We start from the raw sequence: 71224 nt of genomic DNA, 5'->3' as shown, positions 1-71224 counted from the left end.
TCGACATCAATTTTGGGCCAGCTGGTGGATCCATTGACATCAATTTTGGGTCCACTAGTTCTACTGGTGCTGGTGGATCCATTGATCTCAATTTTGGTTCCACTGCTTCTACTGGTAATGAAGGATTTATTTACTTAAAATTTGTTTCATAATCTTCCTCACCCTTCAATACTAATACCAGTACAACTCTTTTGGCACAACAGGAGGACAATCTTCCATGGAACAACGAGGAGGAGTTCGCCAGGAGTTTGAAACTCTTCCTCTGTTCCCCGTGCACGGCGAGGACGTCTATGGTAACCCGAAGACTACTTCCGAGGAAGGTAGCGCATATGATTACTATTTCGGTGGCTCAGGCGGTTACAACAGTGAATCTCCAGTTTCTCTTGAGCTCAGCCTCAACCCATCCGGAGCTACTGATTAGGCTTAGTATAGCGTAGTTCCAATTTCCTTTTTGTAATATTAAATCAATAAGATGGTGTGCATGTTTTCTTTTCTTTTTGTTTAACCAACAACAACACCAAGGATCAACCTTGGTCACCCAATACTATTTTCAAAACCATTGACAACTCTGCTGCACACATCAATCATAATGATTTATCACAAACAATCAATTAAGTTGCACAGAGGTCTAGCTAGCATCCTTAGAGTCAAACCAAACACAAAACAATTTCATCGCTAGAGTCTGGGATTAATAAAGCTAAACACATCCTGAGTTAGCTAGGAAAAACCCACATCTTTAGAGTTACTCTTACTATTCTTATAAAATCTCAACCATTTCCTCTATTAATTGCTCCCTCAAACTTACCACAATTCAACCTTAAGATTTCACGATTCAGAATCCGAATCAAACTCCATATCGCATAGTAATTCACTTGAACCACTATGGATACCCAACCATGTCACTAAAATCGATACCCAAAATTGCACTTAACCATTTCTCCTAAAATCCATAACCACATAAACACACTCTCGTCAAATATCATTTACAGAGAGTTGATTCTAAATCTCTCCACTAATTACCGACCAAGATCAACTCCACATGAGTCAAGAATCTATTCAAAAACATTAGTATATCCAATTTAAAAAGGCAAAATTACTATCGATTAATACTCGTATCCACATTCAGACGAGCATAGGTCCACACCTTGCCTTCAACCAAACACTTCAACAATCAAAAGAACCTCATTTCCATAAAACAATTCTCACTGACTCAACAGAGTTAAATCCGAAGGTTTCCATTCCTTAAAGATTATAACTCGCGGCAACTGAACTCATTCTAATACGAACTTCCAAAACAACTTTAAGGTTCAATGTACTACCCCTTTCGAATATCCATCACCTAAGAAGGATAGTATGCTTGGCTAATACACGTATAGCACTTAAAACACGGCATGAGTCAAATACAAGTCCATATTAGCCAAGTCAATACTACAGGGAAGGTATTCACGTTCCTAAAACGACCTAGCGGCCTAAACAACTCCCAACACTCACGCATACCCAATGACTTAGCCAATACCGAAGAGCACACGATGGGGATCCGCTGCAGACGGGCCATCACTCGGAAAGTATTGACACATCACCAAATATGCACCTTACGCTCTGATACCAAACTGTCACGCCCCGAATTTTGAATAACAAATTCAAATCCGAAACATGAATTAAACAACTTAAACAAATAAACGTTCTGAATTTTTTTTTCAGAAACAACCTCGCCACTCACGCTCAAATTCAGAACTCGAAGACCTCGAGTTAATTATTACAACTCACTCGTACAAAGTAAATTGTAAAGCTCTAATGAGCATAACAAACCTCACAACTGAAAATCAGAGTATTACAAAGCAGCTACTCTACACGGTTCGATCACCTTCCTGAATTCTCCAGTCCTGTAGGATTATCCGCTACACCGTTTGAATAGTGTACCGGGATTGCAACAACACAAAACCCGGTAAGCTTTTGACAGCCAGTATGAGTAAAAGAAAGAATGGTTGATTTATTATAACACAGTACTTTTAACTCAAGTAACAACCAACAATTTCAACATCCACAAAGAAAACCACAATCTCGATAATCGATCACCAAAATCATTAACTCCAAATCATTTGAAATCACACACAAAGAAATCAAATGAATCACTCATCTCTACTCTTAACAAGATGTCTTTATCCCCACAATACGGAATAATATTTCTCAACTTTCTACAAGTCTCATCCATCACTGCACTTCCCAATTAAACTAATAAGAACATTAATCATGCATAGAAAATTAATTCAGGAAATAACCAACACGCATAAAATCAGAAGTCATAGTAATCCCTGCATATAATTTAGTTCAGGAGATTACATTAAAATCAAACAATAAAATGAAAACGAGAAATAAACGGGAAATCGAACCATAGAAATGATCAAGGAAATAAATAGAGATAATAAACAATATAACCAAAAAAGAAGAAAAGAGAAAAAGAATAGAAATTTAAACAAAAGAATTAACAAGGAAATTAATTAAAAACATCATCAACTCACACTAATAAATCCATCCAAAACTCAACACCTTTTACCAAAAGGACTCTTACAAGTCACATCGTGACAAAATCATAGGAAATGTTAACCTAACAAATCATTATGAAAATCCGGTCCAACCTGGACACGTTGGCAGACAGACTAGAGCTCTAACTGATCGAAATCACTAACCGGGCCAAAGGCGTAATTACGATATATTGCCTGAGGATGCAACCTGCAAACCCCGGATCTTTAGGCCAACCTGACCCTTAGATCAAAACATTTAAGCGAGTCGCACTGGACCCAAAATGTTAAAACAAATCAAACGGAGAAATCACAACCTGTGACTCTCAAATCCTCAGACCACCGGTCGTCAGATTAAAACATTTAAAATGGTCATACCGGACCTGAAAATGTTTCCCAACCCAAAAGGAGAAATCACAACCTGCAACTCCCCAAATCCTCAAACACTTTTCAAAACAATAGAAATACCATTTCCCACGACATATTGTTTCCCGAAAAGTCATACCCAAAAACAATATATGAACTCACTCACAAATATTGTTTGCATCACAACAATTCTACCAATACATATATGTTTCCGACATATGTAAATATTCAATTCAATAATCCACATACCACAATGCCACACCATCCATATATATATTCCACATAAATATATATATACGTAATTATCCGCTCAGGGATAATCACTAATACCAACTATAGTCCACACAATAAAATCGTGAAATTCATTTTTATAGTTTAAATACATTTTACTTACCTATGGACCGTAGTTGATCAAGCCCATATGATTTAAAACAAATATTTATTTCATAAATATTTTCACACAATTACGACAAAATAAAGTAATTAAATTTATTCGGTTCGTAATATGAACCACGTGAGGTTTACTCACCTCTGATCCAGCTGCGTCTTCTTAACAGTTCAATTAACAATCTCACGAATCGTCCGCCAAATAAATCCATCGATTACCTAATCCAATAATGATCTTAACTTAGCCAACAACTCAAAAGCACACATATACGGGAATCTGACGGTCGGATTCTAACTTATATAAAGGGCTAAATACTGGTTACTACCTCATACTTTAGGTTCAAAATCAATTCAGTCCCTGGACTTTTAATTTAATCAAAAACACCCCTGGCACTCTTATTTTTAATCAAATTGATCATTCTGTTAATAGTCTGTTAATTGGAGGCGTTAGCTTGCTGACGTAGCATGCTAACTCAGCTTCTGTGGGGCCCACATACAAGCAAAAATTCCCAAATTAGCCTCCACACTCCATCTTCTCCACGCTCTCGGACCTGTTCTCATACCTTCAAAACCAGTCAAAAGCAAAAGCAGTCAACTCAACTGATCATGAAGTTCATACGGCGAAATCTACTATGGATGGGGAGGTCTCCTCGTTGGTCACCGTAGCGACGAGATAGAAGGAGGAGAGATGATTCAGCGAAGAAGATGGGTGCCCAAAGAAAATTATGGGTATCCAAAGTGACGGCATGTGGGGCGTTTCCAGGCATCGCCGGGCGCCGTGGAAGTTGCCGGTGGCTCGACAGAGGCTGGTGAGCAGGATGGTGGTGGACGTGAGGCACGAATGTGCTTGTAGAACAGTGGTGGAGGAGAGAGAAAATCTCAAATCTACTTTCTCTCTCCTCTGAGTTTCCTGTAACTTGAAACCCAAAACCTAGAGATGGTGTGATTCTGATGTGAAGGAGATGAAAATTCCCCCTTCCCCGGGCGATTTTCACCCAATTAGCTTTCTGGAGATTTTTTTGATTTTCATCAAACTTTGAAGGAAGAGAGTAAGATTTCCCAATTTGGGAATTAGGTTTGAGTTCGTAAGGCACATTGTCCACATTTTCCTCGCCTCGGTCGTCATATTCCACTGGGTTCTCATCCTCGTTCCCATCCTGATATCAACAGGTCATTAATTTTGATCCACGTTCCATCACCGTCATAGTATGATCCATATGGATCAATCACCATTACCTCAAGCTTTGTAGCAATTTTAAGAATGCAAATGGCCAACTCTATCTCGAACCACATACCTTGGAACCCCTGCGTCTTTATTTTTCTCAAATGATTATGTGAGAATGTAGATAGATTCCTCATCTCTCCGTGATAGTCTGCAGCTTGTGTTGTTAGTATACAAGTTCTTCCAAAAGAGGTGCAACCTTGAGAATATTTACAACACTCCCAAGGTCAAAGTTTCTCAGGAGGAGTTCCAAGTTCGCTTTCTTGAGGTTTCTAAATGTCGGAGAAGCTTGGGGTATATTTTCCAGAAGCCTGATATCCCAATCTAGAGCTTCAAGCACAGGACACAACGTGAAATGGTTTAACACATGAGGTACTGGGTGAAATCAGGGAGAGAGAGCCAAGGCTAATTTGGGAATTTTTGCTTGCATGTGGGCCCCACAAAGCTGAGTTGGCATGCTACATCAGCAAGTTAACACCTCCAATTAACAGACTATTAACAGAATGATCAATTTGATGAAAAATAAAAATGCCAGGGGTGTTTTTGATTAAATTAAAAGTTCAGGGACTGAATTGATTTTGAACCTAAAGTACAAGGTAGTAACCGGTATTTAGCCCTTATATAAAAATCCGACGGATGGATTCTCACAAATCGCCTCCCGAATCACCATTTCTCAATTATACGAAGATCCAACGGTCGGATCTTCGTCCGTGACCACACAAAGTCATCGGGACAGTCATACGATCAACATATCAAATCTACAATTCCATCAGACGGTCTGATCTTCACAGATCACAAATCGAACGATCGAAATCGATCGAAACTTAAAAATTCATAACTTAATCATACGATATCCAAAAATTACGTGTAATATACCAAAATGATCGTATTGAAATATAGAATCTGAAAATGTACAGAAACCATATTTTTGATCCCCGGAGGTGGCCGGAAAGGGCCGCCGGAGTTAGTGGCAGAGCCGCCGCCGACCACCGCCAATGGTGTCGGGGCCGGGCTGCTCTTCTTCCTCTCATCATGCTTAACAATTTTCATAACTACCATGTAAGCTGAAAATGACCGGAAGTGGTTGAAATTACCTAAAACAGTCGAGGTGGCCGGAATTTTTCCAGAAACCGGCGAGAATTTGCAGAAACTGGCGAAGCTCCGATCAACGTAAAAATGTCCTCCTTTCGCTTCGATTCCTTCAGGAGACTTGTTCAGAACTTAAAGACGAACTCACTGGTTCAAGAATCACTCAAAACGAAGCTCTACAGCTCGAGATATCTTGATCGAAAGCGTCGGTGGCCGGAAAATTTCCAGAATCCGGCGAGCTTGAATTCCGACGTAAAAACTTCAATTTCTCGCTTCGATCCCTTCATGAAAGTTGTTCAGAACTTTAATCTGAGTTCACCAGCTCAATAATCACAAGACATGATGGTCTGTAGCTCGAGATATACGGATCAAAAGGTGATTTTCGATCTAAATCGAGGCGAGCTCCGACGAACGTGAATCCGGTCACTCCAGGTGCGATCCTTCTGGGATGATGATCAGCAGGTTGGGGCGAGTTCAGGGAGCTAAGGATCGTGAGTTTTGGTGGCCGGAGCTAGGAGAAAACCGGCGTTGACTAAAATCGAACTCAAATCGAAACAAGCTTGCCGCCGCCGCTACAGGCCGCGCCGCCGTGAAAGGTTGCCACAGACGGCTTCAGAGGAGTGAGGCGAAGCTGATGGACGTGGTTGCTCGTCCAGAGGTGGCCGGAATTGGAAGATAGACGCCGGCGAAGGATTGCCCAGTTTCCGTCGGTTTCGGACGCGTGAGGAAGAGAGAGAATAATTGGAAACTTAATGTATTTTTGGAAAATTAACAAAAATGGAAGCTTTTATATTAAACTGGAAACTTTTTCAAAAAAACATAACTAATTCATACGAGCTCCGATTTTTGCGTTCCATATATGCACGCGATCGTATCGACGAGTTCTACAACTTCCATGAAGGAAGTTTTCCCAAATTTGGTACGTATAAAAAGTCGATTTTTGAGACGCCCCTAAATACGTACGATTTCGAAATAAAATCGTTCAAACTAATTCCACCACTTCTCCAAGCCTTGTACTCGCTCCCACTATCGTGAAATCATTTCTAAAAAACCACGGAATTTAATTTGGATTTTTCGGGGTATTACATATTCAATTAGGACTTTTAAAAATGAATAAAAGTACAGAGGTATTCAAAATATCATTCATACTTATTGTTAATGTCTAAAAGTTCGGCGGTAGCTGAACCTTAGTTAACGCTGATCCGGTGAGCGGATCTATACTTGTGATATTTCCAAAGCCCCCTGTTACCTGTCAAATAAAATACAAAGGGCGTTAGAGGGAGACCGCGTTGGGCGGTCTTCGACTCTCCGATGCCTAAGTTAGTCAATGTATTATGTTGACAAAGTAACAATGGGTAAGTATTGAATGCGTAATTAATGAGGAGAGAGGAGAGAACCTTTTATAGGTGAGGAGGATGTTAATCTTCTCTTTGTTTTCGATGTGGGACTGATAAGCTTCAGTTCTCAGTAACGGAAGCTTCTGATGCCATCTTGGAACGGCGCGTGGCGGCGCGTCGCCGCCGATCTGGAGGTGATCCGACGTTGGGGCTGTAACCCGCCTGGCGGTGTGTCTGCATGCCATTCCTTTGGTTGGAATTAATACATTTGGCGGTACAATGAGCGTAGCCCATTAGAGCTAATTATGTTTGCAAATGTACATGTATGTACAAGTCCCCCAAGTCCCCAGTCAAGGAGGGCAATCTTGGTTGGGGAGTTGATCGGCGGTTTGAAGCGTTTCTTCCGCTAGATTTTGCAAAAGCATAATTAGCGTCAGTGCGTTGTCAACCATGGATTTATTGAGCAAACGCTTTATACCCTTTCGGGTGGGCCCCTGCAAGGCCCCCCAGGGAGTCCCCCCACTCCCCGGCTAAGATCACTACAAAAAAAAATTGCAATGGCCACGGCGCAATGCCGTAGCAAAAGCCTCTTTTGCCGTCGCAAAAGAGCATTGGCGACGGCTCTGCGACGGCAATTCTTCCGACGCCGTTGGTGGCGTCGCCAATGGTATTTGCCACGGCAATTCGCCGTCGCAAGACTATTAGCGACGACAAAACGTTTGCCGTCGCAAGAATTTTGCGACTGCAAAATGCCGTCGCAAATACCAATGGCGACGCCACCAACCGCTACTGAAGTTTTTTGCCGTCGCCAAAAGTCATTTGCTACGGCAAAAATGCCGTCGCAAAAATATTATTTATGAATAAAAAAAAATCAGCATGCAAATGCATGCCGATTTTTTTTTTTTTTTTTTTAATGAATGAAAACTATACAAAAAGGAATGAAGCTTATATAAAAGGAAATGTTACACTTTGATTTTCCCCATAAATGTTACAAAATGAATGAAGCTTCTACCAAAATTTACAAGATCGATAATTAAGCTTTACAAGTTAGTTATTTTCCTCTAGCTACTTCAAGATGAACTTTGCAGGGATCTTCCTCGATCTACTTCATGTACCAATTACTCTAGTGTTGTTGCAAGCCTCCTATAACAGAGTCAGAAATCTTCAAGCATTCATTAAAGAAATAAAAAGCTGGAAAATTAATGGGAGATGTACACATGACATAGATATTGTTCATACCAGTACATACAATTAATATTTCACTTGAACTCTTAATTATTTTTTGACATTTTGAGTCAGCAAGTGTGCTAAATCCAGGTCTTTCTACGATTAAAGCTAGAGTAGTCGATTTGAAGAATGCTAAATCCATAGTTCCATACTTACCTCGAAATATGTCTGAATTTCCATTCATTATATATCATGAAGATCCCTTCCAATTAGTTCCTGAATAGGGGGCTGCTGCAAAAATGCCTTTGATATCTTACTTTGAGAAGCCTTTGATACGCTATCAATAGCATCCTACATATCTCCACTGCAACATAATTACAAAAATGTATGTTAATACACGATACATGGCACATGATTATTGATAACTCATATGTACCAAGAAGCAATAAAGACACCAAGACCATAATCTTAAACCTTCTAGCCTTTTCATAGAAAGTTCTCAATTGCATAAATACCATACCACGGTATTATTGATTCCATTTTCTAAGCTATAAACTTATTTGAAACTCAGCCCACATATCACCTATACCATAATAACTAAGACAGATTTTCTTAAGGCAAATCATGAATTTTGGCAGCGGCAAAAGAAAGAAGCAAAACAAAGTTCCATCTGGAACTATGTGATTTGCCCTTGTAGAGCAGTCATATTTCGAAATGTAATCTCTATGATCCCAAACTTAGGACATAAGCAAAAGTAATTACCGTGTATAATCCCGGTAGTTAATGTACTTTATTGGCCTTTTGATCTTTCTTTTGCTAGTCCTCAACCTGATATCAAAAGTTTTACATTAGTGCAACTGAGCAATATAACACTACTATTAATCGATTAAATTACAAAACGTACTACATAGCAGCATCTTAATCCAAAACTTAATAGATGCAACCACATATGGATGTCCACATCAAAACACACAAGCATCTAAATCATGCAGAACCACGCAACATTCCTTACTTGTAGAGTAAACCAATAAGCCATAATCAAAATACAAACATTATTCCTTACTTTACCTGTTAAAAACTTTAACATTTAAACATGCCAACAGCTACTAGCAACTTAAGTTGAGCATGTGTTCTGCCAAGTAAAAAAAAAACAATGATTAAATAACACAGATTCACACAAAATAACTCAAACATGAAATGGTAAGAAATTAAAAGGAACAAAATGCGGCATGTAATGAAAAGCATAATGGAAATTGCCTTTGAAGTTCAAGGTGCAGTAAGCATGCAACACCCCCTACCATGTCTGTAAAGATCTAGAAGACTCCTACAGTGGCTCATGCTCACTAGTTGCCAACCTCTTCCATCCCACTCACCCAACCCCTGAAAAATAAAGTAAGGGCATTACAATGTATCATAGACTTCAAAAAGAAGGGACATTCAGGTCCTAGATTTTCCAGGATATGTTGCAGTTGGTTTCTGACAGAAGATTTTTCATGATAGTTGGACTTCGTGATCTTACGCTTATAGCTAGTCAATCAATCAACAAGAGATCAACATTAGATACTTCACCCATTAACGCACTGAAGCTAACTTACAGAACATTTTAGAAAATTTACCTACCCTCCATTCCTCAGTGGATCCCCAGCATTTTTCTGTTCGCAAAACATCAAATTTACCCAGTCAACTATTTGTTTCGTTAATTGCAAAACACCACTTAAACTATTAGCATATGAATCATTGAATCATGAAACGCAGCAGTGGCAAACAACAAGTTCATTGGGTCATTTTATCAAACATGTAAATAACCAACTAACGAGCAGGAAAAACAAACTAGAAAAACCAAGAGCAGAGAGCAGAGCAGAGAAGATTGATTCTCTAAGCTCCAAGAATCACAGTGAGGATTAGAACAAGCATTGTTAATTAGTACGGAAAAGGGTTCTCACTCACTCTCTTGGGAATTGGACTCAATGGACTTTTCTACTTCCAAGGCCTGAACCCATTTTGGGTGGTCTCCTCCAATGTCTCTCTGTGCTGCTCCACCTGCCAATTCAACAACCAAAGCTATATTCAACCAACACACCCACAACCTTATCACCAACTCCATCAAATACAGACTATATAGAAATCAGAGAGAGAGAGAGAGATACCGGATGAAGGGTGAAATCGTCAAATGGAGTTGAAGTAGTAGGGACAGGGAGCTTGGGGAAGGTCGTGTGCTCTTCGTCTTCCTGGAAATACTGGAAGAAATTCTCCTCCAGATTCATGAATTCCCCAAGAAATTCTCCTCCAGTCAAGAAATTCTCCACCATGGCTATGACGATGAGACTGATTCAATAATTGGTGATCATATCAGTAACTACACACAGAGAGATGAGATAGTAATAAAAAATTAACAAATAACAACTATGAAGTATGAACAAAACTGGAAAAACTGAAATCGAACCCAGAAATGGAAGACTGGAAGTATCGAATGAAGTCACTGAACCCAGCCTTACCCAGAAATCCAAATCCGAAATTGAACCATCAAGTCTGTAAGTAAAGTGAGTAACCAAGCAACTTACCCAGAAATCCGAAATCGAACCCAGCCTTCAAGCCTTCAAGAATCTGAAATCAAAAACTGAAATCGAAGTATCGATTGAACCCAGCCTTCAAGCCTTCCAGTAAGCCTTCAAGAACCCAGAAATCTGCTTGAGCCTTGACTCTTAAGGACACTGCAAACTGAAAACCCAGTAACGCAGTCGCAGTAAGAGACCGATCGATTGAAGTTCATAAAGAGTGAAAAACACAAACCCATAAACCCAGACTTACCAGTTACCACCGTCAGTCCGTCATCGTCGAAGAGAGAAAAGGCCGTGCCGGAGAGAGAGAGGACCCAGAGGAGAGACGGAGAGAGGCTGTGCGGCGAGTGTTTAGGTCTCGGGTTTGGTTTTGTCGATATATATATATATATATATATATACATGAGTGAGGAATAAGAAGATGAAGATAGATGAGTTACCTAAGAGGAAGACGGAGGAAGATGACAATGGAATGAGGTTCTCTGTGTGTCTGCCCTGTGACGAGAGGAAGAGAACGAGAGAGATTTCCTGATCTGTTTTATCATTTTTCTTTCTTTCTTTTTTTCCCTCATACTCGCATCTTATTACCTAAAACAAGCGACGGCATCATACTGCTGAAGCAAACCTATTATACTTTTGCGACTACATGCTTTGCCGTAGCAAATATAGGAGCTTTGGCGACGGCAATTGAGTACCGACGCTAACCATGTGTAGCATATATGCTACGGCTCTCCTTTGCCGTCGCTAACCAATTTTTATTTTTGCGACGCCTTGTTTCCCGTAGCAAATCTATGACCAATGGCGACGGCATTTTTACGCCGACGCTAACTGCGGTGGCCATTGCAATTATTTTTTGTAGTGGATGGACCTCCGGCAGGTCGGTAATTTGTGTGGTGAGGGGGAGCTGCACGGAGCAGAGGGTGTTAGGTAGCGAGCCCAATCTTAGTACCCAAGTGACGGGGGTCAACGTACCTGATCAGGGTCGTCGTAGACTGTTGACTAGTCCCCGTGTCCCGTAGGGACAAGCTGACTAACGCCGCGTGGCGGTCGTTGTCAGAGTGAGGCGTGGCCTCGGGATCCGCCGCTGGCGGATGTCTACCCGCTGGTTTGAAGCAGGAAACAGCGTCCAGTAGACGTGCCTGGCGGTACGTTATGGAGCGGTACCGCGCTGAATAAAGTACGCGACTTGCCAGATGCAAGAGGGTTCCGCTAGCGGTGTGTGGTGTAGCGGGAAACGCCCCGTTTGCAGGATGATAAGGGAGAAGCTCCACTGTGGGAGACCGGGATGGTGACGAGATAAGTGAGAAGTTATGCTGGCGGGGTTTCGCTCAGCGGAGAGTTCGTCATGAGATGAAAAGTGAGAAGTTCCGCTGGCGGGGTTTCGCTCAGCAGAGACTTCGTCAAGAGATGAAAAGGGAGAAGTACCGCTGGCGGGGTTTCGCTCAGCGGAGACTTCGTCACGATGAACAGTGAGAAGTTCCGCTGGCGGGGTTTCGCTCAGCGGAGACTTCGTCACGAGATGAAAAGTGAGAAGTTCCGCTGGCGGGGTTTCGCGCAGCGGAGACTTCGTTACGATAAACAGTGAGAAGTTCTGCTGGCGGGGTTTCGCTCAGCAGAGACTTCGTCACGAGATGAAAAGGGAGAAGTACCGCTGGCGGGGTTTCGCTCAGCGGAGACTTCGGCACTTGGCGATGTTTTCCGAGGTGGTTGCTTCCATTAGACGCTTTGTCTGATGGTGGCCGACACGTGGCAAACTGCCAGAGGGTTAGCGTCCGGAGGCGTGATCTCTTCAGCCCGGCCGTCTTCTCGCCATTAATGCGAGTAATGATGGATTTTGTAATCGAGGCGTCGCCTCGATTAATCCGGAGAGTTATTGTGGACGTGGGACACGTGTACGGCTGGTACGTGATGTCGTTTTTTACTCGACGGCCCAGAATCCCTTTTTGTTGACATAAAAGGGGGGGAACGTAGGGAGATTTTGTCAGTTTGGCAAAACTTCAAACCCTACTCGTCTTCAAGCTCTTCGCGTCTGAGATTCAAGAAAGAGGCTGCTGTGTTTTGGTGGAGTTCTCATGCTCGGAAAGACGAAAGCGTCTGTCGTCGGGGACCAACGCGTACCACAACCTCACAAAGTTTAGCGCTGAGGTTAGCATTCTGGTTCTCTGTCCTGTTTCTTTTGCTTTGTCAGTTTCTGGGTTATTTGCTAGTTCTGGGATTGGTGTCTTCTTTGCTGTCGTGGGAGGGTATAAAGTGTGATTTGGGGGTGGGTTAAGCTGTTTGACAGAGAGTTGGTATATAGGGTTTTGCTAGATGGTCGAATCTGGGTTGAGTGTGTGTTCGTGTTTTGGTATTTTTCTGGGTAGTTGTTCTTGGTGTTCTTGGCTATAACTGGTGTGGGGATGGGTTAGACCCGTTTTTGAGCTAACTGATTTGGGTTTTAGGGTTTGGGATGGCTAACGTCGTAGAGATTTCGAGCAGTGAGGACTCCGGGTCTGACGTGTCGTTCAGCGCGGCGGATAGAATTTTTATTGACTCGTTGCGTCCGTCTTCCCGTGCAAGAACCTCACTGCCAGAACCGCTAGAAGTTGAGCCGCTGCAAACCATTCCCTGGGAAGTAGTCATGGGTCGTGGGTCACGTCCGGAGAGTTCTAGGGCGGGGGAGGCTGCCGCTGCGCAGGATAGACGGGAGGAGCGTCTGGCGAGTAACAGTGCCGCCAGCGGTTCCGCTGAAGGGGTAGATGTGACGGGTGAGGATACCGAGTCGGCATGGGTTCTCCAGGATGGGACCCCCGTTGATGAGGCTGGAGGGAGGATGAATGCCGTCGCCGTCAATCGGTTGAAGCGGGTGTACCGGTTGCCTGGCGTGGTAAAACTGCGTCCGCCGACGGTGGATGAGAAGGCGTCCATCCTTCCAGCAGGGTTTGCCGCTGTGCATGAGGCCATATTTCGTCAAGGGGTGACATTGCCGCTCGTGCCCAATCTACAGATTTTGGTGTGCGAGTTCGGCCTTGCTTTTGGGCAGATCTGCCCCAACATGTGGCGGTTGATGTTAGCGATGACCTCACTGTGGCGGCTGTCCGGCTGCGAGGGGCCAACTGTGGCGGAGGTACTGCACTTCTACGAACTGGTGTATGTGAAGCGCCAAGGTTGCAGAGGGCAGGTGAATTTAAGTCGTCGCCAGGGAGCGCCCAAGCTGATTGAAAACTTGAGGGACTCGATGTCCTACTGGCGGGGGACCTTCTGCGTTGCCACGGCGGGGTGGGAGTACCAGGCGGAGTCCAACGAGGAGGAGCCGACGTTTAGGATTAAGTCAGAGTTTCAGCCTATCCGAGGTTGTATGGCGGTCTCCGCTGAACACGTCTGGTTTTACGTTATGTATAGCCTTCGTACCGTATGCTAACCATTATTCTTGTTTTGTAGCGGGCTTGCGCTATACCCTGACTCGTGAGGAAGAGTGCCGCGTGGCGCGCATCAGAGGCTGTTGGCGGAATCGAAATTTGCTGGACTTCCGCCTGCTGACCGGTTGGGAGTTGTTGGTCGATCTGCAACTGACTCGCGCCGTTGGTAAGACACCTCCGCCAGATAGTGCCCTTTGCTAGGTTGTTCGAGGCTGACGTGTTCGCATTTTGTTTTTTGTTGTAGAGACGCCGCCAGGGAACAAAGCTAGTCGCGACGCTTTCGAGAAGGCCATGGACCGTGCTGAGATTAACAATTTCCTGGAGGCCATGTACGCCTCAGGGCAGGCGGCCCAGGAAACGGTTGTAAACCCGGAGACCTTGGCGCTGAGTCCATCCGAGGTTCCGGTGGTGTTGCCCATGCCGCACCACTCCCACCTTGGCGCCGACGGCCTGCCAGTTGTTCAAGCTGGTGCCACGGTGGAGGACGGGAAGAAGGGGTCCGCTGCTCCCGCTCCGCAGAAAGAAAGGGTGGTTGCCATCAGGTGGGGCTGACAGAGGACGGGACAATCGGCGGGGACTGCCACGGCGCCCGCTGGACACACACGGGTGCTCCTGCGGAAGCGGCGGCAGAACGACTCCGCCGAGGAAGATGAGGATGAGGTCATCCGGATCCGCCAGCAAAAGAAGGTTCGACAAGCTCCGCCAAAGGCCCCGGCAGTTCCTGAGAAAGAGGCGGTTGTGAGCGATCTGGACGCCTTTGCCGCATATGCCGAGTTCATGACCGACAATGAGAGGGAGTTTCTTTTCCATCTCTGCGAGCGGTTGGGCTTTGGCGGCCTAGCGGGGATTTCGCGCCCAACAGCGATTGAAAAGTCGCCCTTCAGCTCAGCCTTTGGGCATCTGGCGGTTGGGCTGAATGAAATGTTCCTGGCGGCGTCGAAGCAGCCCCGGATCGAGGTGCAGCTCAGGGAGGAGGTCAAGAGACTGGAGGGGGAGCTTGCGGATGCCAAGGATAGGTTGGCGGATGTGGAGTGGCGCCTGATGAAGGCTGACTGCGATGTGGCGGACGCCCGCGGCAAGCTGGAAGTCTCCATCCAGCGGGATGTGGAGCGAAATGATCGCGTCTCCAAGCTGGAGCAAGATAGGGCCCTGCTGCAGGAACGGGTGGCCGCTAAGGAGAAGAAGATTGATATTCTGCAGCGGGAGTCTGCCGCCAGGCGAGGGGAGGGGAAGAAACTAGAGGGTGAGGTAGCCCGCCTGAGGGACGAAGGGAGCCGTGCCGCGGCCGCCGCTGTGGAGGAATTTAAACAGTCGGCGGAATACAAAAAGGCGATGAATGACGCGGCGAAGGCGGGCGCCCTAGCCAATGTGGAGATGATGCGCCAAAAGGGTGCCATTGACTGGGCAAAGGCGTCCCAGCCCGCCGTGCCGCAAGCGCAGACTGTTCCGGCGGTGAAGAATGCCCCGCCAGTGCCGACTGTCCTTGACGCTGGCTCAGGCAGCGGAGAAAATACTGCTCGGCCGGTGGAAGGCGCCCAGCGGACTCCTCCCACCCAGTCGGATGTGTCCCGTGCCGGTTTTATAGCGGCGCATACTCGGGCGGATGGGACTATAGAGACTCCAAATCCCACTGCCCGAGAGTCTGAACAAACAAGCCGGGCGCAGCCGCCGCTGCATGCCGCCGAAGAGGATGCGGAAGCCAACCCTTGAGATGCTGAACTTTCCTCCTTTTGCTTTTTTATTATTTTGTGTAGCCGCTGAGGCTGAATATTGTGTGGATGTAAAGAATATTTTTGGGTGGGGAGTCCCAGCCCTCAATATATGAAATGAAATTGGAATTTTGGCTAGTGATGATATGCTTGTACCGCTAGAAGTTTGACTTAGAATTTTCTTTTGTAATCAATGAAACATTAAAGGAATTAAGATTGGTCCAAGTGCACAACGTAGCGGACGTAGTCCGCTGACGATTACTGGCGTTGCCAGTTGCCCTCAGTGCTAGACTTAGTAACAATGGTTTGAATAATTCCTCGTTTCATTGATAACTGACGAATCAGTGTTTACAAAAGTGGGGACGTACCCGTTGGGTAGCTTCCCTTAGCTAAGTATTGAACAAAAATTTAGCTAAGTCAAGATGCTCCTGGGTAGTGACATGGCTATTTATAGTAATACCGAAGGTGTTCGGTATTCCAAGGGTGGGTGGTTGTGACGCCACCCTTGTCCATTAAGTAGAAGGTGCCAGGGCTAACGACTTCTACTATTTTGTACGGACCTTCCCAAGTTGGGCGGAGTTTTGTCGGCGGTGGAATGACTTCCTTCATTACCCAGTCCCCCAGTTGGAGGTTCCGGGCCTTGACCCTGGCGTTATAGAAACGTGATACCCTCCTCTTGTTTTGCAGGTTGTGCAAATGGGCCTTGTGTCGTTTTTCCTCTAGGAGGTCCTTGTCCAGGTTGATGCCGTCACTGTTGGTTGCTGGTTGGTAGCCTTCGATCCTGGCGGTAGGGTGAGTGATCTCAATAGGCAGGACAGCCTCAGTGCCGAACATCATACAAAAAGGAGTTTCACCAGTGGCGGAGGCCGGGGTTGTTCTGATGGCCCATAGTACTTCTGGAAGCTTCTCCGCCCATAAACCCTTGGCGGTGTCGAGTTTCTTTTTTAGCAGCTTCTTGATTATCTTGTTTGCTGCTTCGACCTGGCCATTTGTCTGGGGGTGTGCAACAGATGCAAAACTCATCTTGGTGCCGAGATTGGCGGTGAAGGAGATGAGTTCTTTGTTGTTGAATTGTGTGCCGTTGTCTGTAATGATTGTATGTGGGACACCATAGCGGCAGTAAATGTTCTTCCAAAGGAAGTGAATGACTTTGGCGGTAGTTATTGCCGTCAGTGGTTCTGCCTCTATCCACTTGCTGTTGTAGTCGATGGCAACGATGATGTACTTGAACTGTCCCTTGGCAGTTTGGAATTTTCCCATCAAGTCGAGGCCCCATGTAGAGTGAATCCATGGACCGATGATGATTGAAAGTGGTTCGCCGGTGCATGTGGGAGATCAGCAAACTGCTGGCACCTATGGCAAGACCTTGATACCTGCCGGGCGTCATCACCGAGCGTAGGCCAAAAGTAGCCCTGTCGCATTGTGCGATTGGCCAGGGATCTGGCGCCCGAGTGGTTTCCGCATTCTCCGCCATGTATTGCCGTTAGAACAACCCTTCCCTCCTCTGGGGTTAGACAGCGGAGGTTGGGATGGGTGAATCCCTGGCGGTAGAGCTTGCCATTCTGGATGTTGTAGCGGGTTGCTCTCCGCTTGATCTGTCGGGCCTTGACTTTGTCCTCCGGCAATGTCCCGTTGCGCTTGTAGTCGATGATCTCGTCCATCCAGCTGGGGTTGACTTCAATGTTGAAGATCTCCGCCAGGGTCTTTGTGATACTTGGCTTGTCAAGGCACTCTACTCTTGTGTCTGCTGGACTCTGATGTGGCTGAGCGGTTGCCAGTCTCGCCAGTGAATCAGCCTTGGCGTTCTTTTCCCTGGGGATTTGTGTGATGGTGTGAAATTTGAATTTTTTGAGCAGTGTCTTGACGTACCCCAAATATGCCGCTAACTGCTGGTCCTTGGCTTGGATGCTTTCGTTGACCTGGTTAACGACTAATTGAGAGTCGCTGAAGATGTTGACGCTGTCAGCACCTGAGTCAATGGCGAGTAGTAGGCCGGCGATGAGTGCCTCGTACTCCGCCATGTTGTTTGAGGCTTTGAAGTTGAATTTCAACGCGTACTCCGCGTTCAGTCCCCCGGGTCCTGTTAAGATGATTTCGGCGCCGCTGGCCTTGGCGCTGGCGGAGCCGTCCACATGCAGGTTCCAAGCTGACTGTAGGGGAATTGCCTCCCTAACGGTTACCACTTCCGTTCCGAGCACTGCCTCAATACCGGGTTCAGGTTGACGTTCGGTGAGTTCAGCAATGAAGTCCGCCACTGCCTGGCCCTTCATGGCAGTTCTTGGCTTGTATTCTATGTCGAACTCACTGAGCTCAATGGCCCACTTGTTGAGGCGCCCCGAGTGCTCAGGGTTTTGCATCACTTGCCTCAACGGTTGATTGGTTAACACATGGATCGTGTGAGCCTGGAAGTATTGGCGGAGGCGTCTGGCGGCAACGATAAGTGCAAGGGCCAGTTGCTCCAAGGGAGGATACCTTGTTTCTGCTCCGTTCATGCCTCTGCCGGCGTAGAACACTGGGAGCTCGTCTTGGCCTTCCCGCCGAACAATGGCGCAACTTACCGCCGATGCCGAGACCGCTAGGTATATGAATAGTGTTTCTCCTTGCACAGGGACAGAAAGGAGAGGGACTGCCGCCAGGTATTCCTTCAGGCCTTGGAACGCCGCCTGACATTCCGGGTTCCAGTCGATGACCTTCTTGTGAGTTGTTTTGAGGAGTTTGAAGAATGGGGCGCACTTATCAGTGAGTCGAGAGATGAATCGAGAAAGGGCGGTTAACTTGCCCTGGAGGCACTGGACGTGTACCTTATACTCAGGGTCCGCCAGGTCAAGGATGGCCTGGACCTTGTCTGGGTTAGCCTCGATGCCTCGCTCGCTGACGATGTATCCCAAGAATTTGCTAGCGGTGACCGCAAAGAAACATTTTTCTGGGTTGAGGCGCATACCATAGGCCAAGAGAATGGTTACTATGACCTCGAGGTTTGCCACATGTCCGCTGGCCTTTATGCTTTTAACTAGCATGTCGTCCACGTAGACCTCGATGATTTTTCCCAGATGCTCAGCGAACATGGCGTTCATCAACCGCTGGTAAGTTGCGCCGGCGTTCTTCTGACCGAAAGGCATGACATTGTAGCAATATAGGCCTTTGTCAGTGGTGAAGGTGGTGCATTCCAGGTCGCTGGGATGCATCTTGATCTGATTGTATCCGGAGAAAGTGTCCATCATGCTGAGAAGCTCATGTCCGGCGGTTGAATCGACCAGCTGATCGATACGAGGTAGCGGGAAACTATCCTTTGGGCATGCCTTGTTGAGATTTTTGAAGTCGACACACATCCGCCACTTGCCGCTGGGCTTTTTTACCATTACTAAATTTGAGATCCACTGGGGATAGATGACTTGGCGGATGAATCCAATGTCCTGGAGTTTGGCGACCTCCTCTCCGATTGCCCGGTACTTCTCCTCATCGAAGGCCCGCCACTTCTGCTCGATGGGATAAAAGGAGGGCTTGATGGTCAGTTTATGAGTGATAATTTCAGGGGAGATACCAGGCATGTCCGCGTAGGACCATGCAAAGACGGCGGCGTTATGGCGTAGGAATTGAGTGAGTTCTGCCTCCACCTCTGGGTCTAGTTGGGCGCCTATGCGGACTGTCCGCTCAGGGTGGTCGTCTGAGATACAGACCACTTTCAAAGACGTGTCCGGGTTGACCGGCTCCTTCCTTACATATTTCTCTTCCTCATCCCTTGGATCCTCAAAGATGTTTGGTGGCGGTGCCTCACTACCTACCGTCAGAATTTCATGGCGGCGTGCCGACCGTGCTATAGTCGTTGAATAACATTCGCGTGCCAACTGCTGGCTTCCCCTCACACTGTCCGTGCCATTAGGTGTGGGGAACTTCATGAGAAGCATGTATCCGGCGATGATGCACTTGAGCTTGTTGAGCGTCGGTCGTCCGAGGATGGCATTATACGAGCTGAGACAATCAACCATTATGAATTCGGTATGTACCTCCGCCATACATGGACTAGCGCCAATAGCCAATCGCATGTAGTCAGAACCGAGCGGTTGCGTGACGTCACCGGAGAAGCTGAGCAGTGGCTCATGGTCCTGGAGCAACTTGTTGTTCCGCTTGAGGTGGCTGTAGCAACCGCTGAAGATGACGTTGACAGCGGACCCGCTATCCACCAATATTCTCCCCACTGAGAATCTGCCGAGAACGGCGTCGACCAGGAAGGGGTCATCATGGGGTAGATGCACCCCGCGCTCCTCCTCCTCTGAGAATGTAATAGGTTCCCAACCCGCCTTTGGGAGTTTGGCGGCTCTCTCGTAGCGGATATTGCAGACTTCCTTCGGGTGATTAGCGCGTGCATAACGCTTCCTTGCCCGTGATTGGGGCACCGCCATCGATGGTGTTAATGCGGCCCAAGGTCTCTACGTTGGCGATCACAGGTGGCGGTTGGCGCACCTTGAACTGCTCCATCTTACCTTCACGGTATAAAGTCTCAATGGCTGTTTTCAGTGCGTTGCAGCTGTTGGTATTGTGGCCGCTGTCTTCATGGTACTTGCACCACCTGCCGGTGTTTCTAGGTTTGCCCGTTTTTGGATATTTTGCTGGGGGTGGTGGCGGGATTTGATCCTTGCACTGATTGTATATTTCTTCGTACGAGGTCGTGAGGACCGTGAACACTGCATACCGCTGAGAAGACTCCGTTTGCTTGTTGCGGTTATCCTCCTGGGTTGGGCGGTTGCCCTTGTTGTGGTATTGGTCCTTCTGCCGCTTGTTCTGGTAATGGCCCTGTTGCCATTCCCTCTTCTTGTCAGTTGGCGGTGCGGCGGGTGCTTTATTAGCGGTCTCATGCTGACTGGAGGTGGGTTGTGTTGTCTTTGCTGGCGTTGCCAGTGGCGGTGGGGCTTCTCCATATGTAATGAATTCCGCCTGGGCGTGAATGACCGCCTCACTCATAATATGGTCATATGCCGCATTTGGATGATTGTAGTTGAGGTGATAGAGGAACGGTCCCTTGAGGAGTCCCTGCTTGAAGGCCGCCGATGCCATTGATTTGTCTAGATCGCGGCACTGAGATGCTGCCGCTCGCCACCTTGTGACGAATGCCTTCAGTGATTCGTCTTCCCCCTGCTTGACGCTGAACAGCTGACTTGTGTTATGATGTCCGGCGGACAATAAGATGAACCGAGAGAGGAAGGTATGTGATAGGGCATGGAATGAGTCAATGGATCCCGGCGGACACTCGAAGAACCAATTCATTGCCTCTCCGTCCAGTGTTTCGCTGAACAAATGGCACAGGGTGGGGTCGTCAAACCCCTTGTTGTTGGTGACCTTCTTGAAGGTGTCCATGTGGACGAAGGGGTCGGACGTGCCGCTGTAGTCTGACATCTTTGGAGTTTTTGCGCACGCCGGTCTGATAGCTTGCAGAATTGCAGCGGTGAAGGGCCCTGGTCTAGACGTGAAAAGTGGACTTTGAGTTGGCGCCGGGGCACCCGACTCCTCCCGGACCAACCTCTGTTCCAACTGTTGCATCCTCTCCAGAATTTGGGCTGTTGCGTCGCCGGCGGATCCGGTGTATGTACTCCGCTGGGCCTGCCTACGCCTTGGCGTAGGCGGATTGCCCTCTGTTCCTGCTCGAGCCTCCGAGCGGTTGGTGCGCGTTGCTGACTCCGCCTCCTGTTCTAACATTAGCTGGGGGACGGGCGGTGGTCCCATCCCCAATAGTTCAGGTGGGTCCAGCGGAACCTGCATCTGTATGACTGGTCCTGGTACCAATGTGCCAGTGTTGGGCTGACTACGCCTTGTGCTGTGCGAATGCTCGCTCTGTGCTGGATTGGCGGTTCTCTCCAACGTCCTTTTCAGGTCGTCAAAACGTGACCTCAGCGTAGCCACCTGTTTTTGGGCCTCAGTCTTCTCTCTGCGTTCCTCTTCACGCTCTCTGTTTGCCTTGTGAAGGTCTGCCACTGCCAGCTCGTACATGGCGGCGAGGTCCTGGCCTGGTGGGCGGCTGCTGCTTGGATTTGCCTCACCGCCGGGGTTGGCTGGGGTGTTGAATAGTGCGCGGTTAACACCTACCGCTGGATTGGAGGGTTGGGGGATGGCGGATTGGTCTGCCTGCTCCTCGGTGTTTCCCCCGCTGCCGCTGGTCATGGTAGTTGTGATGGGATGACCTTTTGTTCAAGGGTTCCCACAGACGGCGCCAATGTTAATGTCTAAAAGTTCGGCGGTAGCTGAACCTTAGTTAACGCTGATCCGGTGAGCGGATCTATACTTGTGATATTTCCAAAGCCCCCCGTTACCTGTCAAATAAAATACAAAGGGCGTTAGAGGGAGACCGCGTTGGGCGGTCTTCGACTCTCCGATGCCTAAGTTAGTCAATGTATTATGTTGACAAAGTAACAATGGGTAAGTATTGAATGCGTAATTAATGAGGAGAGAGGAGAGAACCTTTTATAGGTGAGGAGGATGTTGATCTTCTCTTTGTTTTCGATGTGGGACTGATAAGCTTCAGTTCTCAGTAACGGAAGCTTCTGATGCCATCTTGGCACGGCGCGTGGCGGCGCGTCGCCGCCGATCTGGAGGTGATCCGACGTTGGGGCTGTAGCCCGCCTGGCGGTGTGTCTGCATGCCATTCCTTTGGTTGGAATTAATACCTTTGGTGGTACAATGAGCGTAGCCCATTACAGCTAATTATGTTTGCAAATGTACATGTATGTACACTTATGGAATTAGAAAATCATAGATAATCATGGACTTTGTAGTGTTAACTATACATACCAAACTCCAATAATTTTCCAGCCTCCAGACCAAAGATTTCAAAAAGTCTATCAAAGTTTCCTCTTCAAAAAAAAAAAAAAATAGTCTATCAAAATTCATCTCTCTACGCACGAACAAGTTTGTCCTTCATCATCTCTCTTTCTTAATTTTTAATCTTTTATGATATCAACCTTTTTTGAGTTATTATTTTGTTTTGTGTTTGGGCTGCATTTTTATTTATTTATTTATTTATTTTGTACATCCTAGGAAATCTGTAGAAGTCATTCATAATAAAATATATAGATTTTCATGAATCAATAAAAGTCTGTTGCTAAAATCAATGGTTTTAAGAAATCCATAACAGTCTATCAACTTTTTAAAGAGTCTGTGGACTTTTCAAAAAGTCTATCATTTAAAAAAAGTCTGCACAAATCCAAATACAATACACCCCCCTTATTGGAGTTTGGTATGTATAGTTAACACTACAAAGTCCATGATTATCCATGATTTTCTAATTCCATAAGTATGAATGATATTTTGAATACCTCTGTACTTTTATTCATTTTTAAAAGTCTTAATTGAATACCCCTAGATTTTGGTGGAATTCATGAAGTCTTTAAAAATCCTAATTGAATACCTCAAGACTTTCATGGATTGTTAAAAGTCTATATTGAATACACCCAGACTTTTAAATTCTATAGATTTCTTTAAAAGTTCCACTAATTCCATATACAATACACCCCCCTTAGAACCCCAAAACCATGTGGAATAAAACTAAATTCCCCATCTAAAATTATGAATTATGCAGGAAAAAAAAACACTAAATCACTCCATTTGAAAACAAGAAGCTGATTAACAGAACTAGGAATGTAACAATAAATAGTTGACATAAGTAGGAATGTAACAAGGACACTTATCGCGTGTACGACATACATACAATTTTTTTTTGACTTTGTTAAGGGGAACCCAAAGGCTTTCTAGGCCCAAGATAAACTCATTCGGCGCATGTGAAATGCTCCAACTGTGCATGCAGCACAGTGCCTGGCCACTTTGACAACTTCGGGGTTCGAACCTAGGTTGGGGTACGACATACATACATAATTTGACAGTGTGGAAATCATAAGTACCTCTCCTTTCTTACCATTAATTGTCGTTTTTTTGTATATATATATATATATATACAGATCCTATCCAGAGCGAGGCCTCGCTCTGAAATTAAAGTGTGAGGTTGGAGTTTAGGGTCACTTTTCGGTCTCATATCCACATCTCGACCATTCGGTTTTTAGGTACTAATGTATAGATCATCTCTGCAAAATTTCAGCCAAATTAATGATCTTTAAGGTATCTAACTCGCTTAAACAAATGGATGAACTAAATCTGTCCAACCTGAACCGTACTAGCTTTAAGGCAGTTATCAATGCCTTAACGACCATCAATTTGGCTGAAATTTTGCAGAGATGATCTATACATTAATACCTAAAAATTGAACGATCGAGATGTGGATATATGTATAGCAAAAATTTTAAGGGCAATGACCGGGGGCAACAATGAGGCATAATATCTGTGGCCTCAAATCCTATGTGTCATGTCATGTAAGCAAATACAAATTTTATTTTTAATTCTACATAATGTATCTTACCGGATTCAAATTTGCTCACCACTTTTATTTTGTGATGATATTACCACCCTATTAAAACTTGCCACGTCATATAGAATTAATTGAATACTTAAAATATAATTTTTTAATAAAACATCAGGATAAACTATAATTATGTTTTATAACACGTGACAATTTTGTATTGAGTTGTGGTATCACCACCAAAGTATTGGTGATGAGCAAATTTGAATCCTATCTTACCACATCATACTATTGCATCATCAACTTTACCCTTTTATATTTCCTTTTAGATGTTAGGGTATGAATCAGTGACATTAATGAATTTAATTAGGCGACGAAAAAAATATCAGCTATTAATTATCAAGGTTCGAAAAATCGCTAGGCGCTAGTCGGGCGGTAACTAAGGGACTAGCGCCCAGGCGGTTAGGCGCCGCCTAGGCTGTTTTGTATTTTTAATTTTAGTTTTATTTTTGTAACATATAAATAAGAATATAAAAATAATTAATATAGTTAAAAATAATCAAGATACTCAAAATATGAATATTGTGAACCAATATTTCACAATTGTCGAAATGTAATGGTCAAGGAATAGTATATACTATAGGCTTGTAATGATCAAGTCCAACTGTCCAACATGCAAAAGACACTTTCTAAAAATAAAAAAAAATCCACAAGACAAAACAACAGAGTGAATCAAATATCACTTAATGACTACCACACATCACAATTCCAAACCATGTCATCATTCATCATCGCACTACTCTGTGAATTAACTCTCGAATTGCACTTCCCAGTTTCTATCCCTGGGCTCATCATCCTTCATCAACACCATAGACTCAGTCCTTCCACTCACCGATGTCGGTGTCCCTTAGCCCACTTGAAAGTGCTTTCAACATGTTCTTCGTCTCCTTCCCCCATAGACTCCGCGTCAAATTCGAGCTCTCGGTTCTCCGGTAGGAGCAGTGGACTTCGCCTACTCTAATGCAGTATCGGAATCCGCACAATTCCAGTGGCCTTCAGACCACGAACTAAAGAGGAGGCTGAAGACTTGATTCTAACACTCTGCTACAGGTCAGTTAGATCCTTAAAGATTCAAACTTTAGGTTCTTTTGCAACTAAAATTTGGCATGAAACTTAATAGAAATCAAAATATGTATTAAAGTTTGGATTTTTGACTCATTCTCAGTTTTGGGTCTTCTAGATCTGCAGTCTTTCAAGGAACGGCGCCCACTCCGACCAGCCCGCCCAGACGATGAGGCTGACTAATTGCCCGCTCAGACCGACTAATCGCCTGCCTAAAACCCAAGCCAACTACCTCAGCGATTTGGAGTTAGTCGCGGCAGACACCCACCGCCCAACGCCTAGGCGCCGCCCAGGCCGAGTTTTAGAACACTGTTAATTATGTATTAATTTAAGGGATATGTCTACAAATTCTTTGACCAATATTTTTCTTTATTTAATTAGATTCTTTCCTATAATTTTTCTTTCCAAATAGCATTAATATATTGAATTAGGAGAAATGTGACAAGTAATAGGCATTAACTATTCTTTCCAAATATTGATTAATTTCATCAAAAAAATAGCACTAATAATTGAATTTAGAAAATACGTATGTCCAAATTATATTTTTCTCAAAAAAATCTTTAACTCACCCCACCCTTACATATGTCGGTGAGAATTGAACCCTGACCTTTAGAATGTTAGAATTATAACTTACCAACAAGTCACAACTCACCGGCTCACGTATGTCCAAATTAAGAGGTAAGAAAATATTTCATGTTAGTAGCAGCCATTAATATCATCTACAATCTAAATATAAGGAAAAAAAAAATTTATAAAATCAAATCTAACGTTTAAACTCTAGCTACAAAAAGAGAAAGGGAAATTTTAAATACACAACCCTAACTACTGATACACATCCCTAATATTTTCAATTTTAATAAGATTTTATAGGCAGGTTAAATGACCACAACAGATGTCTATGTACGTATTAGAAGAAGAAAAAAGTAATATTTTCCTTATTGTTCAAGTAAATCCAGAATATGTGTCTGGCCCAAACTCTAGGTTACTTGCTCTAGTTGTAATAGGGTTTATATTAGAGATATTCTCGAAGAATCTTAGTAGATATCCAATCAATGTACGATTATATTTCCATGTACAACTCTATTTCTATGCTTGTAATCCTCTATATAAATAGTCCCCTATTATCAATGAAAGTACGACTCAATTCTCTCCCAATTTTAGTTTTCCTTAAACATGTTATCAGCACGACGCTCTAACCCTAAAACCGAATACAAAACCTTGAAACCCTTTCAGCCCCCGCCGTACACCTTGAAGCCCTCGACACCAGGAGTCTAGAACCGGCGGCAGAACAAACAGAACATGCCGGAAACCTACCGAACCGGCCACCGGAAGCTCCAAACCACCTACAACAAATACTTCACCAGTTCACCACCTTCCGGACCTCCGATTGCTACCAAATTTTGCCATCAGCGTCTCAAACCCAGGATTTAGGAACCAGAAGCAGAACCCTAAAAACCGGTTTAGAAGTTACTAAACTAGCCGTCACAGCGACTGAACCGGAAAAACTGGCAAAAGAAGAAAAGAAACAAGCCCAAAAAGAAAAGAAAGAGGCTGACGCGGCCCAAGTCAAGAGGAAGGCTCAGCCCAGAAGAAAGAAAAAAAAGGAAGGCCCGCGGCCCACCCTCAGTCAAAGATAAAATAAGAAGTCAAGGCCTTAGTGGGCTTGGGCTGAAGCAAGAAAAAAAAAATAAGGGAGAAGGGCAGCCCACCAGCCAACCTCCGGCCACTTTTCTGACCACTTTCTGGCGAGATTTCCGGCCACTTTCCGGCGAGATTTCTAGAACTTTTTCGGCTACTTTCCGATCACTATTTCGAGGTATTTTTTTACTAAAAGTTTCCGTTTTTGAAGTTTTTTTATTCCTTTTCTCTTCTTGCAACCTCCGTTCTTCTATCCCCCTTTCTTCTTCATAAGAGAGACCAAAAGCCGAACTGTGGGGGTTCGTGCTCACTCCAAGCTTGGAGCTTGTTGAGATCTCCAAACTTAGAGTTTGTAGAGAATTTATGATCGATCACTTACATCATTGTTTCTATCTAATCCAATACCTCTTGCAAAGAAGTATCGAATCGATGTTACTGCAAGACGAATCACAAGGTTTCATGAGCTCATTGGAGCTATGAATGTCGTTGAAAAGCATAATAACATCCTTGTGAAGAACTATAATTCGAGACTTGTGATAACAGAGCATATTCCGGAGTCCAATTATAGTCGCGCCCCTAAGGGAGTGCGCCAAGAGCAAAACCCAAAATATAGGGACAATTTTAGACGTTTTGGTCCATATTCGTGTTCTAATGAGGAAGGTAACCACCAAAATAGGCGGACACAGAACCGAAGAGGTCAACGTGGAAAGAGAGAGTGTGGCAACGCCTCTGGCCATGTTGGTGGCGCTACCAACAATAAGAGCCATCCAAATGACGCTTTCAAATCGCCTCAATCAATGGAGTCTGAGCATAGAGATGTATGTTCTTGATGTGGATTATCCGGTCATTTGGCACACATTTGTAGAGCTTGTGAAGAAATTGTTACCGCCTACAAAGCATATTGTTAAGCAAGAGAAGCTCACTATGTGGAACATGAAGATCAAGAAGATGATCTAGAGTGAAGGGTTGAAGACTTCAAATCTGGCTGGGATCAATAGATCGCCAATTCTATTTAAGTATTTATTTTTCCAAGAGATGTAATAGGCAATTTCCATATACTTTGTAGTAAATGTTATTAGTTTAGTTTTTCTTCACATAGGCTCATCCAAAATGAGTATGATGCCTAGAAAGGTTTTGAGATAAGTGGTACTTAAGCGAGCCTTACTCCACCGACATCTCTCAACTCACCTGATCATATTTATTTTGGAGTTACCTAAAGAAGTTAAACGACTACCTTTGTTTTGCATTAGCTAGCATTTGGATTAGATTCTCTTAATGGTTAAGAGACAATGATGAACACCGTTGGCTTATGAATAAAATTTCGAGTTCTTTTCATTATGACTCCATTTTAATTCTGAGCATATTCCTTTGTGACTATGATGGCTCGACCATCAGGGTTAGTTTAAGGACAAGGAATAGCCCAAATTCCATTTGCCAAATGACACCTTGATTATTGTCACAGAAACTCTCTACGCTCCTAGGGCGAATCAAACCCTATTGAGCCATTCGAGCCAACGGATTCCATGAGGGAACACATGTAGATAACGAAAATAAGTTCCTTTGCAATACCTCTAATGACTGCGAATAAAGGCGCATCTTAGAAAAGTTTATGTGTCTCTCTAGTGGACTTTATGTCACTATTCGAGATATTAAATCCAATAAAGTTATGAAAGAAGATCTCTTGGATTTAGACACATATTGGCTTTGTCATGACATGATAGGTCATCCTAGTCATGATATAATGATTCGTCTACTAAAGACTTCACACGGACATCCATTATTTCGAGCGAAATGAAGCAAGATTAAAAGTTGATTCCTGAACTAAGTTTGACTGCCGCCGCTGCCTCTGCAGCCACCACCGTCCAAAACCAGCCTAGGGCTGGCACAATCCATATCCATGACGCCATGGATGGCGTCCATCATGGTGATGGCGCCCCAGGTGATGCTGCAATCATCAACTTTGCTTCAAATAGCGTTTCAAACGCTCATGCCTAACCAATATTCTCATTGGTTGCTTCTAAGGCCTCTCGCTTGTTTTACAAAGCCCGTTCCTTAGGAAAATTAGGACTGAAACCGTCCTATGCAAAGGATATGAACATACTCATTCTGTTCTTACATAGAATCAGTGGGTATTTTGTGGACTGGTTCAACCAACTTGTGGACGTTTAAATATCTCATGATGTTGGTTGACACACAAACACGCTGGTCACGTGTTGTGCCATTGTCCACTTGTAATGTTGCTTATGCTACACTCCTAGCACATATCATATGACAACGGGCTCACTCCCCGGATCATCATATTCAGTCAATTGGACTTGACAATGCTAGAGAGTTTACATCGAAGACTTTCGATGGTTATTGCATTAGGACTGATGTTGGACATCATATTTCCATGAACACACCCAAATGGTCTCGCAGAAACGACTACGATAGTAGCCCAGAAATTGGTAATGCGCACCAATCTCCTTATATCCGCTTAGGGTGATGCAATGTCGCATGCAGCTATGCTAATTCGTCTGCGACCCACCGCCACTCAATCTACTTCTGCGTTACATCTAGTGACTAGGTACCAGTATCTCGTACTTACGCATATTTGAGTGTGCCATTTCTGTGCCAATTGTGCCGCCACAGCGCTCTATAATGGGTACTTACAGACGAATGGAACCCTAAGTTGGATTTGAGACTTCAACAATCGTCTGCCGCTTAATGCCCTTACTAGGTGATCTCTTTATTGCATGTCTTGCGGATTGTCACTTTGATGAGACAATCTTTCCGTCGTTAGGGGGAGATAAGAACATGGATGTTCAGTAGGAACGACAAAAATTGTCGTGGTCTGTCTTCACTAGGTCTCATCTCAATCCCCACTAAAGTGACGAGATCACACATATATATCTGCTGTAAATATGCCTGCAAGGATGGATGTCCTTACGAGAGGACGTAACGCCACCCTACACGGAAATAGGCATGGCACCAACACCATAGAGAGTGACACTGGCGTTATAGGTCATGGCCCCAGCTAGGATGCGTGAAAGGCCCGTGGGTTCGAATGATACTTTGGCACAAACCAATCCTTGGATCATCGATACTCAAAATTCATCTCATGAGAATCTTCCGGATTAAGGTTATCGTTGGGGGACGCCTCAACGTCAAAACCTATTCCTGAGAATATAGAGCTATTTGAAAATTACACTAGTGTACATGAGACGTGGGATAGGAACTCCATCATAATTGATGATGTATTCACGCATTTCATAGCACATGAGTCTGTTGAGTCAGATGATATCGAATCACGCTCCGTTGATGAATGAATGCCAACGTAGAGAGATTTGGCCTAAATGGAAAGATGCTATCCAGGTTAAGTTGGATTTTCTAACAAAGAGAAAGGTTTTCAAGCCAGTGATGCCAACATCTCCTAACAAAAAATCTATTGACTAATGGGTATTCGTTAGAAAGCGTGATGAGAAAACGAGATAGTAATCTCGCCTTATGGTGCAAGGCTTCTCACAAAACGTCCTAGAATCGACTACAATGAGACATATTCTCTCGTAATGGATGTCATTGTACTCCACTACCTTGTCAGTTTGGTAGTTTCTGAATAACTGAACATGCAGCTTATGAATGTGGTCACTACGTATCTCTATGGGGATCTAGACCACGGAGCGCATTTGCAATGAGGATAAAACGCTCACTAAAGTGACTACTTGATTGGAAAAGGGTTAGGTGAATGCCCTCGCGTCTCTATGACAAGTTCTGGATTTTATCGCGCTTCATGTTGGACATGATCTTCATTAGAAGCCTTTAAAGAGTTGAGGGAAACCACTGAACATTTGAAATCCGAGTTTGAGGAAGGATCTTGGGAGAACACGATCATATCTCGGTTTGGAACTTGAGCATTGTGTTGATGAATGCTTAGGCGTTTTGACAAGGTCAAGCCTTCAAGCACACCCATGATCGTCCATAGTCTTGATCCTGAAAAATGATCCTCTTCGTCCAAAGGATGATGACAAAGATGTGCTAAAGGCAGAAGTGCCCTACGTAAGTACAATATGCGCATTATTGTACTTACGTCAATGCACAAGACATGAATCTCATTTGCAGTGAACTTGTCAGCTAGGTATAGCTTTGCACTAACGATACGCCATTAGACTGGTGTAAAAGATATCTTTCGATACTTGAGATGTACGATTGATATGGGCTTGTTCTATCCCTACAGAGAGATGATAGATTCGGACCCATCACACACCAGGAACGCCGCTAACACTAGCCTGTGTCCTTCATCCCCATCCCAAAATAACATTAGTGTTTTGGAAGGTTTTGCTGATACTAGGTATCTCTCTGACCCACACAAAGGTCATTCCCAAAATGGTTAAGTGTTCACCATGGGTAAAGATCATGATATCTTGGAGGTCTACAGAACAGACCCTAGTCGCTACTTCTTCGAACCATGCAGAGATTATTGCTCTTCACGAAGCAATTTGTGAATGTATATGGATTGGATCCATAATTACGCATGTTCAAAGCAATTGTGGTTTGAAGTCTACCACAGATGAGCCTACGAGCATTTATGAGGATAATGCTGCTTGCTTTAGACAAATGATGCAATGCTACATAAAAAGCGACAACACCAAGCATAATCAGCAACAACAGACTCTCCTCAAGACCAAAGTGAACTAGGTTCGATCTAAGGACTGTGTGGCAGACTTTCTCACCAAGTCATTGCCTAAATTCCACTTTCGAGAAATATGTTGGTAGCATCGTTTGAGGAAGTTATCCGAACTCCCATGACCATAGTCATCAGGGGGAGATGTAGACATTAGGGGGATATGTCTACATGTATGGTCTCGAAACGTGAAGGTTGTGTTGTGCTCTTTTTCCCCTTCGACCGAGGTTATTTTTGTCTCACTGGGTTTTTGTTACTCGGCAAGGTTTTTAATGAGGCAACGAGAGGAGCACCACGTTTGGGTGACACAAGGGGGAGTGTTCAAGTAAATCTAGAATATGTGTCTGGCCCAAACTCTAGGTTACTTGCTCTAGTTGTAATATGATTTATATTAGAGATATTCTCGGAGAATCTTAGTAGATAACCAATCAATGTACGATTATGTTTCCATGTACAGTTCTATCTCTATGCTTGTAATCCCCTATATAAAGAGACCCCTATTATCAATGAAAGCACGACTCAATTCTCTCCTAATTTCAGTTTTCCTTAAATACTTATAAAATTGTATAAATAGTAAGATAAATAAGACAAATTTCTATACATGGTCTCCTCATTTAATACAAGAATAAATTTAGAAATCATCTAATTTAAATTTTCCTTAAATAAATTATAATTAAATGGGGTGGAAAAATCATATAAGTTAGAATTTCGGAATCAATGTCAATTAATATTGTTAAAACATATTGCTTTACTCCCATTTTTTAGTTAATTTTTTTTCTTAAAGTTATGATTAGTCAATTCTTTATCTAATATAAAACATTAAAATGTCACAACCAGAAAACTTTGTAATCGTTAATTTATTTGGCCTCTCCAATGACAACTTCGTAGTTCCGTGACTCTGGAGAAACTAATGATATAGCTTTGGTTGAATGTTTCACTCAAAATTTTATACTTGATCAACTTGGTGTTTGGTGGATGAGAACTTAAATAATATAAAACCTATTCTGAGGCATCTATCTGAACGGAATAATAATCAATACGGCCATTTACAAAAATTCAATATACTAATCATACGAAATAGTAGCCTTAATATAGTCAAATAATATGATTTTTTGTGCTTTAAGGATATTTTAGGTACTTTTTTTTTTAAAGAAGGCAGAGCCAATATATTGATCAAAAGCCAAAATGGCCATTACATAACCTTCCACTGTCATCTAGACAAACAAGAAGATGTGTTAGTACCTACGGTAGTACATAGAACTAGGTCACTCATTTAATATTAAATACATCGAAATGGCAAGAATCCTCCTTCGGTACTACTCCGGAAGATTCACTAGAGGCACGAAAGTGAGTAGGTCCCTAAGAAATTAGGGAATTGTTGAAAGTAAAAACATTACTAACCTAGGGTTCCTTTAACAAAGGAAATAATAGAAAGAAAAGACTAACTAATTAAAGCCCAACTGGCCCAAAAAAACAACAGAACTCTAGGCCCAACAACAGACCTAGCCCAGTTCCACCTCCACCTCCCTGTGCTGAGAACGACGCACGCAAACCCCGAACAACCACCGCCGCCACATCATGCCGCAATTATATTGCCACCGCCCCATTTCAAGGAACACCACCAACCCACGTCAGACCACCTAGAGAACATCAGCGAAGCCGAAAACACCAGATCCGATTCAAGGATCACCGTGCCCCCAAAAATGCCAAACTGCACCATTGGTGATGCTGTGCTGCCGCTGCCCCTTGGACCAGAACCCACGCCTACCCAAGCCACAGAGAGGCTTCAAACTAGAAACAGAGCCAGATCAACTGTTAAACTTTGAGTCACTGCAGATCTTAGAAGCCAGAGAATTGTAAGTCATCGTCACCCATCCGGCAGCCTCGCAACGACAATGAGGCAAGCCTTATACCAATGAGGAGCGCCGCCAGACGGGAAGAGCTCAGCCAACCCTCGACCAAAGCTATGTGAAGGGAATAATAATAAGCTAACACAAGTAATCAATATGGTCATTTACAAAAGGTCAATATGCTAATCATATGAAATAGTAGCCTTAATATAGTCAAATAATATGATTTTTTGTGGTTTAAGGATATTTTAGGTACTTTTTTTTTTTTGAAGGCAGAGCCAATATATTGATAAAAAACTTGAATGTCCATTACATACCCTTCCGCTGTCATCTAAACAGACAAGAAGATGTGTTAGTACCCATGGTGGTACATAAAACTAGTTCACTCATTTGACATTAAATACATCGAAATAGCAAAAATCCTCATTCAGTACTACTTCGGAAGATTCGCTAGAGGCACGAAAGTGCGTAGGTCCCTAAGAAATTAGGGAATTATTGAAAGTAAAAACATTACTAACTTTGAGTCACTACATATCTTAGAAGCTAGAGAACAATAAGTCACCGTCACCCATCCGATAGCCTCACATCGACGACGAGGCAAGCCCTATACCAACGAGGAGCGCCGCAGGATGGGAAGAGCTCGGCTAACCCCCGACCAAAGTTATGCGCGTGCGGCGCATTCTAGTCTTCTTTTCAAAAAACCCTACGAAAATTGACATACTGATATTTGATGTATTTTGGGTTGTGTATTTAGTAAAATATTAAAATGAAAAATTAAATGGATGGTGTATTAAGTACGGAGTGTGTATTAAGTAGTTATAGGTGTGTATTTAAAACTTCCCAAAGAGAAAAATGAACAAAAGAATATATATAATCATATTCTGATATTATATGAATTTTTCACAATATATTTTCAAAATATGTAGGAACCCAACAAAGTTTGAATTCATATACATATGTTATGCAAATCTATAGATCGAATATACATGCAAATCTATTAACTGAATTACATGAAATTTTTTCTATTCTTGATTAAAATCCATTGTACGTTTAAATCTAAACATGAGTATAATGAAAAAAAATCAATATATATATATATTGATTTTTTTTAAGAAGAAGACCAAAATAATTTACAGACATTAGATTTTAAAAGAATGAGATTGTTTTCTTTATCAAGAACTATAAGTCATGATTTAACAAATATGTGATGTATGTAGATGACATGGCAAGACAACTAATTTTTTTTTTTTTTTCAAATAAACAACTCAAATACAACAACTAGCTAGTCTATTATGAGTTGAACTCATGACCTCCCACTTACAAATGAGAGACTTATGCCACTAGACCAAATGATATTGGGCACCTAAAATTGAGATCATAAATTTTAGACTTATTGAGGCCACAATCACTTTTCAATTTTTAATGTAACAATAGGAAGCAAAAACGGTACAAGAATTGTAATTGAGAAAATGCAGCATGGTATCCAAAGGCCATGTCATTGTTTCCACCAATAATGGCATATGGTCTGACAACCTACTCACCTCCTTCTCTGCCGAATCCCAATCATAACTTTTTCCTTTCCAGGGACACAGCAGATGCAGATCGTGGTACTTTTTAGACAACTAGCACAGTTTGATCTCTTGTGAGGGCTTTCATTGCTTCCGTCTATGTTTAATCTCTTGCGCTTGGCTTCTGATTGCTGATGGCTATTTTCGTTAGCAGATTTGCAGTTGCATGCTGATGACGTGTACTTCACTCTCGAGAATTCTTCCGCTGGAGGAGTTCAGGTTCAACAGCGCGACGCGTCCAAGGTATGCTCTTTCTGGGTTTTGATATTTGTTTATTCGATTGAGTATCGGAAATCGGTTTATTGTTCTAGACACATTTAAGCATTTGTTATAGTTGGAATGACAGTAGGAAACAAATGTGGAATTCAATTCTGTTATATTTGAAGAATTGACATTTTTTTTTTTTTTTGGGGTTTCCGGTAATGTTTAGGAATAGCTGGTTGATTTCAAGTTGTAAACTTTTTGGAATTGGATAATGCACCTAATGGTGATGGATAATAAAATGGATTCTGGAATCCAATATCCTATGTCAAACTAGTGAATTGATTTATGAATTGAATTGAACTAATGAATTCTTGTCAATAGATGTGATGACTTTTATCTTTCGGATTCTAAATGATTTGTAAAGACTAGGAGTGAAATCAGGGGAGTGGTGGGAGGAATCCCAGCAAAAACTTAAGCATAAAAACTGGGGAGAGTTGCGATATGATTTTTATTTAATGTTCGTGCATGCAGATTCAATCAAAAACAGCTTTTGGTTTTGGATCAAGATATGGAGAATCTGAAATTGATAATAAGCCACCGAGGTCTAAAAATGAAGAGCTGCCTGAGACCTGGTATAATCAGGTTATTGAGAGACATAGGGCTAGCATACCGCATAGGTTTTCATCAGCAGACCGAGAATCAGAGAACCGTACTCCAGAGGAGATGTCTGCTTATCTTAAGCTTGCTGTGAAGCATAAGAAAAGGTGTTTAGCATTCAAAGAAGATCAGTATGTGGGATATGGAAATCCCCTCCTAGAAAATGCATCACAGAATCCACATTCTGTTTTAGATGGTAGTAGTTCAATTGATCATGAAGGATCTTTTTTCCCAGAAACAATGTTTACGTCGAACTGTGTTCCTGAATCCTGGTAGTGCACTTCCACCTATGAATAGAGAGCAAGAAGACCAAAAAGTTGAATTTTATGGAGTTCTTGATACGGTACCTCAGGCTTTGACTAGGAGTCCCGTTATGCTTGAGAGGCTTGGTATAAGACCTGAATACCTTAGCATGGATCAAGGAGGAAGCTTACATCGTGGAAAGAATGGGTCTGCAGGGAACAAAAGTTGTCTTACTCATGAGCAAGCGGCAGTTATCTCAAAAGGTAATAGCCCGGATGCTGACAAATGTGGGATTTGAAGGTTCCTCAGAAGTTCCAATTGAAGTTTTCTCTCAGTTGCTAAGCTGTCATATCTGTAAATTGGGTAGCAGCTTGAAAGTTCTTACTGATAGTTACAGAAAGCAGTGTTCAGCAATTGAACTATTGAAGATGTTCCTTCAAACAGTGGGATATAGGTAAGCTAATAGTAGATTATCTATGAGTGTACTTGTGTAATTTTGAATTTGATCTTACCTGATTTCAGTTTCCGTATAAATTATTGTTGCATGGCCTCAGAATTGCTGATTACATGAACACTTACTAGCTCATGTGGGATAGTTGTATTGGTTGTCACATTTTGCTCACTTGCTCTTGGGGCCAAATTTACTCATTTACTGCTTCGCGACAGAGTAAGGGTTCCAAGAGGGTGTGTGTTGCATTGGAACTAATGTCTAGGAGAGTGAATTAAACAAACCTGTATTATCTTACAAGCTGTCCTTAAATTTCATAAGGTCAATTTAAAAATTACTAGTCTGTGAGCCTCACAGAGATAATTTTTGGATATTAGGTTTTGACTTCCAATTGTATACCTTTCACTTCCATAACATTATACAGTGGTTGTGCCTGTGAGTTCTTTTCTAGTTAGGAAGATCTAATATAATGCAAGTTTCTAAGCATCCACCTCTTCACTTTTTTTCTTTTTTACCATATTACCAGTAATTTTGGCCCTCTAGCTGATCAAGTCAAGGATGGCTCCAGGAATTTCCATCAACAAAGTCAGCAGCAAATTCATGGAATGCAGTCACAGTTGCAGCCACAGCACCAGAACCCTATTCGACTACCCCAACAAGTATTTCTCCCTTCAATTAATTGATAACATTTTTATAGTAATTCTTGTAGATCCACGGATGGTTGATGGTTATTTTTGGGACTGTATTACATATCTATTACATATCTCCTCATACAGTTTCACAAATTTCTACCGAAGTTTGTAGAGTCTAGGCACTTTATAGTTTCCAAAAGCTGACCTTTGCACACTATATTAGTATGACATGATTACTAATGCTTCTTTTATTACATTGTCTGGTGAATCCATAGATATCGAGACAAATGCATCCACAGATGCAGCAAATTGCCCAATCCAAGAATGTGCCGCTTCAGCAACAGCAGCAGATAGAAAGAATGCGCAGATGTCAACCATCTACTCCTCGTGCTGGTATGGACATGGTACAGGACAGACCAATGGTCCAGGTTAAGATTGAAGCTCCATCAGAGTTACCCATGGATGGTAATGCCTTCAACAGTTTCAACAACAGACATCCACAATTGCAGTTCAGGCAGCAGCAAATTCCTGCATGATAGTTTGATAATTTGACAGTTTGTAGGTACAAGTGTTGAACTTATTAATTGAATTTAAGGCGGTGCACGGGCCGTGCGTAACATGATTTTCAAATATATTTTTTGTGGGTAGATATTTCAAAAATTAAAAATTTTGTAGAAATATATGAAAAATTTTGAAAAACTCCTGACGGAAATAGTATAACATATGAATTTCATTTTGATATACTTTAAAATTATGAAAATTTAGCCGGAAATTTCGATAATTTCAGAGAAATTTGAAACTTGATTTAGACAGATGCTTCACGTGGTGTTCATGTGTTTCACGTAGTTTAGTATTCATCACTCGATCGTTATTGGAGCGCTTCAGACGGATGCTTTTCTGGACACACCTAACAAGATGATTGAGCAAATGCGCACTATCAACTTGGTGCTGCGTCAGAATTCAGATCTACCACTGCATCAAATAAATGTGTCGACTAAAGGAATATTATAATATCTGACCATCAATAAGTTGACTGTTAGGTCTATAGTCACTGACCGTTAGGTCATCAACTGCAACAAGAACATTGACTGTTGGAAAATTACGGGAGAGAAGGAGCTCGGAATGTCTCCTAATGCTGCCTGTATCACTATAATCCCAAATTTGAGGAAACAGTTAACTATCAGACTTAAAAATTTAAGCTCTAAAATCTTGTTTAGAAAGAAAAACTAAATCTCTCAAGCGGGCTCCAGAATCAGATCGTGGTATTTTTTTGTTTCGGTTTTTGGTAAATAAAAGTAAACCTCCGTGCTACAATAGTTAGCTAGGTTGACTAATAATGAACCTTGATTTTCTTCCCCTGTGGTTTAGTACTTTAGTAGTGTCACAGCCAAGTCTAAGCTAATAAGATGAAGATTTGGGAATGAGATTACTATTACTAGTGAAGCTAGCGAACTGGTTTCCTCATACTAAGCAGAAGAATGGAGTCCATCACTGTCCCCCCCACCATGGCCAACAATAACAAAGACAGTAAGCTTCATATAGCCATGTTCCCATGGCTAGCCTTTGGCCACATGATCCCATATCTCGAACTCGCCAAGCTGATCGCCGGAAAAGGCCACAAAATCTCATTCATCTCCACCCCACGAAACATTTATCGCCTCCCCCCTCTCCCGCCAAACCTCTCCACCCTAATCACCTTCGTGAAGCTTCCACTGCCTGAGAATCCGAACCTTCCAGAAGGTGCCGAGGCCACCGCGGACTTACCCGAAGACCAAGTCCCGTATCTCAAGATAGCCTACGACTTTCTTCAAGAACCGATCACCCAATTCCTCAAGACTTCAAAACCGGATTGGCTACTCTTCGACTTCGCCCCTTACTGGGTACCGGAGTTAGCCCAAACTCTCGGGATACCGACCGCCTTCTTCAGCATTATGATCGCCGCCGTTTTGTCCTTCGTCGGGCCCACCTCGCCGGGAATACCTCCTGATGACCGTAAGTTACCGGAGGATTACGTAGTCCCGCCCAAGTGGGTGCCATTTTCGGCCACCGTGTGCTGGAGGTTGTTTGAGGTGCTTCGGCTCTTTAGAGAAATAACCGGAGACGAAACAAACGTCCCGGTCGTGTATCGGTACATGAAAACACTGCGAGGCTGTGACGTGATTGCGGTGAGAAGTTGTGCCGAGTTTGAACCGGAATGGTTGGGTCTTCTGGAAGTTACTCACGGAAAACCTGTTCTACCGGTCGGTGTACTCTCCATTACGCCAAACACCGACGACGACAATGAAACGTGGCGGTCGATAAAGGACTGGTTGGACCGGCAGAGCAAAAACACTGTGGTGTACGTGGCTTTCGGAACTGAAGCAATGCCAAGTCAAGAGGAAGCGACGGAAATAGCCCTAGGTTTGGAGAAGTCCGGTTTGCCCTTCTTTTGGGTGCTGAGGACCAAACACGGCGAGGAAGCGGTAAAGTTGCCGGAGGGTTTCGAAGAGAGAAATGAAGGGCGGGGAGTGGTGTGCAGGAGTTGGGCCCCACAGGTGAAGATACTGGCTCACGACTCGGTGGGCGTGTTTCTGAGTCACTCGGGTTGGAGTTCGGTGGTGGAGGCATTGACCTTTGGAAGACCGCTGGTGTTGTTACCCATGTCGAATGACCAGGGGCTGAATGCGAGGTATTTCGGGGAGAAGAAGGTCGGATTTGAGTTGCCGAGGGACGAGCAAGACGGGTCGTTTACGAGTGAGGCGGTGGCGGAGTCGCTGAGGATGGTGATGGAGAAGGAGGAGGGAAGGGTTTACAGGGATAAGGCCAAGGAGTTGAAGCCGTTGTTTGGAGACAGGGAGAGGCAAAATGTGTATGTGGATAAGTTTTTGGAGTACCTTACAACCCACAGAGGATGTAGAACGACATGAAGGGCACGTTATTGCATGATTCAAACCCATGCAATGGTCACGTACTTCTTTGATCTCTTTTAATTCTGAGATTTCTATGTTTCTTTTTGGATTTGAACTTGTTTTTCACTATTGTTGTCTGAGATTTTGTTGTTGTTGTTAAATGTTAACTATTAAGCAGATGAGTGTGGAAATGGCAATAATTGAGTTCATGGGATACTTCGTTCTTTCGTTCTTGGATTGTATGCCAAATTTTTGCAGATCAACTGTTTCCCTTTTGCTTATACTTCTTTGATCGATATACGGTCTCATATCGAGTCAAACACTTTACATCTGTTGTTTTTCTGGTTTGTGGCCCTGGGTATGTTTACTTCCCTAATGTGGTGAAGAGGATACAAGTGATAGTTTAGGCGCTCTATGGGAGAGTTCAAAAAACAAAATTCTAAAGCAACAGTCATGAATCTACTTTGTAATTTAATATTCATGAAGTATGACAACTCTAAAACAAACAAACAATAACTGAAAAATCCCAGATTAGGATCTGTTCACGGTTACAGCTTCGGGTTTTGGTTGGTTTTCCATGACCTCAACTAGTTCTCTAGGTTTAAAATTAAAACTTGGTTCACAGAGTTGAAGAATTTGGTGGAATTTTGAGAATTCGCGTTGCCGCTATTCACAAATTAGCTGATTAATCTGCCTTTCGATACCAAGTACAAAACAATATTGAGAAATTGAAGCTTTATGGATTTTGGGTGGCATTTCGGTTTGGGTTTTCATCGAGGAAATCTTGTTGGAAGAGGTTGGGTATAGAATATAGTGGGACTTCTGGATAATTTGCAATACTCAAATTAAATCCCAAAACTAAGATTTATGGTATGTTTATGCGAATTGGTTTGTTGAGAGAAGGAAGAGATTATGCTTGGGTGTGGAGCCTGGCAGCACCATCTCCGACCTCACCAAATCAAGGAAGATCGTCCTCCTCAATGACCATGCAGAATCTGTTGTATGTCGCCTGTTCTTAAAGATTTTGGGATAGAAAGCAACAACACCACCAGCATGGTCGGTCCGACTGTGGAAGATAATCAACGATGAAGCATTAAGATTCAGAAATTGAGTTGGGAATATGAACGCCCGATGAAAACCCATAGCAAATCTGAAGTCTGATCGAAATTTGGAGGCCATTTGATCACCCAAGCAATCCTTTTTTGCCTATGCAGAAGCTTGAAGTGAAGAGGGTGAGACAGAGAAATTGGGAAAGGAAGAGGATGTAGGGGAAGGTGATTCGATGGATCGGGGAAGAAGGAATCAAAGGTTTCGTGGTTCTCTCTAACTTTCAACTCAAGATCGGTATTATTTTTTTTTGAAATAAAACAAGATCGGTATTATAAAAATGATGAGAGAGGGAGTTGGGGTCGTGATGGTTAGAGAGTTTCTATTGAGACCTCCAAATTTGCTTATTTGACCCCTTATACTCTTTACACCTCTTTTGCGCTTTTAAATACAAATATTTGCTCACTAAACCTCCTTTTGAATTCCTCAAATAACCTTAGTTATATTATTCACATACAAAAAAATAAAATACTCATTATACCTCAATTCACTAACTACACCTCCATTCCTTTTTTTGTTTTTTGGCATGCAAACCTAAAAAATGCCCAAAATAAATTTCTAGAACTTTAAATCATGAATCAAACGGTCATAACACAGAAATTGATGAAGCAGTCATAAATCAACGGTTAGACATGATTCCTATGTTTCTAACCCTTATAAAAAATGAAAGGTTATTCAAAAATAAAAATGAAAGGTTACAAAAATTGATATAAAAAAAATAAAAATAAAAAATAACACGCAACTCATGAAGGTAGAAAAAAAAAAAAAATTAAAAACCACCGTCTCCCACCCAAAGTTCATCCTCCAACCAAACCTTAAACGAAGTCTAGACTAGGAACTCAATAAAAGTTTTGAAACAATTTCTTAGTCTTTAATTTGTGTTAAAACTAGGTAGAGAAGTTTGTAAATAAAATATGAGAGTTTCTATTGGAACCTCCAAATCTGCTCACTTGACCTCACTCTATTATGAATTATTAAATGACATATATAACCTACTATAAAATGACTATTAAGGACAATAATTATACCAAAAAAATGGTTATATTTATTTTCTCTAGACTTTCCAATTCAATAATATTAGATTGCATTCTTTATTATTTTCCCTATCTATTTTCATTTTTCAATTTCACTACATACTCATTAAAGCATTTATATATATATATATATATATATATATATATATATATATATATATATATATATATATATTAAGAAATAAAACTATGATTAAGATAACAAAATAAATAGTATTATGCCCTAAATCTAAATCTATCCATTATATTTGTAAAAAGAAGAAGAAGAAAAAAAAGAGCTAGCAAATAAAAATAAATAAATAAATATTTAAATAATTAATCATGAGGTACAGAAAATAGAGAAACATTAAGAAAAAATGATTAATCTTTTTTTTTTAAACAGCTAAAAAAGAAAAAGTAAATTAAAAAAAATCACATAATAGTTCATGTTATTTTTTATTTATTAATTTTTAAAACTCAATACCTTGTGTTTGATTTATTGGATAAGAGATTTATGTTGTCTGATTAAGGAATGGAGATGTAATTAAGATTTATAGAGTAATTAAATCATTGAAATGACTAAGTTTTTTATTATAAAGATCTTAGTTTGTTTGTAAATTAATTATATGAGTGAGGTTATTTGAGGAACTTTAGTGAGGTTTAATGAGTAAATTTAGTATTTGAAATTTTGATAGGAGGTGTAAAAAGCATAGAGGTCAAGTAAGTAAATTTGGAGGTTCCAATAGAAAAACAATATATACTAGTTGATTATAATTCATTGTCTATAATTGTCATTTTATAAGAGGATATATATGTAATTCATTAATTCAAAAGATATAGAGGTCAAATGAGCGAATTTGGAGGTCCCAATAGAAATCCTCTTTCAAATGTGGATGAGATGAAAGGGTGAGAAGAGAGAGAGAGATGAGGCTGCTGTATTTTATTAAGAAAATAATAAAATATTAAAATATAGTTAATTAATGTATTATTTTTAATTTTTTATAACAATTAACTATAGTTAACTTAAAGAGTTAACCAGGGTTGTGTTGAAAAAGTGAAAAACACGTGGCAAATTTTTATGGGGTGGTGGTAGTATCACTAGCTATCTTTGGTGAGCAAATTTGAATCCATGACAGGGGGCATCAATGAAGCATAATATCTTAGGTGTCATGCCATATAAGTAAATATAAATTTTATTTTTAATTCCACATAATATATCTTGTCACATCATACTATTGCAACATCAACTTTACAATTTTATATTTCCTTTTAGATGTTGGGGGTGAATCAGTGACATTAATGAATTTAATTAGGCGACGAAAAAAATATCAGCTATTAATTATGTATTAATTTAAGGAATATGTCTACAAATTTTTTGACCAATATTTTTCTTTATTTAATTAGATTATTTCCTATAATTTTTCTTTCCAAATAGCATTAATATATTGAATTAGGAGAAATGTGACAAGTAATAGGCATTCTTTCCACATATTGATTAATTTCATCCAAAAAAATAGCATTAATAATTGAATTTGGAAAATACGTATGTCCAAATTATATTTTTCTCAAAAAAATTCTTAACTCACCCCACCCTTATATATGTCAGTGAGAATTGAACTCTGACCTTTAGGGGGGTGTATTGTATATGGAATTAGTGGAACTTTAAAAGAAATCTATGGAATTTAAAAGTCTGGGTGTATTCAATATAGACTTTTAACAGTCCATGAAAGTCTTGGGGTATTCAATTAGGATTTTTAAAGACTTCATGAATTCCTCCAAAATCTAGGGGTATTCAATTAGGACTTTTAAAAACGAATAAAAGTACAGAGGTATTCAAAATATCATTCATACTTATGGAATTAGAAAATCATGGATAATCATGGACTTTATAGTGTTAATTATACATACCAAACTTCAATAATTTTCCAGCCTCCAGACCAAAGATTTGAAAAAGTCTATCAAAGTTTCCTCTTAAAAAAAAAAAAAAAGTCTATCAAAGTTCTTCTCTTTACGCACGAAGAAGTTGGTCCTTCATCGTCTCTCTTTCTTAATTTTTTGTTTTTTCTCTAATCTTTTATGATATCAACGTTTTTTGATACCCAACTTGTTCATTGTAGTTCTTGAATGTGATTTTTGTTTTGTTTTTTTTTTTTTTTAGTTGTGATACTTCAAACCCTAATAGCAATAAAAATGATTTATGAAATCCTAAAACCCAAATATTGTGGTCTACCCCTAAGACCTTGAATAGTGTTGCTATGACATACTAAACTTTATCTTATTAATTAATTATTCTCATTAATTTGAATTTATACTATGGTTCAAAGAAAGGTTGAACAATTGAATTTCAATTGATTGATTATATATCAAGACATTGACCAATATTTGCTACAATATATGTTAATCGGCGAAAACAAAATTGATGAGAATAATTAACCATAAACATCAAATGATCTATATTGCATATTTATGTTGTTGGAATATTAGGAATGAGAACAAACTCGCTAGACAGACTAACGATCATTCATTTGAGTCAATTTCTATTAGAAGATACTTGAGCATTGAAGAGACAACGAGTTATTATGTTGTTTTGTGTTTGGACTGCATTTGTTTTGTTTTTTTTGTTTTTATATTTTGTACATGTTAGGAAATCTGTAGAAGTCATTCATAATAAAGTATATAGATTTTCATGAATCAATAAAAGTCTGTTGCTAAAATCAATAGTTTTAAGAAATCCATAGCAGTCTATCAACTTTTTAAAGAGTCTGTGGACTTTTCAAAAAGTCTGTCATTTAAAAAAAGTCTGCACAAATCCAAATACAATACACCCCCCTTAGAATGTTGGAATTATAACTTACCAACAGGTCACAGTTCATCGGCTCACGAATGTCCAAATTAAGAGGTAAGAAAATATTTCATGTTAATAGCAGCCATTAATATCATCTACAATCTAAATATAAGGGGAAAAAATTATAAAATCAAATCTAACGTTTAAACTCTTGCCACAAAAAGAGAAAGGAAATTTTAAATACACAACCCTAAACTACTTAATACACATCCCTAATATTTTCAATTTCAATCAGATTTTATAGGCAGGTTAAATGACCACAACAGACGTCTACGTACGTATTAGAAGAAGAAAAAAGTCATATTTTCCTTATATAATTGTATATAGTAAGAGCAACTCCAACAGATTCCCAAAGTTATGTGCGAGACCTCTCTCCACTTAGGGTTTTGAGTCTAGCAGCGGCGCCACCATCCCGGCTGATGTCCGTCTTGCCTAGCGACGTTCGACGTCGGGATTTTGGTTTGGAGGACTGCGTCTCCCTAGGCAAGAAGAAGTCTGCTTTGAAATCAATTTCGGGTTCAGGCAAATCGATCTCTTCCTGGGTCGGGTCCTTTGCAGGTTTCCAGTGCAGAGGAATCGGGTCTCGGATCAGGTCTTTATCACCACCGGCACCATTTCGTTTTAGTGGGGCAGCTACTTGGTCTGCAAAGAGGAGGCACCTTCGAGTCGGAAGGCAAGGCGTGCATCTCTGGTGATCAAGGAAGCATCAAGGTCGACGCGTGTCGGTCCTTTGCCGGATTGATGGGGTGGTGGAACGGCAGGCCGCCGGAGGGATGGATGGCGGTAGAGGAAGCCTGGCCAATGGAGGCTAGGGCTGCTGTTGTCTCTGCTCGGGTATGGGCTTGGGCTTTTGGGCCTGGACTTGAATTTGGGTTGATGGGTTCTTCTCCATCTGCTCGGATTCGGGCTTGGTTTTTGAAGCTTGGGCTAGAGCTAAAGCTTGGGCTGGTTGAGTTTGTTGCAGTTGCTTCGGATAAGAAGAGCAAGACCAACCTGTTCCCGAGGTTGTTGGCTCCTGAAGAGGCCGAGGATGGTGCTGGTTCCAACCCAAAAGGGAAGGAGCTAGCAGTTTTCTAGGTCTCTGCTGTTAGACATCTGGTTACAAGCCTTCTAAAGTTGGAGTAATCTCTATGAGCTTTTTCTAAGATGTTTCTAGTTGTATTTGTACCACAATCGCGTGCTGACAGATTAGACTAGATGAATGAATTTTCCTTAGAATAGCGAGGTTGTCTTGCTTGCTTAGGCTTGCTATCCAGCGAGCGTCCCCTAGACTTTAATGAGTTGGGCGTTGACCAACCTTGTAGGCGTTGACTAGCCTTGCTCAGCGTTGACCAAACATTGACCGGCCCCGATGGGCGTTGACCAAGCACGTTCAGCGTTGACCGGACCTGATGGGCGTTGACCAACCTTGACTCGACGCCTACGGGTCGAAGTTCATGGTACGTGACGAAGCCTTTGTGTTGGCTTCCCACAGACGGCCCCAAATGTTAACGTTTGTGATCCGAGGGACCTCTAGTTAGCATATAGAATGAGAGAGAAAGAGAGCGAGACACAAGAAATATAGTGGTTCGTTTCCCGCCTTAGCGGGAAACTACGTCCACTTGAATGTTTAACTAGTGTGTTTGGGCCTTGCGGCCCAAGAGGATTACAAAGTGTGTAATGGGATGTTGGATAAGTGGGAGGAGGCATTCCTTTTATAGGTGAAAGAAGCCATCTCCTTTACATTTTCTCAGATGTGGGATGTAATAATCACTATTCTAGTGTAGAAAACCATATTGTGAGGGCAACTTGGCAAGGTCGGGAAGGTGGCTTCCCGGCGACGTATTTGCCACTTCCGGGTACCGTACCGTAGCTTGAACATAGGGCTACAAGATGCAAGTAGCGGTTGGGCCTCACCATGGCTTGTGGGTGTCCCAAAGAGGGTGTTACTTATGCTTGGTGATGTAGCAAAGTAGCTTGCTAGTAGAGGTATCTACAGAAACAACTACACCGTTGTAGCATGCAGAATTCTTACAACAGAGGAAACATAATTATGTTGTGTGATTAAATTGGTGAACTTGTCTTGGGAGGAAATTTTGAGTTCAGTGATGGCGGGATATCTGCCGCTAAATTTTGTGTCATTTAGACAACAGAACATGCATAATTGTGTTGTGTGATAGAACTCTGAAGAAAAAGTCATCAATTTGGTAGCATTCCCACAACAGAACTTCATTAACACCATTGTACAATAGAGTTCACGTTATCAGACGATGGTAAACTTTTAATCTCTTGTCTGATGGGTGTTGTGCGATGCAGTTTTTGTAGTAGTGGTAATGAACTTCTTTAACAGTTGTAGGTTTAAGTGTTTAACTTATTAGTTGAATTAATACTTGCATGACTGATACATTAGCTAGAAATGAACATTCGCATAAAGATGATCTAGTCTTGCTTTATACTTTGACACTTTGTATACGACTACATAGGTTGAAGTTCCTTTTATCTTTTCTTTGCAAAATTCCTATTTCATCCATTAATTATTAAGTATTATGGTTTAAGAATCTGTGAACATTTTGTCATGAGGTTGAATAATTGGAGAGGTTCAAACAGAAGCTTCACGTTGTGTTTCACAAGTAATTTAATATTCAACACGCAAGCATTAGTGGAGACTGGAGAGGTTTAGACAGATGCTTTTCTGGACATACCTAACAAGATCATGGAGCAATGTACTGATCAAATAGGCACTGTCAACTTGGTCGCTAGCGTCAGAATTTAGATCTAGCTACCATCTATAGAGACAAGAGTTAGGTATTGTCCGATTACCTACTATTCCCCGCTTACGTTCGATTTCTCCTTACTGAGACAAGATCTAGCGTCAGAATTTAGATCTACTATTCCCCGCTTACGTTCGATTTCTCCTTACTGAGACAAGATCTAGCGTCAGAATTTAGATCTACTATTCCCCGCTTACGTTCGATTTCTCCTTACTGAGACAAGATCTAGCGTCAGAATTTAGATCTACTATTCCCCGCTTACGTTCGATTTCTCCTTACTGATTTCTCTAGAGACAAGAGTTAGTCTCTGCCATAAGTAGGACTATCATTTGGTTTGGTAAATACTGAATCGACCGAATAACAATCGATGTTTTAGGGTTGGTAAACTGGCTTTTTTGGTAATTGAAAATTAACGAAAAAGTTTGTAGTTTTGATAAATATCTTCTAGTTTTTAATACACACACGTTTATTAAGAAATATAAGCAAAATATTTTTATAATAGTATTAACATTATAACTATTACTAGATTAATAGTACATATATATTTTAATGATAAGTCATATTATTGAATATATCGGTAAAAGATCTTGAGATCACTAGTTTTATTGAAAATGGATAAAACTCTATGTCATATGTGCAAAGAAGATTGAAAAATAAGTATAGATGAACACAAAATTTACAATAATTTATAAAATTGAAAAGAAAAAAAAAGCTAGTATGATTCTATCTAATTCATATTCTAAAGAAATACTTATTGTCAAGTTATTAATATCGAAAATTGTAATATCGAATTTGATAGAAATGATTAAATACAATTTTGATTTTGAAGTTAGTAATGTCTATAACTAATTCAAGCCGACTGACAACTCTAGCCATAAACTTCAAATGTTTGTATTGTCTGAAGGTTATAGTCTAGAGTCTCTAACCATCAATCAGTTTTGTAGTCTTAGATATTTGACTGTTAGGTAATCAACTGCCACAAGAACATAGACTATTGGGAAATTGACGGTGACAAGGAGCTTAATTAGAATGTCACCCAATGCCCAGAGTATAACTACAGTCCCACATTTGAGGAAACAAGTTAACTCTCAAACTTGAAATTTGAGCTCTAAAATGCATGTACATAAGAAAACTAAATCTCTCCATCTGAAAACAAAAGGCTGATTAATAGAAGCAGGAATGTAACACCAAGTAGTTGACAGAAGAAGGAATGTAACAAGAGGAAGCTAATGTATCTTACACAGGAAAAGAAATCTAGCACACATTAAGAAATTTGAGAAAATGCAGCAAAGGTACTACGTACCAAGTCATTATGTTGACCAATAATGGCATACGGTGTAAGGTCCTACTCACCTCTATTATTGTCTATTATCAATCTCTGGCAAATCCCAATCATAAATTTTTCCTTCCAGGGAGCACCAGAATCAGATCGTGGTTTTTTTTTTTTTTTTTGGGGGGTAAATAGTCTAATTTGGTACTGATCAAAGTCTAGAGCTACAGTATAGTTAAGTTGACGGACTTTGCTTTTCTTCCCCTGTGGTTTAGTAGTGTCAGATCCCAAGTCTAAGCTAATAAGACGGATATTTGGGAATATGATTAGCAGTGTCGCATCCATAAAGACTACACAACTATATAATCCAAGCAAGGGACCTGGTTTTCTGCATACTGAGTAGAAGAAAGCCATGGAGTCCATCAATGTCCACCCCACCATGCCCAACAATAACAAGGACATTAAGCTACACATAGCCATGTTCCCATGGCTAGCCTTTGGCCACATGATCCCATACCTCGAACTCGCCAAGTTGATCGCCGGAAAAGGCCACAAAATCTCATTCATCTCCACCCCAAGAAACATCGACCGCCTCCCGCCTCTCCCGCCAAAACTCTCCGCCCTAATCACCTTTGTGAAGCTTCCACTGCCCCAGAATCCGAACCTTCCAAAAGGTGCCGAGGCCACCGCGGACTTGCCCGAAGACCAGGTCCCCCATCTCAAGAATGCCTACGATTGTCTGGCCCAACCGATCTCCCAATTCCTCAAATCTACCAACCCCGATTGGCTTCTCTTTGACTTCGCGCCTTACTGGGTGCCGGAAATAGCCCAAACTCTCGGGATCCCGACCGCCTTCTTCAGCATTGTGATCGCCGCCGCAGTGACCTTCCTAGGGCCCACCTCGCCTGAAATACCTGCTGATGACCGTAAGTTACCAGAGGATTACGTAGTCCCGCCCAAGTGGGTGCCATTCCCGGCCACCGTGGCGTTGCGATTTTTTGAGGTGCTTCGGCTCTATAAAGCAATATCCGGAGACGAAACAAACGTCTCGGTCGTGTATCGGTTCATGGAGACACTGCGAGGCTGCGACTTGATCGCTGTAAGAAGCTGTGCAGAGTTCGAATCGGAATGGTTGAGCCTTCTACAAGTCATACACGGAAAACCTGTTCTGCCGGTTGGTGTACTCTCCACTACGCCGAAAGCCGACGACGAAAATGAAACGTGGCGGTCAATAAAGGACTGGTTGGACCGGCAGAGCAAAAACACGGTGGTGTACGTGGCTTTCGGAACGGAAGCAATGCCGAGTCAAGAGGAAGCAACGGAAATAGCCCTAGGTTTGGAGAAGTCCGGTTTGCCCTTCTTTTGGGTGCTGAGAACCAAACACGGCGATGATGCGGTAAAGTTGCCGGAGGGTTTCGAAGAGAGAAATGTAGGGAGGGGAGTGGTGTGCAGGAGTTGGGCCCCACAGCTGAAGATACTGGCTCACGACTCGGTGGGCGTGTTTCTGAGTCATTCGGGTTGGAGCTCAGTTGTGGAGGCGTTGACTTTTGGTAGACCGCTGGTGTTGTTACCCATGTCGAATGACCAGGGGCTGAATGCGAGGTATTTCGGGGAGAAAAAGGTCGGATTTGAGTTGCCGAGGGACGAGCAAGACGGGTCGTTTACGAGTGAGGCGGTGGCGGAGTCGCTGAGGATGGTGATGGAGAAGGAGGAGGGGAGGGTTTACAGGGACAAGGCCCAGGAGTTGAAGCCGTTGTTTGGAGACAGGGAGAGGCAAAATGTGTACGTGGATAAGTTTTTGGAGTACCTTACAACCCACAGAGGATGTAAAACGACATGAAGGGCACGTTAATGCATGATTCAAACCCATGCAATGGTCACGTACTTCTTTGATCTCTTTTAATTCTGGGATTTCTATGTTTCTTTTTGGATTTGAACCTGTTTTTCACTATTGTTGTGTGAGATTTTGTTGTTGTTGTTAAATGTTAACCATTAAGCAGATGAGTGTGGAAATACCAATAATTAAGTTCATGGGATACTATTCATTCTTTCGTTCTTGGATTGTATGCCAAATTTTTGCAGATAAACTGTTTTCCTTTGCTTATACTTCTTTGATCGATATACGGTCTTATATCGAGTCAAACACTTCACATTTGTTGTTTTGGTCCTGGGTATGTTTACTTCCCTAGTGTGGTGAAGAGGATACAAGTGAGAGTTTAGGCGGCGCTCTAGGGGAGAGTTTTAAAAACAAAATTCCACAGGCAAGACCAATGCAAAGGTTGAGACGTACAGTTGGTATATTGTAGCGGACTAGCGGGTAGGACCGTAGGATAGGGATCCTGCGTACTAATTTAATAATGTTTGGATTTTCAATTTTTGTGATGAGTTCGAAAAAGACTTTCACGTTCAAAGTTGTATTACCCTCATCCTACTAAAAATTAGCAAATAGATCGATATCATACTGAACACTCCAACTATGTCCAATGAGTTCAACATTTTTCAACTCACTCCAACATTAAGTTATGTCCTGAATTGCCTCATTTATGATGAGGGTGGCGTCTTTATATAATGGTGATGGATGCCCTATTATACAAGGGGGCTAGCTATGGAATACTTATTATAAGTATGTCATCACATCTAGTCATACGGTGAAGAGCTCTTTATAGATGTATAGCTCCTTTATACATCCATACATTAATTTGGTATCGTCATAAATATTCCATCTAAATTAGACCACGTCAATATCGAATATCTAGGAAGCCGGTTGTAACAAATATGAAATAATTTTCTTAGAGCTTTCAAAGTGGGTTTTACCTACTATTGCACTAATCAGTGTGAACCTAATACAATTTACTATCAATTTTAGGAATTATAATTTTTTTAGTAAATTTTAGGAATTATAATATTCAATTCTAATTAAAATATATTTATATCTAGCAAAAATTCTCAATTTATTGAAAAATAAAAGTGATATACGAAACAAAAACATAGATCTCTCGATCCAATACACAGAAGAATAGAGAGATCAAACAAAAGAACAAAATCTAGTATGAAGATTAAACCTGTGCAATAAGTAGAACTTGTTGACAACATAAGAAAATTCTAAACAATAAAACACAAAAAAAAAAAAAAAAAAAATACATAAACAGAAAGAGAGATTGCAGCCCAGATCCAACTTCAAAACGTCGCGAAAATGCCACCATCCCAGCTGTTAGAATATATTGCAAAAGTCAAATCAGGGATTTCCTTTTTTACCTTTAGGTTATTAGAGTGTTACACATTATTACATGGTTATTAGGTTGTTACACATAGTGTAGGTTGTTACACACAGTGTATGCATGTGCTGCAGCTCTTCTTGACATGTGACTAGAAGATAGTGGTCTCTGTTACTTAGTTGGTTAATTGGGCTTCCTATATATACCTTGACCTATTCTCATTGTAACTAAGCTAGTCAATTACGTTTCATATATACAGAGGGTTTCTCTTTTCTCTCTCTCTTTTCTCTCAGTTTCTTCAAGCTTGCTCTAAGCTTTCATGGTATCACGAGCCAGGTTGCGACCTCGGGTTTGTTCTTCGAGCTCCATCGTGCTCCTTCAGCTTAGCTTCGTGTTCAATTTCACTTTCTCTGTGTTCGATCTTTGGATTTGCTACAGAGATAAGTGCATCCCTCTCTCAAGACTCTATCTTCATGTTCTTGAAATTTACTGAGAAATTTACAGAAATTGATTAGCTTCGAAGCTTTGTTATCATATACATTTTGTTCGATTTTGATTTGGCACAAGATACAATAGTTGATTCATAAGAAATTCTGAGCATTTGATACTTTGAAACCCTAGAATTTTGGGGATTGTAGTTCAGAAGTTCTCTTTGTCATGGTTTGTGGTTTCTTTTAGAATCTAGTTGTTGATCGATGAAAAATTGGTGAAAGAACGAAGTATACTTTGATGTACATCATCTGGAAGAAATGAGCTTTGAAGATTTCTGAGTCTCTTTCAGGTTGCCTTGCATCATGGATACCAATACAATGTTACAAAATTGTCTACTATCCAATTTCTACAATCTCATTACAGTTCAGTTAGATGACTCTAACTATGTAACATGGAAATTTCTGGTAGAGACATTGTTAAAAGGTTGTGGCCTAATGAGATATGTCGATGGATCAGTCCCTTGTCCTTCAGAACGCGTGATTATGGAAGAAAATGGGGTTGCATCTGATATAGAAAAGGAGTACATGAATTGGGTGCAAATTGATTCTGCCATTATGTCGATACTTGCTTCTACTCTATCCAGTGATGCTCTCTGCTTCATTATTGGAAGTAAGTCTTCTAAGGAAATGTGGTGTCGACTTAAGGAGAAATATGTTGATGATTCACGGTATAACATCATGAATCTCAAAAACTCCTTATACAACATCCAAAAAGGCTCAGACTCTATTGATAGGTACTTACTTCGAGTCAAGTCAATATGTGATCAGCTTGCTACAATGGGAGTTTATATGGATGATGAGGACATGGTAGTCTCGATTCTCCATGGTTTGCCCTCAGAGTTTGCTACCATAAAAGCTGTAATAAGAATCAAAACACTAAGCTCCCCTGTTTCAATGAGAGAATTAAGATCTCTTTTGCTCATTGCTGAAGATGAGATTGAACAAACTGTGAAGTCTATCTATGCTCCTGCAAGTATTCCTTTGTCACCTCTGGCTGCTATGGCTGCACAAAATAATCTTGTCAACTCATCTCAGAAAATGCAATATGGGATATCAAATGCAGGAGCACCACCCAATGCATTCTTTCCATCTCCATATGTTGGTAATTGTTTTGTGTCATCTACTTCACATACTACTGCACCTATTATTGGTTTGATGCCCTCATTGTCTATCAGTAATGGTGCAGTTAATGGGGCATTCAATGGTACTCGACAACTACAATCACAAGTACACAATGTTGCATATGGTGATGGTTATTTTCAGCACAATGGAGGTTTTTCACAACAGCAAAGTAGTGGTGGTTTTCAGCAAAACAATGCCCTTCAATCTATTGGTAACCTATCATACAGTGGATCTAAATCTCAAGGTCAAGCTCAACATGATGTCAAGTTTAGTAAAGGCTGCTCAAAATCAAAAGGTGGTGTGTCTCAACACAATGTGAGTTCTTATCATAAGTCAAGAAACTCTAACTCAGGTGATGGATTTTATATGCATATTCTACCAATTCTTGTTCCCCCTGAAAAACCTGTTGCACATGTGAGTATTCCACAACAAAACGATAAAAGTGAGCCAAGTAGTTCTATTATGGGTGCTACTGCTACTACACCAGGAGAGATTTTGGTAGGAACAGGTTTTGAGAAAATGAAGGATGAACTTGGAGTAAATGTCATATTGGCTGCTAAGACAGGAAATGAAGGTACAATGAAACGATATGAAGAACTTGAAGTTTCCTCTATTCTTAACACTACAAATGGTCCTGCTACTATCGATAGTGTGATTAATTCGAGGAAGGGAAATATCAGCAAAGGTGATGATTTTCATATTGTTTCCAGTAGTGATCAAATGAAGCATTTTACTTCACTGTCTGGAAGCATGAGACCAATGGTTAGAGTCAAGCAAGTTGAGCAACAGTTAATAGAAAGCCAAATGGATTTGGCCAACACTGGCAACTTGGTATCTCAGGCAATGGAGCTCCAGAAAGTCAAAATTATGATGAATTGTAGGAGAGCTTGTCAATCAATGGAGTTATGGCCATCACTTCCTCTTCTTCATCCTGGTTGAAACAAACATTACTTGCTGGCTTGCTGCCTTTCTCTAGTTTTCTCGAAAGCTTCTTTTACAAATATGATGGTGCTAAGGAGGGGTATTACAACCTACTTGTCACTAGAGACAAGGTTAAAGATGGTTCTATCCGGTTGCAGTTTGTCTCCACTCATGATCAACTTGCTGATTTGTTTACCAAAGGCCTATGCTCCCCTCAGCATGTCTACCTCTGCCATCACCTCATGTTGGGTCCTCTCCATCTGTCACCTCTCTGTTCTTCATCAGTTCAACTAGTCCAGCTTGATGACCCGCCTCCCCATCAAGCTGAGGAGGGGTGTTAGAATATATTGCAAAAGTCAAATCAGGGATTTCCTTTTTTACCTTTAGGTTATTAGAGTGTTACACATTATTACATGGTTATTAGGTTGTTACACATAGTGTAAGTTGTTACACACAGTGTATGCATGTGCTGCAGCTCTTCTTAACATGTGACTAGAAGATAGTGGTCTCTGTTACTTAGTTGGTTAATTGGGCTTCCTATATATACCTTGACCTATTCTCATTGTAACTAAGCTAGTCAATTACGTCTCATATATACAGAGGGTTTCTCTTTTCTCTCTCTCTTTTCTCTCAGTTTCTTCAAGCTTGCTCTAAGCTTTCACCAGCCACCCAACAGATCCAGCCTAACACAGGCAGGATCTCCAACAAAACAGCCCCTAAGATTTACCAACTGAGATTAGATTACTAAATAGCCCCTGCCGTTAAGGAGGCATTCCAGAATTGAGAGCAAACGTAATGGCATATGGTCTGACTCTGCCGACGAATCCCAATCATAACTTTTTCCTTTCCAGGGAGCTGATCGCGGTACTTTTTAGACAATTCCAATTCCAATTCCAATTCCTCTCTTCTTCTTCTTCTTCTTCTTCTTCGCTCGCCGTTTCCAAGCTCAATCCCACCTCTTGTTCTTGGCTTCAGATTTGCAGTTGCATGCTGATGACGTGTACTTCACTCTCCAGAATTCTTCCGCAGAAGGAGTTCAGGTTCAACAGCGCGACGCGTCCAAGGTATATGCTCTTTCTGGGTTTTGATATTTGTTTATTCGATTGAGTATCGGAAATCGGTTAATCGTTCTAGACACATTTAAGCATTTGTTATGGTTGGAATGACAGTAGGAAGCAAATGAGGAATTCAATTATGTTATATCTGAAGAATTGACATTTTTTTTTTTGTTTGGTTTCGGGTACTATTCTGGTTGATTTCAAGTTGTAAACTTTTGGGAATTGGGTTGTAAAACAACTAATAATGCACCTAATGGTGTTGGATAATAAAATGGATTCTGGAATCTAATATCCTATGTGAAACTAGTGAATTGAATTGAACTAATGAATTCTTGTCAATAGATGTGATGACTTTTAACTTTCGGGTTCTAAATGATTCGTAAGGACTAGGAGTGAAATCAGGGGAGTGGTGGGAGGAATCCCAGCAAAAACTTAAGCATAAAAGCTGGGGAGAGTTGCGATATGATTTTTATTTAATGTTCGTGCTGGGGAGCGTAGGGCTAGCAAACCGCTTAGGTTGTCATCAGCAGACCGAGAATCAGAGAAACGTACTCCAGAGGAGATGTCTGCTTATCTTAAGCTTGCTGTGAAGCATAAGAAAAGGTGGTTAGCATTCAAACAAGATCAGTATGTGGGATGTGGAAACCCCCTCCTAGAAAATGCATCACAGAATGCACATTCTGTTTTAGATGGTAGTAGTTCAATTGATCATGAAGCATCTTTTTTTCCAGAAACAATGTTTATGTTCAACTGTGTTCCTGATAGTGCACTTCCACCTATGAATAGAGTGCAAGACGTCCAAAAAGTTGGATTTTATGGAGTTCTTGATACGTTACCTCAAGCTATGACTAGGAGTCCCGTTATGCTTGAGAGGCTTGTATAAGACCTGAATACCTTAGCGTTGATCAAGGAGGAAGCTTACATCGTGGAAAGAATGGGTCTGCAGGGACCAAAAGTTGTCTTACTCATGAGCAAGCGGCACAGTTATCTCAAAAGGTAATAGCCCGGATGCCGGATGCTGACATATGTGGGATTTGAAGGTTCCTCAGAAGTTCCAATTGAAGTTTTCTCTCAGTTGCTAAGCTGTCATATCTGTAAATTGGGTAGCAGCTTGAAAGTTCTTACTGATAGTTACAGAAAGCAGTGTTCAGCAATTGAACTATTGAAGATGTTCCTTCAAACAGTGGGATATAGGTAAGCTAATAGTAGACTATCTCCGTATAAATTATTGTTGCATGGCCTCAGAATTGCTGATTACATGAACACTTACCAGCTCATGTGGGATAGTTATATTGGTTGTCACATTTTGCTCCATTGCTCTTGGGGCCAAATTTACTCATTTACTGCTTCGCGACAGAGTAAGGGCTCCAAGAGGGTGTGTGTTGGGTTGGAACTAATGTCTAGGAGACTGAATATAACAAACCTATATTACCTTACAAGCTGTCCTTAAATTTTGTGAGGCCAATTTAAAAATTACTAGTCTGTGACCCTCACAGAGATGATTTTTGGATATTATGTTTTGACTCCTAATTGTATAACTTCACTTCCATAACATTATACAGTGGTTGTGCCTGTGTGTTCATTTCTAATTAGGAAGATCTAATATAATGCAGGATTCTAAGAATCCATCACTAACACATCTCGTCACATTTTTTTTTCCATATCACCAGTAATTTTGGCCCTCTGGCTGATCAAGTCAAGGATGGCTCCAGGAATTTCCATCCACAAGGTCAGCAGCAAATTCATGGAATGCAGTCACAGTTGCAGCCACAGCACCAGAATCCTATTCGACTACCCCAACAAGTAATTATCCCTTCAATTAATTGATAACATTTTTATAGTAATTCTTGTATATCCATGGATAGTTGATTGTTATTTTTGGGACTGTATTACATATCTCCTCATACAGTTTCACAAATCGCTATAGATATCGAGACAAATGCATCCACAGATGCAGCAAATGCAGCAGATTCAGCAAATGCAGCAAATTGCCCAATCCAAGAATGTGCCATTTCAGCAACAACAGCAGATAGAAAGAATGCGAAGACTTCAACCATCTATTCCTCGTGCTGGTATGGACATGGTACAGGACAGACCAATGGTCCAGGTCAAGATTGAAGCTCCATCAGAGTTACCCATGGATAGTAATGCCTTCAACAATTTCAATAACAGACATCCCCAATTGCAGTTCAGACAGCAGCAAATTCCTGCAATGTCGAATCCTACAATGCAAAATGTCCCTGCTCAGTCAGGGAATCAGTTTAGACAGATGCCTTCTTCACAAATTGCACAAATTCAATCACAGTAAGGAAAATCTGATGGAAGAAATAAAGTTCCTGAACCTTCATGTGAATGACGATTCACTGAAACTCTAGAACTCTCTCATGCGTGCAGGAACGCTGGTGTTCTTAGAGCTCGACCAGTGAAGGTTGAAGATTTCCAGGAATTAATGGGGGGACATGCTTCATCAAAGCATGATTCAGACGAAAATACGCTGACCTCCCCAAAATAGCTCCCCTCATCAAGTAAATAACTTGCCACTGTCTGAACAGTCGGTACACACTCCCCGCATCTGTGCATGCTACATGTTCTGACCTTCTTAATTATGTCTTACATATGTTGTAAAAGCATGTTTGCAATGTATACTAACCCGTGCTTGGTGTAATGATAGTTTGATAACAGTAATGAACTTCTTTAACAGTTGTAGGTTTAAGTGTTTAACTTATTAGTTGAATTAATACTTGCATGACTGATACATTAGCTAGAAATGAACATTCTCATAAAGATTATCTAGTCTTGCTTTATACTTTATATACCACTACATAGGTTGAAAGTTAGCTAAATTCCTGTTTCACCCATTTATAAAGTTTTATGGTTTAAGAATCTGTGAACATTTTGTCATGAGGTTGAATAATTGGAGAGGTACACACAGATGCTTCACGTTGTGTTTCACACGTAATTTAATATTCAACACTCAAACATTAGTGGAGACTGGAGAGGTTCAGACAGATGCTTTTCTGGACATACCTAACAAGATCATGGAGCAATGTACTGATCAAATAGGCACTGTCAACTTGGTAGCGATTTAGATCTAGCTCCCATCTTTATATCAATCATATCCCCTCACCAAACTTTTCTATCAAGTGGCAAGTGTTAAATTTCTTTCATTTGTATAAACTAGATATCCGCCTCTATGTTAGAGTGCTATTGCAATGAAAATTGGACTGAAATTCCCCGCTTACGCTCGATTTCTCCTTACTGATTTCTCTAGAGACAAGAGTTAGTCTCTGCCATAAGTAGGACTATCATTTGGTTTGGTAAATACTGAATCGACCGAATAACAATCGATGTTTTAGGGTTGGTAAACTGGCTTTTTTGGTAATTGAAAATTAACGAAAAAGTTTGTAGTTTTGATAAATATCTTCTAGTTTTTAATACACACACGTGTATTAAGAAATACTAGATACCAAACACACCCTATGGGTGTGGATAAACTACGTAGACAGTTATTTAACAAAATGTGGAGAAAACTGCTCCACCTTTTTTTGTTTTTATTTTTATTTTTTGTTAAATTTCTTTATATTTTCTTTTATTTTGTGAATTGGCTTTTTTATCCTTCTCGAATATTTCAGTTCAAAGGTTTTTTAATATTTGAGGGCTAATTTGGTAAAATATTTCTGTTTTGGTTGACAAGCTCTCTTTTCTTAATAATAGTATAGATAAGCAAAATATTTTTATAATAGTATTAACATTATAACTATTACTAGATTAATAGTACATATATATTTTAATGATAAGTCATATTATTGAATATATCGGTAAAAGATCTTGAGATCACTAGTTTTTAATGAAAATGGGTAAAACTCTATGTCATATGTGCAAAGAAGATTGAAAAATAAGTATAGATGAACACAAAATTTACAATAATTTATAAAATTGAAAAAAAAAAAAACTAGTATGATTCTATCTAATTCATATTCTAAAGAAATACTTATTGTTAAGTTATTAATATCGAAAATTGAAATACCGAATTTGATAGAAATAATTAAATACAATTTTGATTTTGAAGTTAGTAATGTCTATAACTAATTCAAGTCGACCGACAACTCAGGGTATAAACTTCAAATGTTTGTGTTGTCTGAAGGTTATAGTCTAGAGTCTCTAACCATCAATCAGTTTTGTAGTCTTAGATATTTGACTGTTAGGTAATCAACTGCCACAAGAACATAGACTATTGGGGAAAATTGACGGTGACAAGGAGCTTAGAATGTCACCCAATGCCCAGAGTATAACTACAGTCCCACATTTGAGGAAACAAGTTAACTCTCAAACTTAAAATTTGAGCTCTAAAATCATGTACATAAGAAAACTAAATCTCTCTATCTGAAAACAAAAGCAGGAATGTAACACCAAGTAGTTGACAGAAGTAGGAATGTAACAAGAGGAAGCTGATGTGTCTAAAACAGGAAAAGAATTCTAGCACACATTAAGAAATTTGAGAAAATGCAGTAAGGTACTACCAAGTCATTATGTCGACCAATAATGGCATATGGTGTAAGGTCCTACTCACCTCTATTATTGTCTATTATCAATCTCTGGCAAATCCCAATCATAACTTTTTCCTTCCAGGGAGCACCAGAATCAGATCGTGTTTTTTTTTTTTTTTTTTGGGTAAATATTCTAATTTGGTACTGATCAAAGTCTAGAGCTACAGTATAGTTAAGTTGACAAATACTTAGTCTATATATACTGGACTTTGCTTTTCTTCCCCTGTGGTTTAGTAGTGTCAGATCCCAAGTCTAAGCTAATAAGACGGAGATTTGGGAATATGATTAGCAGTGTCGCATCCATAATATAAAGACTACACAACTATATAATCCAAGCAAGCGACCTGGTTTTCTGCATACTGAGTAGAAGAAAGCCATGGAGTCCATCACTGTCCACCCCATGGAGTCCATCAATGTCCACCCCACCATGCCCAACAATAACAAGGACATTAAGCTACACATAACCATGTTCCCATGGCTAGCCTTTGGCCACATGATCCCATACCTCGAACTCGCCAAGTTGATCGCCGGAAAAGGCCACAAAATCTCATTCATCTCCACCCCAAGAAACATCGACCGCCTCCCGCCTCTCCCGCCAAAACTCTCCGCCCTAATCACCTTTGTGAAGCTTCCACTGCCCCAGAATCCGAACCTTCCAGAAGGTGCCGAGGCCACCGCGGACTTGCCCGAAGACCAGGTCCCCCATCTCAAGAATGCCTACGATTGTCTGGCCCAACCGATCTCCCAATTCCTCAAATCTACCAACCCCGATTGGCTTCTCTTTGACTTCGCGCCTTACTGGGTGCCAGAAATAGCCCAAACTCTCGGGATCCCGACCGCCTTCTTCAGCATTGTGATCGCCGCCGCAGTGACCTTCCTAGGGCCCACCTCGCCTGAAATACCCGCTGATGACCGTAAATTACCAGAGGATTACGTAGTCCCGCCCAAGTGGGTGCCATTCCCGGCCACCGTGGCGTGGCGATTTTTTGAGGTGCTTCGGCTCTTTAAAGCAATATCCGGAGACGAAACAAACGTCTCGGTCGTGTATCGGTTCATGGAGACACTGCGAGGCTGCGACTTGATCGCTGTAAGAAGCTGTGCAGAGTTCGAATCAGAATGGTTGAGCCTTCTACAAGTCATACACGGAAAACCTGTTCTGCCGGTTGGTGTACTCTCCACTACGCCGAAAGCCGACGACGAAAATGAAACGTGGCGGTCAATAAAGGACTGGTTGGACCGGCAGAGCAAAAACACGGTGGTGTACGTGGCTTTCGGAACAGAAGCAATGCCGAGTCAAGAGGAAGCAACGGAAATAGCCCTAGGTTTGGAGAAGTCCGGTTTGCCCTTCTTTTGGGTGCTGAGAACCAAACACGGCGAGGAAGCGGTTAAGTTGCCGGAGAGTTTCGAGGAGAGAAATGAAGAGCGGGGAGTGGTGTGCAGGAGTTGGGCCCCACAGCTGAAGATACTGGCTCACGACTCGGTGGGCGTGTTTCTGAGTCATTCGGGTTGGAGCTCGGTGGTGGAGGCGTTGACTTTTGGTAGACCGATGGTGTTGTTACCCATGTCAAATGACCAGGGGTTGAATGCGAGGTATTTCGGGGAGAAGAAGGTCGGATATGAGTTGCCGAGGGACGAGCAAGACGGGTCGTTTACGGGTAAGGCGGTGGCGGAGTCGCTGAGGATGGTGATAGAGAAGGAGGAGGGGAGGGTTTATAGGGACAAGGCCAAGGAGTTGAAGCCGTTGTTTGGAGACAGGGAGAGGCAAAACGAGTACGTGGACAAGTTTTTGGAGTACCTCACAACCCACAAAGGATATCCTATCCTTTCAGCATGAAGGCACGTTACTGCATGATTCAAACTCAAGCAATGGTCACACACTTGTTTGATCTCTCTCTTAATTATGATATTTTTATTTCTTTTTGGATGAACCTGTTTTTCACTACTATCGATCGTGTGAGATTTTTTTTTGTTTTTGGGTTAAGTTTTAAGCAGCAGTGAGTGTGGAAGTACTAATAATCAAGTTCGTGGGATATATACTTCATTTCTTTCCTTCTTCGAGTACTTTATGGCCTCATAATTAAGTTTTTTCATATAAACTCTTTTCCGTTTTCCATATACTTCTATGATATATGGCCTTATATCGAGTCAAATGCAGCTAGCTATAGAGCAATTAATTTCTCAGATAATGCGTTTTTGGCGAATCTGAGTGACCACGCTCAGTATCTTTTAAATATCTTCTCAATAAACCAATAAGAATACTACCAGACCAGTGTACTGTGTTAGAGATTCAATTATACATGGGATGGGAACCTTGCACCAAACGAAATTAGAAGAAATGGAGAAATTGATCTTTAGATGACTAGTGCACAAGTCAATACGGTGAAATGAAATTGGTCGAGAATGACCCTGAAAAAATGGCATGTGAGATGTCACATGATTTTTTTATCGGATGAATACACCGGTGAACTAAAGTGATAGTCGGAGTTAAATTTGAGTGATTAAAGTGAAATTTTATAAATATAAGTGATCAAAGTGTCAATCAAGTGAAAATTGAGTGACTAAGCTGTATTTTTTCTTTGTTTTTATGGGTTTTGCACCGTATTGGTCAAGAGCAGCATGAAGAGAGGTTAGAGAGCAGCTGAAAAATTATGAAGAAAGGGTAAGAAAAGTGTGTGCGGAAAATGGAGGAACTTGTGGATTGGGCCCCTAAATTTCGGTCCACTTTACACAGTGATGACTAATCAGATTAAAGCCCCAACTTCATAGTTAACTTAACTGGGTGAAACATATTCTTAAAAAACATTTGCAGTACTACTAAAATTTGTATGTAGATCCTTTCCAAAAAAACAAAAAAAGTTCACTCTACATCTTAATTTTTTTGTAAATATTCCGTTGTTGCCCTTGTGCATGTAAAATATCTAAAAAGCAATCAATAAAAAAAAAATTGAACAAATCAACTGATAATTAGTTATTCAACACTAGAACTGCAGTAGCCATAACCAACGCACGCAGGCGTACCTCTGTCAATGTGGCCAGGGGTGGAGGACGCAATCAATTCCTTGGCCTATGAGGTCGAGTTGTTTGAGGTGCATGTCAACTTGTCAAGCATGGTATGTGAATGGTTGCTATGGAGGCATTTCTATCATATATAGCCATGCCCAAAAGCTCCAAAGAAACTTGATGGTATCATTGTTAATTGCATCCATCATCCTCAATAATGGAGGTCTGGATGATTGTCACAATTAATAGAGGATTTTAATAACTCTAATTCACTATCATCTTCCTACTTATGTAATCTTCCATAATTAATAGTGAGTGGCGATGATGTACACAAGGATGGTCTTAAGCGTCAATGCTTGTCAGTTCAGTGGCTCTGATTTAGGGTTGGATAGGTGTAGGAGTTTTTACATCTTGTTTTTTTTTTACTTTTTTTTTTTAATTAGTTTTTTTGGTTTTACTTTTGATAGCTCTGCTATATCAGTCTGCTTTGTGCATTGAGATGTAATATGAGAAATTTTTGAATTCCTCTACCTTGACCGCTAGAGGTCGTTATATCAATGGAACCTGATTCCGTTCCCCTAAAAAAAAAAAAAAATTATTGAGCGAAAGACTTCAACTATATTAGTTGTGAGGAACGCTCTAGAGCTAACCAATTAACTTCATATTGAGAAGCAATCATCTTTTAGACCAACTTTTAGGTCATATATCGGCATCTCCACAATTCAGTTTTTAGATCTCTATGAGTATATCACTTCTGCAAATTTTCAGCTAAATTGATGATTCTTTGGGTACCTAACTAGATCAAATCTATGGACAAACCAAATCTGTCCAACCTGAACAGTTCATGTTCATAAATAGTAAATGACGATTATGAATACCCAAACGATCATCATTTTGGCTGAAAATTTGCATCAGTGATATACTCATAGGGACCTAAAAATTGAAAGCTTAAGATACCGATATGTGACCTAAAAGTTGGCCTAAAAGATGGTTAGCTCTAGAGCGCTCCTCTATATAATAATATTTGTTCAATATTTCCTTTTGAAAAAAAAATATATATATATATATATATATATATATATATATATATATATATATATATATATATAAGGAAAAAATATAGTTTTAGTCACTCAACTTTCGCTTGATTGACACTTTGGTCACTCATGTTTATGAAATCTCACTTTAGTCACTCAACTTTAACTCCGACTATCACTTTAATCCGCCAGTGAATTTTTCGGATAAAAAAAGTCACATAACACCTCACATGCCATTTTTTAAGAGTTATTTTCGTCCTATAATTTTAGAAAATTTCAACCTATATTCAAACCAAATGTCTCACATCTCTTCAACATCTTAAAATAACCCTTAAAAAATGGCATGTGAGGCATCATGTGACTTTTTTTATTGGAAAAATTTACCGGCGGACTAAAGTGATAGTCGAAGTTAAAGTTGAGTAACTAAAGTGAGATTTTATAAACATGAGTGATCAAAGTGTCAATCAAGCGAAAGTTGAGTGACTAAAACTGTATTTTTTCCTATATATAATTTGACCAAATCAACATCCTTTTTTTTTATTAGGGGTTTGGGATCATGTTTTATTAATAAAAAATCAACGATCTTACAAGGTCAATCTAGAAGGATCCGAAAATCATTCATAATACAAATCGATGCGCAATTATTCAAAGCAAAAAACAAAAGCAAAAGTAAAACAAAAAAAAAATAAAACGCAATCTTACACAGCCTACAAAAAGCAACTATCATGAAAGCATTGACGCCTAAATAGAGTTTTTTGGTGTACATCTCCGCGACCATCACAGCGACAGCTACCATATGGAACAGTGTACGTGTAACGCCCCGGAAGGATCACGTTACAGCGCCGCAAGCCTCTGAACACGAGCCTGCAGCTTGTGCTACAAACCCATGTCACAAAAGCTTGCAAGGCCTTTTAGAAATGTGGTGAGAAGAACGTTTACAATTGAGGTTGAGAGTACGATTCGGAAGTGTAAAGATTTTACAACAAAAGAGTACTTTATTTACATTCCACAATGTCACGAGTCCAAGGTTCGGGTTTCAAGTTCACGCAAAGTAACACACACCAAAAGATAGGCAGGCGGATAATAACAAATTTACAAGGTTCCCACAACAAAACAAAGTCACATTCACAATTTCAAAAGAAGGGAGACTAATCAACACCTGCCAGACCAACAGTCAAGTCCAAAAGAAGCTATTCACAACTTGACGATGCCAACACCCAAGCGTCTAAGCCTGATCCTCAGCTGGCTCCTGCTCAGTTCCTGGAGGGAAAGTAGGGGTGAGCATCACATACGTTCATCGCCCAGTAGAGGAGCTCAACCCCACTAGGTTTTATAAATAGCACGCAGTAAAGGATTATCACGAACTTAGAAATGCGCAAAACATATACATAGCATAAAGAAAATCATAAAGTACACGACTCGTAGACGGGATCCCAATAGCTCACAAACCAGATGACCGGTCCCATAGACCAACTACACGGCCTTACCTCAATTAGAATGTTTACCAGGTAAGCGTAGCGAGAGCGTCCACTACCTAGCTACACACACGTACCGGGCCTGTCATTACGATCGGAAATACCCGGACGACCGGCGTAACTAACCCTCCGGAGGTTTTGGGGATCGAACCCAAGGAAGTCAGAGCCACCCTTTGCTCTCAAGTCATCTAACTTACTTGACCGTATAGCACGGCCCCGACACGTTAATAGTTATTTCCGTGCCGATAAAATAAAATAAAATAAAATAGAATAAAGTAAAATAAATGAAATAAACCGAAACCGTGCGTAAATCACGCAATACTTAAAACCAAAAATATAAAGAAAACTCTAGCGAGGCGTGGGTGAGTCCCCCCTACCTGGAATCCATGCTTAGACAATCTCCGAGTTATCACCGTCGTTGATTAAGCCTGGGTCACTGGAATCCTAAACCCGATAAAATTCTAAGTTAGTAAACTGTTCTAGGAACAAATGGTTATCCTTCACCTATGTACCATTTTCGACCAAACATGAATTACAACCAAACATAGCACATATACCAAACCTTATAATCATGGCCTCCCTTTGATTTCTAATTAAGCACTAGCAACATTCCACACAACTTCCTGACCAAAACCTCAATTATACCAACATGCAGCTCACAATTTAACCTTAATACCATACCAAGCCTACAACTTTGAGTTAGTTTTGGTCAAGTACTGCAAATATACAGGGAAATCATGCCTACCACTTTAACTTCCAAAACAACACAATTATACCCATATCCTGTCTTGATTCCAGAATCACAAGAACACCCAAATTAAATAGCAATTGAATAGCTATACCTTCAGACAACGTTTCTACAAGTTTATACCCATAATTGAATCAATCATCATAGCACCACAATTGTCAACAAGCAAACCCACTCATGATTCTTTAATTAACAGCAAGCAGTTAAACCAACTAAACTTGTTCCATGATTCTCACAAGGACGTCACCACCTCAACAAGCATGAACCAAAAACCATGAATATGATTACATCTTGACAGCTTACCTCCTCGACCAATTTAGTGAATAGGTTCGTTGATGCCCCACACCCAACGCCTCTAACTCTCAATGGCAGCAATGAACGCCAGAACCCACTTCTCCAATTCTCTCTTCCTCCGTCCAATCTCAATTACCAACAAGACCAAAATTATCAAAATTGTACAACCTGATTCTAATTCACCAAGAACATATCTGGGCTCAAGAGCTTACCTTAATCGATCCAAACTCCAAGCCTAAGATGGCCAATCTCAAATGATGGGTTAGACACCCATATTTCCCTTCAGGTAACAACCATCATGGCTGGTATCTATGGTGGGTGGTAAGGATCACACAAGAAGAAGGGTGAGACTGGTGAAGGTTTTAATGAAACAAAGGAGAGGGTAATTGATTCGGTGAAGGAAACTCTGGGTTTGGATTTTTCTTTCACTGCATGGTTTTTGGGACAGACTAGAAGAGAGGAAGGTGAAATAGGTGAGAGTGAGTCGGTGGGTGTTCAAAAGCCTAGACGCGTGTCTCCTTCCCAACTATACACTTCATCTACAACATGCACTCAGGTAGCTGATGCTCTAATTAAACTTCCTCAATATGTTCAATAATGTGGGCTGACCCAAGTCTCCTACAGGCCCAATTTAATCGAACCAAATCCAACCTTACTACTAGTTCCTAGCCCAAGTATTTCGGGACTAACTCAACTTCTAAATATCAGAAATAAAACTCGAAATCAACCGTATGAAAATCTAAAGTAATTGAACAAAATTACCGGGGTTCACAGTACGGTTGCAGGGCCTAGCCCACCTGAGAGAAGTTCTTAACCCACAACAGAAAACAGCCCAGCTATCGAAAGCCCTCAGCAGTACCACAGCCCATAGGCCAGCTCGACCAACAGCCCCGAAGCCCTGCAGCAAACCCTAATTTCAATTAGGTTTCCCTCCGACGCCGCACCCACCAAGAGCTAAGGGCCATCTTCAGTAGCAGACACAGGATCATCCATCGTGGCTGATGCCAGCCCAGACAATGCCCGCGACAAAGTCCCAGACCCTGAGCCCGCAAACGCTGCCCTCACAGATGCCTTCGAGCCCGCGACCAACATCAGTTCGATCCCAGCACTCACCAACCTAAACGCGGCCGCCTCCAGTTCCTCATCCTAGCCGTAGTCTGCCAGCAGGATCGCTGCTGAAAATGACATACACAATACAGGTTTCTTTGACAATTTTGTTCGATATACGCACCAAATCAACATTTCCTAAAGTTTCATTTAAAAATTCTATATTTTTTTCCTCCAAATTTCCATGATTTCTTTGAAAAATTTATCGATATCGAAATTTTCGTCAAAACATTCATTTTTTGGACCGTTGAAATTTCCTCGATATCCAATATATTTTGATTCATGTATCTAGATATGTGGTGAAGAGCTTCTTATAGATGTAGAACGGTCTGTTGGGATGCTTTACATAGACCGTTCTTCAAGTTGGGATGCTTTACATTTGAAGGACAAATTTACCCTCACATATTTTGACGGAATTTAGATGGAATTTGTTATTGGATCAAAATTAATTATAACATTCTAAAACCACAAAATTCAAAATTGACATCAAATGTAATTTTCACCTTTATATTCATTGAGCAGCCTATAGTTATTAGCTTTAATTTCTTCCCTCAAGTGATTTAATCATCATTTGAACTTCCAAAATTTAGGGGCTTCCTCTTTCTTACGGAATTAGGGTTCAGGGTTTAACCACATTATTCTAGACTGCAGATCTTGTGTACCTGGAAACAACGAAGAAATCACCTACAACATCGATCATCGAGTCAGCTTTGGTGTCACTTCCGTCTTATATTTAATTAACCAGAGCTTAAAATATAAAGATTTCGAAAGATTATAAGGGATGACAATCTATTAAAAAAACTACCAGTACCTCTATTTAATTCAAGCTATGTAACTGGTTAACTTCACCAGATAAGAAAGTCTAAAAGAAGAAAATCATGGAGTCCGTCACCGTCCACCCAACCATGCCCAGCAACAAAGACAATAATCTTCATATTGCCATGTTTCCATGGCTAGCCTTTGGCCATATGATCCCATACCTCGAACTCGCCAAGCTGATCGCCGGTAAAGGCCACCAAATTTCATTCATCTCCACCCCAAGAAACATCGACCGCCTCCCACCACTCCCGCCTAAACTCTCCACCCTAATCACCTTCGTGAAGCTTCCACTGCCCGAGAATCCGAACCTTCCAGAAGGCGCCGAGGCCACCTCCGACTTACCCGAAGACCAGGTCGCGCATCTTAAGATAGCCTACGATTCTTTCAAGGAACCGATTACCCAATTCCTCAAATCTTCAAACCCGGATTGGCTTCTCTACGATTTCGCGCCTTACTGGCTACCGGAGATAACCCGAAATCTCGGAATCCCTACTGCCTTCTTCAGTATTTTTCTCGCTGCCTGCGTCGTTTTCTTAGGGCCCACCTCGTCGGAAGTACCTTGTGACGATCGCAAGTTACCGGATGATTACACTGTCTCTCCCAAATGGGTCCCTTTTCCAGCCACCGTGGCGTTTCGGCTGTTCGAGGTGCTTCGGCTCTATAAACGAATAACCGGAGACGAAGCCAACGTTTCGGACATTTATCGGTTCATGGAGACGGCGCGAGGCTGTGACGTCATTGCTGTGAGGAGCTGTGCCGAGTTCGAGCCGGAATGGTTGAACCTTCTAGGAGTTGTACATGGAAAACCGGTCGTACCTGTTGGTCTACTTTCGACTACGGCTAACAACGAGGAGAATGATACGTGGTGGTCAATAAAGGACTGGTTAGACCGGCAGAGCAAAAACAGGGTTGTGTATGTTGCATTCGGAACGGAAGCGATGCCGAGTCAAGAGGAAGTGACGGAAATAGCCCTAGGTTTGGAGAAGTCCGGTTTGCCCTTCTTTTGGGTGCTGAGAACCAAACATGGCGAGGATGCGGTAAAGTTGCCGGAGGGTTTTGAGGAGAGAAATGAAGGGCGGGGAGTGGTGTGCAGGAGTTGGGTCCCACAGCTGAAGATACTGGCGCACGACTCGTTCGGTGTGTTTCTGAGTCACTCGGGTTGGAGTTCGGTGGTGGAGGCATTAACATTTGGAAGACCGCTGGTGTTGTTGCCTATGTCGAATGACCAAGGACTGAATGCGAGGTATTTCGGGGAGAAGAAGGTCGGGTATGAGTTGCCGAGGGACGAGCAAGACGGATTGTTTACTAGTGAGGCGGTGGCGGAGTCGCTGAGGATGGTGATAGAGAAGGAGGAGGGTAGGGTTTATAGGGAGAAGGCCAAGGAGTTGAAGGCGTTGTTTGGAGACAGGAAGAGGCAAAATGTGTACGTGGACAAGTTTTTGGAGTACCTCACAACTCACAAAGGATGTCGTTAATTATTTGTCAAGGGGCGGCTGGGGCGCATTTGCATGGTTAAAGCCCAATTGCATGCTTTAAAAAAAATAAAATTATATATATATATATATATATATATATATATATATATATATATATATATATATATATATATATATATATATATATCATCCCTGATAAATGCGTATTTGAAATTTTGATGTTTCTTTCGGTTTAGATTATGATCTTGTATGTGAGATTATATATTTTTGTATTTTTATTTAAGACAGCATTTCGCATCACTTTATTCTTAAAAAAAAAGAAAAGGGAAATGATGGAAAAAGTCACATTAGAGTGTGAAATGATAAAAAAGTCACCTATTTTCCCACTTGATAAAAAGGTCCATCATGAATTGTTAGTAATATTAATTTAGTCCTTAATTATTAATAATGAAGTAATGTTAAAAAAGGTCAGTTTGTGATATTTTCGTTTCCCATTTTACCCTTAGTATTTAATATACCCAATTTGTGTTTCAATATCAAAACCAGATCGAGAGAATCCTCCTTACGCTACTCCCCTCCACTGCTCTCCGCCTCTGCATCGAACCCCTCGCCGTCTCCGAAGTTGATGTGTTTTTGCACAGATCTTTCTCCGGGGAGCCGAGTCGCCGGTGACCACTGGACCTCCATCTCCGACTGGAAAGTGACCTAGAGACGAACTGGAAGGCAATGACAATCATGAAGACGACGGGAGCTGTTGCCGAGATTCAGTGCTTGAGACTCTATCTGTACCTACAACTTCTTCTTCCTCATCGCGAATTTCGTTCTCGTATTCATACAGAGGTCTCTATCTCACACACACACTCTCTCTCTTCTCTCTCTCAGTCAACATTTTTAGCAGCTCAGGTGGCAAGAAGAGATCTCTGCAAACCCCGAAATCAAAGTAAGGTACTTCTCGCAGCTAGGGTTTTC

The 71224-nt window shown here is 41.4% G+C and overlaps 6 protein-coding genes and 1 long non-coding RNA gene across 27 annotated transcripts; 6 read left to right on the top strand and 1 right to left on the bottom strand.

The window, feature by feature from the left end:
* Window positions 1-7847: 7847 nt before the first annotated feature.
* LOC133727532 (uncharacterized) lies at window positions 7848-11281 on the bottom strand. Of its 13 annotated transcripts, none has more exons than XR_009855232.1 (11): window positions 11086-11276; window positions 10896-10981; window positions 10649-10805; window positions 10235-10412; window positions 10031-10127; window positions 9704-9739; window positions 9386-9614; window positions 9156-9219; window positions 8850-8915; window positions 8304-8451; window positions 7848-8063 (listed from the first exon to the last, which is right to left on the bottom strand). It is a non-coding gene; the product is annotated as an uncharacterized LOC133727532 (long non-coding RNA). The 13 variants fall into 13 exon arrangements; XR_009855231.1 differs by having other exon boundaries at window positions 9708-9739; XR_009855227.1 differs by having other exon boundaries at window positions 10035-10127; window positions 11086-11275.
* A 23529-nt stretch (window positions 11282-34810) lies between these two features.
* On the top strand, window positions 34811-38188 carry LOC133723118 (uncharacterized). Of its 4 annotated transcripts, none has more exons than XM_062149958.1 (5): window positions 34811-35002; window positions 35083-35171; window positions 35664-36486; window positions 37049-37139; window positions 37388-38188. In XM_062149958.1, the coding sequence occupies exons 3-5, from the start codon at window positions 36236-36238 to the stop codon at window positions 37646-37648; spliced, it is 603 nt and encodes a 200-aa protein (XP_062005942.1). In that variant the 5' UTR covers window positions 34811-35002; window positions 35083-35171; window positions 35664-36235; the 3' UTR covers window positions 37649-38188. The 4 variants fall into 4 exon arrangements, with proteins under 4 accessions (XP_062005942.1, XP_062005946.1, XP_062005937.1 ...); XM_062149953.1 differs by having other exon boundaries at window positions 34819-34967; window positions 37007-37139; window positions 37388-37898; XM_062149949.1 differs by having other exon boundaries at window positions 34820-35002; window positions 37007-37139; window positions 37388-37871.
* Window positions 38189-38440: 252 nt separating this feature from the next.
* On the top strand, window positions 38441-40216 carry LOC133723109 (UDP-glycosyltransferase 91A1-like). The gene has a single exon (XM_062149940.1). The coding sequence runs from the start codon at window positions 38591-38593 to the stop codon at window positions 40016-40018; it is 1428 nt and encodes a 475-aa protein (XP_062005924.1). The 5' UTR covers window positions 38441-38590; the 3' UTR covers window positions 40019-40216.
* A 9013-nt stretch (window positions 40217-49229) lies between these two features.
* On the top strand, window positions 49230-51039 carry LOC133727531 (UDP-glycosyltransferase 91A1-like). The gene has a single exon (XM_062155126.1). It carries the CDS (start codon window positions 49398-49400, stop codon window positions 50823-50825), a length of 1428 nt encoding a protein of 475 aa, XP_062011110.1. The 5' UTR covers window positions 49230-49397; the 3' UTR covers window positions 50826-51039.
* A 1437-nt stretch (window positions 51040-52476) lies between these two features.
* LOC133723077 (uncharacterized) lies at window positions 52477-58505 on the top strand. 6 transcript variants are annotated; one of them, XM_062149929.1, is made up of 6 exons: window positions 55300-55598; window positions 55710-55798; window positions 56579-56986; window positions 57463-57595; window positions 57720-58096; window positions 58187-58505. In XM_062149929.1, exons 3-6 carry the CDS (start codon window positions 56808-56810, stop codon window positions 58302-58304), a joined length of 807 nt encoding a protein of 268 aa, XP_062005913.1. In that variant the 5' UTR covers window positions 55300-55598; window positions 55710-55798; window positions 56579-56807; the 3' UTR covers window positions 58305-58505. The 6 variants fall into 6 exon arrangements, with proteins under 6 accessions (XP_062005899.1, XP_062005909.1, XP_062005893.1 ...); XM_062149915.1 differs by lacking the exon at window positions 56579-56986 and having other exon boundaries at window positions 52477-55598; XM_062149925.1 differs by having other exon boundaries at window positions 52477-55598; window positions 57720-58505.
* A 1924-nt stretch (window positions 58506-60429) lies between these two features.
* LOC133727530 (UDP-glycosyltransferase 91A1-like) lies at window positions 60430-62409 on the top strand. Its single transcript, XM_062155125.1, has one exon. The coding sequence runs from the start codon at window positions 60716-60718 to the stop codon at window positions 62171-62173; it is 1458 nt and encodes a 485-aa protein (XP_062011109.1). The 5' UTR covers window positions 60430-60715; the 3' UTR covers window positions 62174-62409.
* Window positions 62410-68528: 6119 nt separating this feature from the next.
* Window positions 68529-70365, top strand: LOC133727529 (UDP-glycosyltransferase 91A1-like). Its single transcript, XM_062155124.1, has one exon. The coding sequence runs from the start codon at window positions 68879-68881 to the stop codon at window positions 70292-70294; it is 1416 nt and encodes a 471-aa protein (XP_062011108.1). The 5' UTR covers window positions 68529-68878; the 3' UTR covers window positions 70295-70365.
* Window positions 70366-71224: the final 859 nt, after the last annotated feature.

Source organism: Rosa rugosa, chromosome 1 (genome assembly GCF_958449725.1).
Source record: "Rosa rugosa chromosome 1, drRosRugo1.1, whole genome shotgun sequence".
Classification (NCBI taxonomy): Eukaryota; Viridiplantae; Streptophyta; class Magnoliopsida; order Rosales; family Rosaceae; genus Rosa; species Rosa rugosa.
This window is presented reverse-complemented; position numbering and strand designations above follow the sequence as displayed.

Coding starts and splice junctions, on each gene's coding strand:
- LOC133723077 (XM_062149915.1), top strand. CDS start 52,995: ATGGATACCAATACAATGTTACAAAATTGTCTACTATCCAATTTCTAC.
- LOC133723118 (XM_062149949.1), top strand. CDS start 36,236: ATGGGTCTGCAGGGAACAAAAGTTGTCTTACTCATGAGCAAGCGGCAG. Junction 36,487..37,006: donor CTTCAAACAGTGGGATATAG/GTAAGCTAATAG, acceptor CCATATTACCAG/TAATTTTGGCCCTCTAGCTG. Junction 37,140..37,387: donor CTATTCGACTACCCCAACAA/GTATTTCTCCCT, acceptor GTGAATCCATAG/ATATCGAGACAAATGCATCC.
- LOC133723109 (XM_062149940.1), top strand. CDS start 38,591: ATGGAGTCCATCACTGTCCCCCCCACCATGGCCAACAATAACAAAGAC.
- LOC133727531 (XM_062155126.1), top strand. CDS start 49,398: ATGGAGTCCATCAATGTCCACCCCACCATGCCCAACAATAACAAGGAC.
- LOC133727529 (XM_062155124.1), top strand. CDS start 68,879: ATGGAGTCCGTCACCGTCCACCCAACCATGCCCAGCAACAAAGACAAT.
- LOC133727530 (XM_062155125.1), top strand. CDS start 60,716: ATGGAGTCCATCACTGTCCACCCCATGGAGTCCATCAATGTCCACCCC.